The sequence below is a fragment of the Oryctolagus cuniculus genome, chromosome 11 (genome assembly GCF_051225735.1).
Source record: "Oryctolagus cuniculus isolate XC-2025 breed Fujian yellow rabbit chromosome 11, ASM5122573v1, whole genome shotgun sequence".
NCBI lineage: Eukaryota > Metazoa > Chordata > Mammalia > Lagomorpha > Leporidae > Oryctolagus > Oryctolagus cuniculus.
This window is the reverse complement of record NC_142877.1, coordinates 26,182,717-26,252,925: the sequence shown is the minus strand read 5'-3', so window position 1 is coordinate 26,252,925 and position 70,209 is coordinate 26,182,717. Positions and strand designations below refer to the sequence as shown.

The 70,209-nt window shown below is 47.9% G+C and overlaps 3 protein-coding genes and 1 pseudogene across 5 annotated transcripts; 2 read left to right on the top strand and 2 right to left on the bottom strand.

The window, feature by feature from the left end:
• Window positions 1-25,383: 25,383 nt before the first annotated feature.
• Window positions 25,384-30,162, top strand: LOC103348210 (uncharacterized). The gene is made up of 3 exons (XM_089309035.1): window positions 25,384-25,494; window positions 27,697-27,950; window positions 29,585-30,162. Exons 1-3 carry the CDS (start codon window positions 25,437-25,439, stop codon window positions 29,921-29,923), a joined length of 651 nt encoding a protein of 216 aa, XP_089165161.1. The 5' UTR covers window positions 25,384-25,436; the 3' UTR covers window positions 29,924-30,162.
• A 4,595-nt stretch (window positions 30,163-34,757) lies between these two features.
• Window positions 34,758-51,696, bottom strand: LOC103348209 (beta-defensin 119). Of its 3 annotated transcripts, none has more exons than XM_017341707.4 (2): window positions 51,520-51,693; window positions 34,758-35,972 (listed from the first exon to the last, which is right to left on the bottom strand). In XM_017341707.4, the coding sequence occupies exons 1-2, from the start codon at window positions 51,584-51,586 to the stop codon at window positions 35,779-35,781; spliced, it is 261 nt and encodes an 86-aa protein (XP_017197196.1). In that variant the 5' UTR covers window positions 51,587-51,693; the 3' UTR covers window positions 34,758-35,778. The 3 variants fall into 3 exon arrangements, with proteins under 3 accessions (XP_017197196.1, XP_017197197.1, XP_008254388.1); XM_017341708.4 differs by having other exon boundaries at window positions 34,762-35,972; window positions 51,529-51,688; XM_008256166.4 differs by lacking the exon at window positions 34,758-35,972 and adding an exon at window positions 49,808-50,086 and having other exon boundaries at window positions 51,529-51,696.
• Window positions 51,697-62,000: 10,304 nt separating this feature from the next.
• Window positions 62,001-62,389, top strand: LOC127490965 (small ribosomal subunit protein eS19 pseudogene; annotated as a pseudogene).
• Window positions 62,390-62,960: 571 nt separating this feature from the next.
• Window positions 62,961-64,942, bottom strand: DEFB121 (defensin beta 121). The gene is made up of 2 exons (XM_017341706.4): window positions 64,829-64,942; window positions 62,961-63,720 (listed from the first exon to the last, which is right to left on the bottom strand). Exons 1-2 carry the CDS (start codon window positions 64,884-64,886, stop codon window positions 63,557-63,559), a joined length of 222 nt encoding a protein of 73 aa, XP_017197195.4. The 5' UTR covers window positions 64,887-64,942; the 3' UTR covers window positions 62,961-63,556.
• Between the last annotated feature and the right edge of the window lie 5,267 nt (window positions 64,943-70,209).

The window sequence follows — 70,209 nt, the reverse complement described above, 5'->3', positions numbered from 1 at the left end:
AGGAGTGTCGGGGGGTTGACTAACGGGAGCCAAAGTGCAAGGGGGTCTCCAGGCCTGGTGCCCTCAGCACAGGGTGACTGCAGTCACCAGCAGTCACACATTTGATAAAGAATTGGAAGAGGGAAGTTTGAAGATCACTAACACAAAGAACTGACAACTGTTGAAGGAGATGGAAATGCTAATTACCCAGGCAGAGTTATAGAGAAGCAGAAAGAGAGAGAGCGCCACAATGGCCGGAGCCTCGCTGATCTGGAGCCAGGAGCCTCCTCCAGGTCTCCCACGCTGGTGCAGGAGCCCAAGGACTTGGGCCACCTTCCACTGCTTTTCCAGGCCGTAGCAGAAGTGGAGCAGCCGGGTCTCGAACCGGCGCCCATATGGGATGTGGGCGCTGCAGGCCAGGGCGTTAACCTGCTGTGTCACAGCGCCGACTCCAGCTAAGCACGGATCCTAAGTGCTCCCATAGCTCACAGAGGACCCGTGACTGGACAGGGGACGGCTGTGCTGCTCGGTGGTCATTTCACAGCGTGTGCACAGGGAAACAGCACGTTAAATACCTGCTTAAACGCATACAATTCCCGTGGGTTCTATCTCGGCCAAGCTGGAGCTGGAACGTAGCGCCCTCTCCCCTCTCCACGGGGCGGCTGAAGGGCGATGGGGAAACGCGGCCGGCCCGCGAAGGCTCTGGATTAGTAAACCAGATACCCGGCGCTGGATAAGAAGCCGGAACGCCCTGCGCTGCTGCCCGGGTGCAGAACGGGGCAGAGACGCGCGTCCTCGGCCAGCACGCCCGCTTCCTTGCGCTCACCGCCACCGGGAGAACGCCTCCAGAGGTGTCCAGGCTGATGCTCCCGGCATGGCCCAAGTGCACAAGCACCGAGCGCGCACCACCAGAGGCCGCCGCGGGTATCGCCCAGCCTCGAGGTGCAGGAGAGCCGGACTGGCTGACGACTGCCCCGGGGGATGCACCTGCGTGAGGCACTTAGAGCTGGGGGTGGGGAGACGGTGGGAAGCCGGCGTTTGCCAGATCCCGATCTAACACCTTATTCTCGCCACCTGCAGCTCGCCAAGGTCAGCCCCTGAATGGGCAGGGAACACGACCGCACCAGGGTGGTAGACAGGGATGCGAGTGTGACTTAACGCTCACACGGACCAGTGCGAGATACAAAGGGCAGACAGAAGCGAACTGGGCAACCGTCTGTCTGCACGTTGGTTCGCGCAAACGTAAAATCACCCCAGCAGCAGCACCCGGCTATCACGCGGGCTTGTCAATCAGCCAGCAGTCTCAGCGAGTCCGTACTGGTTCATATACGCGTGAACCAGATCTGCAGAAACGCGGGCTTGCTGACATCAGAGCCGGCAGAACGTCCCATGGGAACGCGTTGCTAATTTACTGGAGTCCCTGCAACTTCCCCAGCTGATTGGGAAATTCACTGGGGAGCCCCTCCCAGATAAGGTCAACTATCTACCTGCGAGAAACTGGCTCCTAAAGTCGGGCCCGGGGAAACTGAAATCCCCCGGCCATCCACCCAGTCTCAAGAACATGAACCCGCCTCCGAATCAGAGCAGCAGGCAGCAAGAGGGGCTCCCTGGGGTACCATACTAACGTGGGGGCCATGTCAGTGCACCCCTAAGCTTGGACAGCTGGCCGTGCCATCCAACCAGCAGTGCCCCTTACAAAGATCGGCTAGAAAAACTTGGCTTTTCCCTAGGGTCGCTGCGCCACCTTGCGGCCACATATGGAGTAACACCCTGCGAAGCCGTCGCTGCAACAGACTGGGAGAAAACGGGTTTTCCCGCCCAAGGCCCTGCTGGGTGCTGCTGGCAGCTCGCACCGCCGTCAGAGGGAAGGGGCAGCACCGCTGCACGCGCGCTTCCCGGGCGAGGCCCCGTCAGGTCTCCGGACGGTAACACACAGCGCACACGATGAAGCCGTCTCCAGTGAGAGCGGACTGTTCCTACTCCGTCCTGCTATGCGGACCATTCAAATCTCAGCCTTTTACCCGGTGAATGGCGCTTATAGTTTTATTCCTTTTTGAAAAATAATATCTCGACCTCGTGGGGTTTGTGCTGTCGTAAATTACACCAAATGTGGAGGAGAGGCCCCGAGATCCTTGTGTTTGTCCTAACCCAAGCTTCCCACCACCAAGCCCGCGTGTTGGTTACACAGTAGGTATCCAGACTGGCTCTCAAATGGTACAAACATTTAGAAAAATAAGATACTAAAACTGGACAAGCTGTTAGCTGTTATACGGTCTGCTTTAACCACTCAGCACAATATGGGTGCTTTCTTCCCCTAAACCTAACATTCCCTTAAATTTTAAAACCTCCTATTATATTACTAATATCGGCTTTATGATGTAGACAGCCTTGGGCTTGTTGGATATACAGAACAGTAACAACAGACCAAACAGAAACCTACACCATGACACAACTTTTATGGCGAATCTGCTGCTGTAGAACAGCCGCGCCAGGGAGAACGGGCAGCCGGGATTCATGGCGAATCTGCTGCTGTAGAGAGCCGCGCCAGGGAGAACGGGCAGCCGGGATTCATGGCGAATCTGCTGCTGTAGAACAGCCGCGCCAGGGAGAACGGGCAGCCGGGATTCATGGCGAATCTGCTGCCGTAGAGCAGCCTCGCCAGGGATAACGGGCAGCCGGGATTTAGTTCAGCCATTAAATTGTCGCCAAGAGGAGCACGTGGGTGCGATTCCTCACTGCAGTGCTTGATTCCAGCTCCCTGCTGGAATTAACTATCAATTAACTCGCTTATCAAAATGTCTAAGCTATCTTGACTAAAGTGTACAGAGAAAAAAAAAAATTGCCGGGGCCGGGGCGTTGCGCAGTAGGTTAATCCTCCCCCTGTGGCGCTGGCATCCCATATGGGCGCCGGGTTCTAGTCCCGGCTGCTCCTCTTCCAATCCAGCTCTCTGCTATAGCCTGGGAAAGCAGTAGAAGATGGCCCAAGTCCTTGTCCCCTGCACCCACATGGGAGACCTGGAAGAACCTCCCAGCTCCTGGCATCGGATTGGCACAGCTCCGGCCACTGTGGTCAATTGGAGAGTGAACCAGCGGATGGAAGACCTCTCTCTCTCTCTCTCTCTCTAACTCTGCCTTTCTAATAAATAAATAAATCTTTTTTGAAAAATGAAGTACAAATGACTTCGTTTCCTTAGTGACCCGTGAGCTGGAGCCCTGGGCTCGGCCACTCAGGACTCCAGCTTCTTGGCTCCCAGGTGTGCGTCGGCGCTTCTCTTCACAGTTTATAAAACGTGCTTTTCTGTACTCAAGAAACAAGATCTTTCTCGGTTATGTGTTTTGAAAATAGCTTCCACAATTCTATGACTTTTTGGGTCTTTTCTCTTCTGATGCCATTTTTCTGTTTGATAGGGCTGTTCCTGATTTGAACGTGTCAATTTATGTCTCAGAGTTCTCATACTCCATCGCGTCTAAGAACTCTGTTGGGGCCGAAGCTAGGTTGCAGCGGGTTAAGCCGGGGCCTGCAGGCTGGCATCCCACACCCACGCCAGTTCCAGCTGCTCCACTTCCGATCCAGCTCTCTGTTGTGGCCTGGGAAAGCAGTAGAAGATGGATCAAGTCCTTGGGCCCCTGCACCGGTGTGGGAGACCTGGAAGAAGCTCCTGGCTCCTGGCTTCAGTCTGGCCCAGCTTAAGCCGTTGCAGCCACCTGGGGAATGAACCAGCAGATGGGAGACCTCTCTCCATCTCTCTCCTGTCTGTAACTCTGCCTTTCAAATACATAAATGATTCTGAATAATAAATAAATAAATGAATCTAAAAAAGAAAAAAACAAATTCTCTGCTTATCCCAACATCACGAACGTGTTCTCTTATGTTTGTTCTAGAAACTTTATTTCTTTACCTTTACCATGAAAACCTACAATCCGTGCAGAACTGGGTTTAGGTAGGAAGCAAAGAGGGGCTGGTGAAGAGCCGTCTTCTGAGAGCACCAGGCCAGGCCCTCCACTGCTGTGGTAAGTATCTGCATTGGACTGGAACTGGTGCCCGTAGAGGATTGGCAGCACTGCAGGCGGCAGCTTTACCTGCTACACCACAGCTCCACCCATGATTTTTGTAATTTAAAAAATGCTTTATATCATTGGATTCTTCTTTTGCCCAGGAAGGTGGAGTTTCCCTGTTAGATCTTCTGATATTGTGTCTTCCTCACATCTTTCAGGGCTATCCTAGTGGACTAAAGAATATTTTTAACACTGTTATCTGCAACTTCATTTGGGATTTTGGAACATGAGGAACAGATACGGCCTATTGTTTTCTGTACTTCTTTGTTGATGTCTACCTTTTTTTTTTTTAAGATTTTATTTATTTATTTGCGAGGTAGAGTTACAGACAGTGAGAGGGAGAGACAGAGAGAAAGGTCTTCCATCCGCTGGTTCACTCTCCAATTAGCTGCAATGGCCAGAGCTGTGCTGATCCGAAGCCAGGAGCTTCTTCCAAGTCTCCCATGTGGGTGCAGGGGAACAAGCACTTGGGCCATCTTTTACTGCTTTCCCAGGCCACAGCAGAGAGCTGGATTGGAAGAGGAGCAGCTGGGACTAGAACCATATGGGATGCCAGCGCCACAGGTGGAGGATTAACCCAATGGTGCTGGGCCCATTGTCTACCTTTGAGATGGAAAATAACACCTCTGATTTGGGAAGCTTTTACATTTCCTCTATTTTCTGGAGCAACCAGTATAATACAGAATTAACTGTTTCTTCAAAGTTTGCTAGATCTAAGGTGATCATCTGTAATTTCTGTAATGAGAACACATTGAGACTACTGGGGGTGGGGGTTAATAATAATTATGCCAGGGCAAAAGAGCATGAGCAGGGGCCATTCTAAGCCAAATAGGCTAGAACTCGATGTTCCTGGTTCAGGAGCGTGGGAGGGCCTGGGAGTTAGTGGGAGGGAGTGGGAGAGAGGGCCTCTCGCTACCATCACAGTGTCTTCCTGCGTTGATCCTGTGGGTGTGCGTGTCTCCCAGCGCTCCTCCGTCAGGATGGACTGCTTTTCTTTGAAGTGGCTTTGACTTTGCCATGCATCTTTGTTCATCCTAGGGCGTTGCTGTGGTTCATCTCTTATGTCCAGCTTTTTCATTCTTTTTGTCTTTTTTCTTGATAAGACTATCTCTAGCAAGAATTAAGATTCTGGTTCTGTTTCTGTTCTGCGGTTATTGTAGTCTATTTCTCTTCCACCAACTTGGATTGTATTGAGGTCAGATCCTTGAATTTGTATCTTTTCTCTTTGTCTCTCAACTTTTATCTTGTTTGTTTTTCTAAAATTTAAAATGTAATCATTAGCTCATTTTTAAACTAATACTATCATAAAAACAGTGTCTTTATTGTATAATAAAACTACGGAAAAGCAGAAATGAAACAACAAAAAACAGCATATCACCACCACCTAGGGATTGCTGCAATAGACAACTATTGTCTGTTAGTCTGGGTCTTTCTCTCTACATAAATTTTATGAAAATGAAAGCAACTCACACTGTTTATCATCTACTTTGATTAATTAATAATTTTCACTTTATAATTTTAATAAATTTTCATCTCATTTAGCAACCAGTCTATATTCAAATTTCCCCAATTATACAAAAAAAAAAAAAGGTTTTGTAAAGCTGGGAAGCCCAAACCACTGTATGTGGCTTGTGCGTGGCTGCGCTTTCCTTCGGTCTAGCACAGTCCCCATCGTGTCGCCCTCCGACTTAGGGCAGCCTTTGTGCTAATTGTTCCCACAGTGACCAACCGATTTCCGATTTGTCTGGTTTCCTCTGTCTACTCATCACTCTGTGACGTAAGAAGGAGATTACTGATAATGACTTTATCGATTCAAGTTCACGTTTTCTGGCAAAAATGCATCAGCGCTGAAGCTGTGCTCTTGACACTGCACCCTATTGGGAGTCGTTTAATATCTCAATGCAACTTGACATTTGAATCCATGATCGAATTAAACTGTGGACTGATCTTTTTATTGGACCGTGTTGATTTGGTTCTACTTTTTCCTATTCAAATATCTAGCTCCATCTCGGCCATCCGCATCATGGTTTTAACACAAATTATAGTCCTTGCCTGACTGCATTCATTTTTCAGGATTTAGTCAGTAAAATAGAGCTGTCCTTCATCAACTAGTGCTATTTGGTTATTAGAAATACATCTCTCTGGCCGGCATCGCGGCTCAATAGGCTAATCCTCCACCTAGCAGCGCCGGCACACCGGGTTCTAGTCCCGGTCGGGGCGCTGGATTCTGTCCCGGTTGCCCCTCTTCCAGGCCAGCTCTCTGCTGTGGCCCGGGAAGGCAGTGGAGGATGGCCCAAATGCTTGGGCCCTGCACCCCATGGGAGACCAGGAGAAGTACCTGGCTCCTGCCTTCGGATCAGCGCAGTGCGCCGGCTGCAGTGTGCCAGCCGTGGCGGCCACTGGAGAGTGAACCAAGGGCAAAAAGGAAGACCTTTCTCTCTGTCTCTCTCTCACTATCCACTCTGCCTGTCAAAAAAAAAAAAAAAGAAAGAAAGAAAGAAAGAAAGAAAGAAAGAAAGAAAGAAAGAAAGAAAGAAAGAAAGAAAGAAAGAAATACATCTCTTGGGGCCAGCACTGTTGCGTAGTGGGTAAAGCAGCCACCTGCCACACCGGCATCCCATATGGGCGCTGGTTCGAGTCCCAGCTGCTCCACTTCTGATCAAGCTCCCTGCTATGGCCTGGGAAAGCAGTGGGAGATGCCCCAAATCCCTGGGGCCCTGTACCCATGTGGGAGGCCTGGAAGAAGTTTCTAGCTCCTGGCTTCAGATCAGCTTAGCTCCCGCCGTTGGGGCCAGCTACTCCTTCTCTCTCTGTGTGACTCTGACTTTCAAATAAATAAATATATCTTAAAAAAAGAAAAAAAGAAATACATCTCTTGCCAGAGAGGCGGGATAAAAGCTTAATTCTTTCAAATTAGTTACTGACTGGCTCTCAAGGAAGTTGGATTAGTGACACAGTCAGATGGTAACAAGGTTTTCCTAGTTCTCCCATTTCTGGCTATCATCATATCTCTTTATGGATTCAAAATAGTTTTCAATCCATTTTATTTGGTACGATTTTTGATGCCATAATTTTATAAAGTAGAGCTTTCCTACTTTATAGTTGGATTATGTGTCCTTTGACACAGCCCATTATGGTTTGCTGGTTTCCAGGATTTCGGCATAAGAAGCCGTCCCAGGCTCACTCCCTCAGTCCCGAGCACTCGTCCACGATCCAGCCATTTCTCTAACAAGACCTGGTTGCCTTTGGAGAAGAGCTGACTGGAGACCAAAGTCTGGTCGCTTGGGCTCATAGAATGTGACTGCCCAGAGTCCATCGAATTTGGCAAAACTACAGTGAATGCTTCTGAGATTCTGGATTCTTCTTAGCCACGTAGGCCGATAAGGATAGCGAATAAAATTACCCCTAACTTGGGGCCAGCACTGTGGCACAGTAGGCTAAGCCTCCGCCTGCAGCTCCGGCATCCCATATGGGTACTGGTTCGTGTACCACTTGTTCCTCTTGCCATCTGGCTCTCTGCTTATGACCTGGGGAATCAGTGGATGAGGGTCTGAGTCCTTGGGCCCCTGCACCTGCATGGGAGACCTGGAAGACACTCCTGGCTCCTGGCTTTGGATCGGCCCAGCTCTGGCCGTTGTGGCCATTTGGGGAGTGAACCAGTGGATGCAAGACTTTCTCTCTCTCTCTCTCTCTCTCCCCCCTCCCCATAACTCTACCTCTCAAATAAATAAATAAGTAAATAAAATATTTTTTAAATATTACCCCTAAGTCATGCTTGTAACATAATGAAAATACAGGAATTCCACATATACAATCATAATTTGTCAATTGACAATACAAATAATTTTAAAAGGTAGAGATTCTTATGTTATTGGTCCACTGATGTGTATGGAGGATTTTTATTCACTGTGTTGGCCATATTTTATAAATGTTCAGTTTATATTTGGCAACAATTTGTGTGACTTGAATACAGTGTTCCATATATGTATGTTAGCGCAATTGCTAAAGTTTTTTAAAATGTATTTATTTAGAGACAGAGACAGAGAGAGCCCCCTTCAAATCCAAATACTGCAAAGTAAGGCCGGGCGTCCTGGCCACCGGGCTCAACGCCTGCCCCAGAGGAGTATTTTTTTAATCTCCCACTTCAGTGGCGGTTTCATCTCTTCCTGTCTTTAATTTTTGATGATTTTCATATACACCTTTGCCTTTTTATATTATTAAGCACAAAAACCCATCTAGAAAATGCACCTTCCAGGAGAGCCAACTTCTGTATCACTCATCAGTGAGCTCCTTCATCTCAGGGACATTCCCCTCTGCGAGTCTGCTTTGTCTGGTATTCATTTTGCTGAATATTCTTTCTGTGGATTAATGTCTGAATAATTTTGAATGTTTTCTCTTTTAATCTTTGTTTTTTACTCTCAAATACTACTCTCCTAATTTACATGCAAGTTTTCAGTTCACAGGAAGCTGGCCGCTGTTGTTTTGGAAATACGTGTGGGATTCTCTCTCACCTCCCTGAACATAGAGCATCATTGCCTTCACTCCTTTTAGTTTTTTTGTTTTTTTTGTTTGTTTGTTTGTTTGTTTGTTTTAAGATTTACGTATTTATTTGAAAGGCAGAGGCAAGGTTGGAGGAGAGAGATTTTTTTCCATCCTCTAATTCACTCCCCAGATGGCCACAACAGCCCTGGGCTGGGCTGATCCAAAGCCAGAAGCCAGGAGCCAGGAGCTTCTTCTGGATTTCCAGTGAGGGTAAAGGGGCCCAAGGACTTGGGCCATCTTCTACTGCTTTGCCAGGCGCATTAGCAGAAAGCTGGATCGGAAGTGGAGCAGCCAGCGCCCATATGGGGGGGGGGGTGCCAGCACAGCAGATGGTGGCTTTACCTGCTACGCCACAGCCACAGTGCTGGCCCTTGTTACCTTCGCTCTTTCATCGTTGGCATTGTGTTTATGAATTCCTGGCAAAGAACCCCTAAATGGTAAGGAGTAAAGCTAACACTGGTATTTCAGTCCTAAAGCCCCTTTCCATTAAAGCACACCAGCTCTTCCCACAGTGAACCTGTCCAGGAGAAGGCTGATTCCTCTCAAGACAATGCCCATTATGGCTAGGACTTCTCTTTGCTTTATGGGTTTTTAAGAAGTATTTATTTCTTTATTAATTCGAAAGGCAGAATGACAGAAAAAAGGAGAATCAGAGAGACAGAGATAGTTCATCTGCCTGTCCACTCCTTAGATGTCTGCAACAGCCAGGCTGGGCCAGGCTGAAGCCAGGAGCCAGGAACTCCACCTGGGTTTGCCATGTGGGTGGCAGGGGGCCGTCATCCACCTTCTTCCCTGGTGCACTTGCAGGGAGCTGGATGGGAAGTGGAGCAACAGGACCTCAGGTACAGCAATCTGATAACAGGATGCTGGTGTCCCAAGTGTGTCAGGTTAACACACTAAGCCGCAACACTGGCCCCTATGGGCTTTTTTTTTTTTAGTTGTAATAAACCATAGGTGCACAGACTCACTGATGTATTTGTGGCCTTCTTTTATGTATATTAATGTTGTTGTTCAGTGACTTGCTTTGAAAATAATGAGCCCTTCACAAACACAAAAGCAAGAACAGCATCAACAGCACATTCACTCCCACGCGCCTCTGCAATCTCCACTTCCGGGTCTTCCCACCCACCTGCAGAAGCCATCACAAATCACTTTATCACTTGCTAACTTTGTTTGTTTTTTGTTTTGTTTATGTATTTTGACATAATTATATGTTTTTCAATCCATATATCTGATAAGGAGCTAATATCCAAAATACATAAGGAACCCATAAACTCAATAGTAAGAAAATAACCCAATTAAAAATGGGCAGGGGCTGGCGCTGTGGCACAGCGGGTTAACGCCCTGGCCTGAAGCGCCGGCATCCCATATGGGTGCCAGTTCGAGACCCGGCTGCTCCACTCCCGGTCCAGCTCTCTTCTGTGGCCTGGGAAAGCAGCAGAGGATGTCCCAAGTCCTTGGGTCCCTGCACCCACGTGGGAGACATGGAAGAAGCTCCTGGCTCTTGGCTTCGGATGGGCACAGTTGGGGAGTGAACCAACAGATGGAAGACCTCTCTCTCTCTCTCTCTCTGCCTCTCCTCTCTCTGTGTAACTCTGACTTTCAAATAAATAAATAAATCTTTTTTTAAAAAAGGGGCACATCTGAATAGATATTTCCCAAAAGAAGACATACAAATGGCCAACGGGGACAAGGGAAAACCGTTGACCACCATGCGTCATAACCAAATCAAAACCACCGCGAGACGTGTCACTTCACAGCTGCTCAAATGGCTGTTGCAGACAAGCATGAGGGTGACGGCTGCTGGTGAGCATGTGGAGGAAAGCGAATCCCTGCACACTGCTGCTTGGAATGTGAACTGTACAACCCGGTGGGAACTAACACGGAGATTCTCAGAAAATTACATGTCATATGACCCAGCAGGCACATGTTTGGGCACCTAGCCAAAGAAAACAAGGTCAGTGTGTCGATGAGACGTGTTCACTCCCATGGTCATGGCAGCATTACTTGCAATAGCCAAAACACAGGGCCATCCTAAATATCTACCAAAGGAGGAGTGGACAAAGAAAATGTGATATACTTGCAGTATATAAGGCAATGTTATTCAGCCTTAAAAGTGTTTCTCAGCCTTAATTAGGAAGCAAATCCTGACACTGGTGACAACATGGAGGTACCTAGAAGACACTGTACCGTGAAATTAGCCTGACACAGAAAGACAAAAATTGCACAGTCTCACTTACAAGTGGAATCTGAAATTGTCAAACTCACAGAAGCAGGGAATAAAGAGCAAGGGTTGCCACAGATCCGGTAGGGGAAAAGGGGAGATGTTGGTTGAAGAGTAGAGTACAAGGTGTCATTTAATGGAAAATAGATAAGTTTTGAAAATCTAACTTGCAGTAGGTACTATAGCTAATATTGAATACTTGAAGACTGCTACAAGAGGAGAGGAGAGGGGAGAGGAGAGGAGAGGGGAGGTGAGAGGAGAGGAGAGGGGGAGAGGAAAGGGGAGAGGAGAGGAGAGGGGAGGGGAGGGGAGGGGAGGGGAGGGGGAGAGAGGAGGAGGGGAGGGGAGGGGAGGAGAGGAGAGGAGAGAGGAAGAAAGGAAGAAGGAGGAACTACTTGAGTGATGGTGAATTTGCCTGATTGTGGTGATTCCTTCACAATGTACACATATATCAAAACATTAAGTTGTGCAACTTAAATATGCAATTTTTATGCCAATTATATTGCAATAAAACAAAAAAATACATCTCATTATCGTTCAGAAAACCCATGTGTTCTTCTGTGTGAAACACAGATCATAATGGAAAGTTTTGTTTTTAAGGAAAACATTTGAAATAATAAACTTCCTCTGCCCTCCCGTCGTGCACGTGTTGTGGCGCACCTGCATCTGAGGACCAGAGACAGAGCGCAGAGGAAGGCAGGGAGAGGAGAGCAGGGCGGGGGAGGCGACACACGCAACCGCTTTGTGTCAGTCCCTGTCCTAAGTAACAGCCGCGACGTCCTTAGAGATGCAGGTCCTGAAGTTCAAAGAGAAGCTACCTTAACCTTCCTGTACCACAGCGATGGGGACGGACGCGGCTTCACCCAAAAATCCTGAACAATGCACGCTTTCTCCACAGCGGAGAAGGGATGCCAGTGGAAGATGATAATGCTGTATCAATATTTTCTAAATAACCATTATTATTTCACTGTGTCCAGTTTGGGGTTTAGATAAGAACTTCTGGGAACATTTGACTTGTTTAGTCTTTGTTGATAGGAGCAGTTGCAAGAGCCAGTAATCCCCCTTCTGGCTTTTAATCTTTGAGAAAAGATAAAATATGACAAAGACAATAAATGTGGCAATCAAGTGGAGTGACAGACCTCGTGGAGGCTCAGGTTAATTTCAGTGGGCATCACAACAGCCGTTCACATCTGTTACATTCATCTTGCTGAATGTTATCTCTGTCCCGGCGGCTCACGCCTGGAAGGAGGGAACATTAGCTCCTTGTTGAAATTCATTTCACCAGCATTTTCCATTTCAAGGACAAGTGTTGGCAACAATGATTACTAAGCAAGGGAGTAGTGCAAGTTTAAAGTTAAAATTAAAAGAAACAATTTACAATTCCCGTCACAGTGCCTTCTCTGTGTCCATTCTATGATATTTTGCCTTAGCCTCTTTTTCCAGTATTCATGACTCTTTAATATCCATGTGAGAACTTGTGTTATTTATTAAGAAGAGTTGCAAATTAGGCAACATTCCATAAGCGCCACTGCTAAATACGAATGGACCCTTCCAGCAGCTTGCAATGCTGTGCTTTTTTTTTTTTTTTTTTTTTGACAGGCAGAGTGGACAGTGAGAGAGAGAGAGACAGAGAGAAAGGTCTTCCTTTTGCCGTTGGTTCACCCCCCAATGGCCGCAGCAGCCGGCGCACTGCGGCCGGCGCACCGCGCTGATCCGAAGCCAGGAGCCAGGTGCTTCTCCTGGTCTCCCATGGGGTGCAGGGCCCAAGCACTTGGGCCATCCTCCACTGCACTCCCGGGCCACAGCAGAGAGCTGGCCTGGAAGAGGGGCAACCAGGACAGAATCCGGCGCCCCGACCGGGACTAGAACCTGGTGTGCCGGCGCCGCAGGCAGAGGATTAGCCTACTGAACCGCGGCGCCGGCCCAAAATGCTGTGCATTTTAAAGACAAGAAAACAAGGAGCTGGAGCTGTGGCTTAGTAGGTAGAGATACTGCCTGCAGTGTTGGTGTCCCCTATGGTGCAGGTTCAGTTTGACACCAGTTGGGGAGTAAACCAGCAAATAGAATTTCCATGTGTGTGCATGTGTGCGTGTGCATGTGTGTGTGTGCGTGTCTCCTCCCTCCCAACACTGATCTGCCTTTCAAATAAATTGAGAAACAGGGGGTGCTGCGTGTGGCTCATTAATCGTGACAAAGGCACTGATGTGAGATGTTAACAGGGAGATAGGGTAAGGGGCATATGGGAACTCTGTATCACTACCTCATAATTTTTGTTTTGTAATCTTTTTAAAAAATATTTAATGCTTGCGCATCACACTAATTAGCCAGTTGGTAACTTTATTTTGACAGGCAGAGTTACACAGTGAGAGAGAGAGAGAGAGAGAAAGGTCTTCCTTCCGTTGGTTCATCCCCCAAAGTGGCCGCTACGACTGGCGCTGCGCCGATCCGAAGCCAGGAGCCACAGCCAAAACCAACCTGTGAGCCGTGCAGAAGAAGAACCTCAGCTCCAGCTGGCTCGAGACGGCAGCACCAGCTGCGACCTATCTGCAGCCTCACAAGAGACCACAGCCAGAACCCTCGGCCAATCCACTCTCCGATTCCTGGCCCACGGAAGCTATGAGAGATAAGAGTGTCTATTTTCATTTTAACATAGTATCACTAAGATCCTCCGATTAATTAGAATACTGCAATAGATAATTAAGATACTTGCTATGCTCGTGTGTCTAAAGGGGGATTCAGGAGCCTTCATCTCGGGAGCCGTGGCCTGCAGGAGATGCTCCCTGCTGAGTCATTCCCATAACCTGGATAATCTGGGGAGGAGGGATGACTTAGCATGCACAGACGGAGGGGAAGTCAGCACTCATACTCTCTGTAACTGTGCTCCTGAACTTGTCTTTGCCTCCATAATGCAACAGGCGAAGCAGTAGTGTCTTGGCTTGATACTGAGCATGTGCTGTGATTAAGTCTCACTACGAAATGGATATTTTTAGCTCTACTTTCCAGAAGAGGAAACTGTGGTTCAGCAAGGAAATAATTGACTCCATGTCCCAAAGTGGTAAGGGACAAATGCCCTGAACTCGTCAGAGGCTAGAACAGGACAGCAAGGACAGGGCCACTGCTGAATGGTGAGAAGTCCAGCAGGGGGAAGGAAGTTGGGAGCAAAGCACAGCGAGAGCCGACTAAGATGCCAGTGCCAGCAAAGGGTGAACCTTGCCTTAGACAGAAAAGAAAACGTTTTCTTTCAAGAGAATGAGGGTTTCCCAGAAAGCGTCTGGAGTGACAAAGGCCAGAACCCCTGATGGCAAGCACAGCTGGGTCCGAATCCTGCTCTGCTGATTAACTGCGGGGCAGCTGTGGACATTCAGCTGGTTGGGACCCCAATAGGCAATGAGTCATAGTCAGACAACTTCCTGCCACCTGAGACAAGGAAGAGAACATGCCTGGCTCTCTGGAGGGAGGGAGGCCACGATTTTGGAACTTAGTCCCTGCAGAGTGACAGAGTGGGATCTCCAATCTCGGTATTTTCTCTGTTCAAAATCCTAAGTCCAGATCAGTTCACTGTGGGTGGCTCCCGTGCCCCCCCACCTCCCCAGCAGTTCCGGGGTTATGGTCCTGCCATCAGCGGCCTCACCAGGGGCAGCTCCTGCAGACAAAAACCATTACTCCCACATCCTCTTTGAAGTGAGGCTAATGGAAGAAGCAGATGAAAATCTGAATTGTTGGCATGAGGAAGGCTTTCAAGGAGGTAAAAGAACATCACAGAAAGGCCTTCTGGAACTCTAGGGAAAAGATCAGCTTAACATCTTATTAAAGGAAATAAGCAAAGAGTAGTTACAATGACAACAACAGAACAGGCGATCTGTACGGCGAAGCAGAAGTGGTATTTCACGATAGAAAACAACATACAGTGAAGTGGACGTTGTCACCTGGGGGCTCCTCCCGCACTCCCCTCTTGTTTCATGAGAAAATTTCGGGGCACACTCCAGGAGGGAAGAGGAGAGGACGCCTCCAAGCCACCTCTCCAAATAGCGAGCTCAAGGCTGAGAAAGGGAACGAGTAGAAGTAATAATTAGTGACATAATAGAAGGAAATTTCTCAGAACTGAAGAGTTTTTAGATTCAAAGGATTCACCAAATCCCAGGCATGTCCATAAGAAAGCTAGAAAATCTGGTTTTCAAAAATCCATGTTTCCAGAATAAAATGGCAGTATCAGAAGCTTCCAGGCAAAAGATAAAGGATAGAAAATCAAGCTACCACCTGACTTCTGATCTGTGTTCTGGAAAATGGATGTGCAGCACAATAATTTCTACAGGGGGCTGGTGTCGTGGTGTAGCCGGTACAGCCACCACCTACAGTGCAGGCATCCCATATCGGCACCAGTTCGAGTCCCAGCTGCTCCACTCCCAATCCAGCTCTCTGCTATGGCCTGGGAAAGCAGTACAAGATGGCCCAAGTCCTTGGGCCCCTGCACCCACATGGGAGACACGGAAGAAGCTCCTGGCTCCTGGCTTTGGATCGGCGCAACTCCAGCCATTGCAGCCATCTGGGGAGTGAACTAGTGGACAGAAGGCTTCTCTCTCTTTCTGCCTCTGCCTCTCTGTAACTTTGCCTTTCAAATAAATAAATAAATCTTAAAAAATAATTTCTACAAATTATTGAAAGAATTGCAAAACACGGAATCAGATTCAGAGTTCAATTCCTGTGTTAACACAAAAGATAAAAGTGGAATTCAGGGGCAAGATAAAGTGAAATATTATGTAAAAGGAAATGTCACCATCCACAGGGAAGCCGTAGCAGTCAAGAAATTGACAAACCACAAAATAAGTATGTCCTATAAAAACTCTTATTAGGAATTTATTAGAACTTGATTAAATGCTTAATCACACTTGTAGGATTTTAGTGCCATTCTCACAGTTCAAGTAAGCAGAAAATAAGTAAGAATATGGAGACTTGATTAAAAGAGTGAAAAAGTTCAACAGAGGACTTTATCCCAGATCATATCAAAGAACCAAGCTGGTTGGCAAAAAGAAATCATTACAATCATTACTAAGTTCCCCAAATTGGAGACTCTCAGATCCTAGTCTCTGATCATAGTCCATTAAGACCAGAAATCACCACCAAAAAAAAAAAAAAAAAAAGGTGGGGAGGCCAAGAGAAATAAGCCCTCTGGAAATTTATTCATAAGAAGAACAGCAGGTGCTTCTTCTTGGGCCAGATTTGGACTTCTGTGGCCAAGCAGTCGTGTGGGCACAAGGCTGTAGGACTCGCTCTGCAAGGGCTGAGACAGGGTGACATGGAGGCCTGAGAGAGACAAGACTGAGATGTGTTCAAGGGGACAGCAGGATCCAAAATCAGCTCTGAACACTGAGTGTTCACAGAAGTTACTGCGCTCTTTCCCTGGAGGTCTCTGTCAAAAGCAGGATTCCCATTGCACATCAGCTCCCCTCGAAGAGAGCATTTCGCAGGCTATCAGCCTTGGTGGGGGCAGAGTCCTCTCCCCGCAGCCCTGCCCTCTTGGCCTCAGTACCTCCCATCTGTGACTAAGGAAGCAACCTGCTTGGTTCCAACGATCCGGGTTGAGGAGGTCCCCAGGATGGTAGGCGCTATGCAAACGTGTTTGTTCCCCTGGTTAAAATGCTCTTTTCTGAGTTCCCTACGTGTAAGCCCCTGGCCCTGGAAACACAGCAGAGACAGCTTCTACCTGCAAGGGAGGTCCAGTTGGTCCCACCTCAGCGCGAGGAGGGTTAGGATAGAGTGAGAAGAGCTACGATCAGAGAGGTCCCCATTCTCCTTGGAAGTCCGTTTTTGGATCCGTTGTGATTTCCTTCCACAGCCGTTGTTTCTGTCTCTCCCGTTCCCTTCCCAGCGCCTAGCGCAGGGCTCTGAGTGGACAGCGGTCACCCACTGCTTCTGGCCCAAGGACCAATGCTGCTTTGCGTCACTGCCTGTGACTCACTCCTGGCCACCATCCCAAGGAGGCAAATAAAAACCGGAGTGCAGAGCCCCACTGCCGAGGCTCTGAAGGCTCAGATCTGCATCTCCTTCGCCAAGACCATGAAATCCTTGCTCCTGACTCTTACTGCATGTGTGGTGCTGTTCCAGACGTTCTCAGGTAACCAGAACCAAGGAGGCACAAAAAGAGAGACAGGGTGGGCACAGCCCGCCCGACGCTGAATCTTTCCTTCCACCAAGACAAGGCTTTCTCGGGTGGCTGCAATCGGCCTTGACCTTATCAGGGTCCTTCCTCCCAAGACCAGCCTGAGGTTGCGTAACTCAGTGTATCTGACCAGGATCCCTGGAGCTATGGAGCAAGGTGGAGACTCTTCTGGGACATTCCATTCCCTCTCAGCAGCAGCCTCCGCGGCCGAAATTGCCCTTGGGGCTTTGCCCCGGTGTCCCACCGATGTAGAAGGGTGGGCTGACTTCAGCTGTCTTTCCAATCTCTCCAGATCGGAGGTCCTGGAACCTTCCTGAGGCACTGGGTTCGAGCAGTCCTCGAGTTACCACTTTGTAGACAGCCCCTGCTCTCCTCCTCTGGAGTGGAAGTGGCTGCAGAACTCCCGTGGGAAGGAACCACAGGCCCTGCCTCGCCTTCCCACCTCCAAGTCTGTGCTTTAATAATGGTTCCAGCAAGGCACACGCCAAGCGGCCAGATTTGAAACGAGTTTATTAAGGCCTGAGGAATTTTAAACCAGGCACCATTCCTCTCTCTGATAGCTGAAAGCTTTTTCTAGGCACACAAATCCATGTGAACATATAGGTACCTGCTGCTCTTTTTAATCCTCAATGGTGACTGTACATGCTCTAAACGTTTCTTTTTTTTTAATGCAACCACACAAGGGTACTTCCAAAAGTTCATGGAAATACATATTTTGAGAAATGTATGCATTGATTTTGAAAATGTTTTGCACCCAAATACATTTCTTTTTAAATTCCATTCTTTTTAAATTCCATTTTTAAATTCCATTTTGAGCCGGCGCCGCGGCTCACTAGGCTAATCCTCTGCCTAGCGGCGCCGGCACACCGGGTTCTAGTCCCGGTCGGGGCGCCGGACTCTGTCCCGGTTGCCCCTCTTCCAGGCCAGCCCTCTGCTGTGGCCAGGGAGTGCAGTGGAGGATGGCCCAGGTGCTTGGGCCCTGCACCCCATGGGAGACCAGGAAAAGCACCTGGCTCCTGGCTCCTGCCATCGGATCAGCGCGGTGCGCCGGCCGCAGCGCGCCGGCCGCGCCGGCCATTGGAGGGTGAACCAACGGCAAAAGGAAGACCTTTCTCTCTGTCTCTCTCTCTCACTGTCCACTCTGCCTGTCAAAAAAAAAAAAAAAAAAAAAAAAATTCCATTTTGTCCGTGAGCTTCTGGAAGTACTCTTTCGTGTGCTAGACGTCTTCCTTGTCAGCCTATAAAAATCCTCCTCATTTCTTCTGAAAGTCACTACTCCATCATATGGATATATCATAATTTATGCATCTAATCCCTACCGAAGGTATGGAATGTTTCCAGGCCTTTGATAAGACAAACAAAACTGAAACTGAGTTTTTACACATATATTTTTACTTGCTTAAGCAAAAATTAAATTTCCAGAAGACAGCTTGCTAGTAAAAAAAAGTAGTTTTTAATTCATTAATTAGAGAAACAGGAAGAGAGCGAGCGAGCGATTCACTCCTCAAAACACCCACAACAGCCTGGACAGAGCTGAGCCAAAGCCAGGGGCTGGGAACACAGTTCAGGTCTCCTGCACAGGAGGCGGGGATCCCATCACTCGAGCCATCACCACTGCATTGTCAGGGCTCTGGAATCAGGAACCGGAGCAGGGAACTGAGCCCCGGTAGTCGGATCTGGTGTGGAGGCATCTTAACCAGTGGGCAAATCCCCACCCTGGGAAAGAATAATTTGATCATTTTGCTTTTCAAGAGCACCTTTGCTAGGTCTCCTTGGGGTCATACAAAGCTGAAAGAAATCATTAGCTTTCCAGGGCAAAAAAAAAAAACCTTCAGAAAACCCAACTGAACACTGTTTATGCAAACCCAGAAAAATCTGGGTTGGGAACTTCTTCTCACCTGTAATACTAATATGTAAGAAAATAAACACTTTAAATAGTGATGGAAAAGATTAAATTATTAATTATTGATTAAAATGATTTTAATCAATAATTTTATATCTATCTATATTGTTATTTAAAATAGCAACATAACAAAAAACATTCTGGGCTGGCGTTGTGGCGTAATGCCTTAAGCCACTAGCTGTGACGCCAGCAACCCATATGGGCACCTGTTCAAGTCCCATTGCTCCCACCTAGCTCCTTGCTAATGTGCCTGGGAACGTATGGGAGGATGGCCCAAGTGCATGGACCCCTGCACCCATGTGGGAGAACAGGATAAATCTGACTCCTGGCTTCAGCCTGGCCCAGCCCCAGCCACTGTAGCTGTTTAGGGAGAGAACCAGTGGATGGAAGATCTCTCTGTCTGTCTGTCTGTTTCTCTCTCTCTGTAACTCTACCTTCCAAATAAATTTTTAAAATCTTTAAAAAAAGTTCTTAAGGATATAAAGTTTCAGAATATTTGTCACACAAAAGTCCACATTGAGAACACTTTTGGATGATAAACTCACACACAAGGAGAAACAAATCCAGAAGAATCCAGGTGTAAATGATATGAGAGGTAAGAATTATCACTTACTTCTATTGGATAGTTAATTTTAAAGCTAGACTAGAGGAGAAGAGAAAATGTGTCCTATAATTGCCCCTAAGTCATAATCAACATGGTTAAGGAGGGAATGATCTGGGCTCCGTGGAGAGAAGACCAAGGAACACAGGAGCCTGCTAAAGTTCTTGCCTTGTTAAGAGGTGAGGTATGATTATTGAGAAGTTTCAAAAATAAATAGAAATAGATTATCATGGACAAAGGCACTACAAGATTTCTTAAAACATCAGAATAAAATGAGTAAATTTTAAATCAGCCCAGGGAACCCTTATTCATCTATCTGAAATAGTAAATATGACAAAACTGAAATAAATGTACATTGAAAAAATAAAAAGATTAAACCATTGAATATATATGTATCAGAGGATATTTCTATATTCAACAGATAATAAGCAGTCTTTTGAGTAAAAACACACAGAACTTACAAAAATCACCCACGTTTTAGACCACAAACAAAGCGTCACTGAGTAAGACCATCCAGTGGCAGGCATTTGGCACAGCAGTCAAGAAAACACTCAGGGCACCAACGTCCCCCAGTGCAGTGCCTGGATTGGAGTCCTGGCTCTGCTTCCAATTCCAGTTTCCTGCAAATGTGCCTTCCCGGGCCATAGCAGAGAGCTGGACTGGAAGAGGAGCAACCCAGACTAGAACCCAGCGCCCATATGGGATGCTAGCACCGCAGGCAGAGGATTAGCCAAGTGAGCCACAGCGCCGGCCCCGAGTTGTACATTTAAGCCATTGTTAGTTAAACACTGGGTTAAGTTCCAAAAATGCATTTTTTAAACTCTATTTATGACCCTTTGGAAAATTTTTCAATGAATGACATGACACCAAGACCTGATGAAATGGATGATGTATCAGGTGCATTTCCCAAGTTATTTATTTCATTTTTTCTTCATCAAAGTATGTCTCATGAGAAAATCTGCTTGGATGCACTTAATAATTAACAGGCACATTTTGAAAGATGATTGCTTTGTACCTAAGAGGAGGTACCTCTAAAAGTAAAAAATTGTCCATTGCCCTTACCTACACCTTGAGACTTAGTCCAGTCTGTGAAGTGACCAACAGGCTTTACACAAGCGTTTCTCAACAATAAAAGGAAAAATATTTCCACTGACATGTGGCATGTTTCATCCTCAAGTTCTTTAAAAAGATTGATTGCTGCCACTTGAGAGTTCATTACCCTATGGGCATTCTTTTTATTTTTTAAATTTGATTTAAGGTATACAAATTCCATACATAAAGATTTAGGAATGAGTGATTCTTCCTACCCTACCCTCCTGCCCACCCACACTCCCACCCTTCTTCCTCCTCTCTCTCCTCTTCCCACTCTTTTATTTTTTTAAAGATTTATTTATTTGTTTGAAAGTCAGAGTTACACGGAGAGAAGGAGAGAGAGAGAGAGAGAGAGAGAGAGAGAGAGAGAGAGAGAGAAGTCTTCCATCCACTGGTTCACTCCCCAATTGGCCTCAATGGCTGGAGCTGCGCTGATCCAAAGCCAGGAGCCAGGAGCCTCCTCCAGGGGCCCAAGGACTTGATCCATCTTGTACTGCTTTCCCAGACCATAGCAGAGAGCCGGACCAGAAGTGGAGCAGCCAGGCCTCAAACCGCAGCCCATATGGGATGCTGGCGCTTCAGGCCAGGCCTTTAACCTGCTGTGCCACAGCACCGGCTCCCCTACTCTTAACTTTTATAAAGACCTATTTTCAGTTTACTTTATACTCACAAGATTAACCCTACAGTAAGTAAAGAGTTCAATAAATAGCACACATGCTTCCAACAATGTTACACGTCTCACTTATAGTGGGAAGGGTCTCAGCGTGGTTGCCCCAGCCAGGAGCATCGGGTCACACAGGGACCTATTAGAAGCACACATTTTTGTCACACTGTTCCCCCTAAATATGCATAGTTACTATATATATCAATTAAAATGTTGTAATATATATATATATTTTTTACAGGCAGAGTGGACAGTGAGAGAGAGAGAGAGAGACAGAGAGAAAGGTCTTCCTTTTGCCGTTGGTTCACCCTCCAATGGCCACTGCGGCCGGCACACCACGCTGATCCGGTGGCAGGAGCCAGGTACTTCTCCTGGTCTCCCATGGGGTGCAGGGCCCAAGCACTTGGGCCATCCTCCACTGCACTCCCGGGCCACAGCAGAGAGCTGGCCTGGAAGAGGGGCAACCGGGACAGAATCCGGCGCCCCAACCAGGACTAGAACCTGGTGTGCCAGCGCCGCAAGGCGGAGGATTAGCCTAGTGAGCCGCGGCGTCGGCCTAGGAATCATTTTTAAGACGTTTTAAGTGATAACGAGGACTCAGTTTTAGTTGATACTCCTATGCTTGTGGTATGGCAAAAGCAAATAATCTTGAAATTTAATGGAATCACTACTTTGCACAACTAATTTCACATACTCACACAACTTCTGGCCAAACATCCCATTTCCGCGGCCCAGCAAGTTCCTTCGGCACTGATGGCAGGATATTTAGCAATCCAGAGTAGACCAGCCCCTGCCTTGCCTACATTATTTCCCTTAATGTACACAGGGGTGTTTTCAAGGTTGCAGATACAGTGGCCCTAGCGATGAGTGCAGGCATCAATACCTCAAGTTCATCGCCTTTCTTTTTCAGTCTGCAGGGGCCGAAAATCTTGCTGGGTCATAAAAGGCCACTGCAGAAAGAACTGCAAGTCCGGGGAACACGTGAAACAGCCGTGTAAAAACGGCAACTACTGCTGCACGCCAAGCAAGGCAGATCCCCAGCCGCACGGAGCGCCCCCGGCACCCACCAGGAAAGCGCAGTCTTTTCATGATAATATGAAAAATGTCAAGAATTTCCCAGTAGTGCTCAGTATTAACGACAACAATGTAGAAGACCAGTTGCTGTCGACTTCGGTCTCCCTGCCCACTTTAGTCCACTGAAGCCTCTGGCCTCCTGTCTGCTGTCACTCATCTCTGTTCTCATAGGTTTGCATGACCATGTCAAAGTGTCCCGAGCCCTAAAAGTGCCCTGGCGTCCCCTCCCCACCCGTACCTAATCCTAAAGTTGAGGTGTTATCCTCTCTGTTTGGACCTCTTCGTTTCCAAAGCAAGAGTTTGAGAAGCCTCAGGGAAATCCCAAGTATTGAATATTTGCCTCGGGGCCGGCGCTGTGGGGTAGCAGGTAAAGCTGCTGCCTGCAGTGCTGGCATCCCATATGGGCGCCGGTTTGAGACCCAGCTGCTCCACTTCCGATCCAGCTCTCTGCTATGGCCTGGGAAAGTAAGATGGCCCAAGATGGCCCAAGTCCTTGGGCCCCTGCACCCGTGTGGGAGACCCAGAAGAAGCTCCTGGCTTCAAATTGGCACAGCTCTGGTCATTGCGGCCAATTGGGGGATTGAACCATCAGATGGAAGACCTCTCTCTCTCTCTCTCTGCCTCTCTCTCTGTGTAACTCTGACTTTCAAATAAATAAATAAATCTTTAAAAAATTTTGCCTCCTGGTTCAATCCAAGTATTGAATTTTATTTTATTTTTGTGACCAACAGCTATCACAACATTAAGAGTTTTCTTTATAAAAGAGAAGACACTCGGAGAAGTTCATCCCGTTTGTTACTATCTCACCACTCTCCTAAACACTTAAAGAGAAGACCTGAAACTATAAAACTACTAGAAGAAAACAAAAGATACTGATCTGAGAAACAGTTTTTTATTTGATCCCAAAAGAGTAGGCAACAAAAGAAAAAATAGACTGATGGAATTTTATCAAAATAAAATTATTTCAAAAATAGAATCATGGAATTATATCAAAATAAAAACCTTGTTCCCAACAAAGAACGCAATGAACAGAGTGAGGCGACCCCTGATGTTGTCTCCCTATGTTGGGAGATGACATCTGCAAGCCACACAGCTGATAAGGGGTTAATATCCAAAATAGATGAGGAACTCAAACAACTCCATAGAAAGAAAACAAATAACATGATTTTAGACTAGACAGGAATCTGAAAAGACATTTCTTTTTTCTTTTTTTTAAAGAATTATTTTATTTATTTGAAAGACAGAGAGAGAGGTAGAGACAGAGAGAGAGGTCTTCCATCCAATGGGTCACTCCCCAAATGGTCACAACGGCCGGAACTGCGCCCATCCGAAGCCAGGAGCCAGGAGCTTCTTCCGAGTCTCCCATGCGGGTGCAGGGGTCCAAGGACTTGGGCCATTTTCTACTGCTTTCCCAGGCCACAGCAGAGAGCTGGATTGGAAGTGGAGCAGCCGGGACTACAACCGGCGCCCAAATGGGATGCCGGTGCTTCAGGCCAGGGCTTTAACCCACTGTGCCACAGTGCTGGCCCCAAAAAGGCTCTCTCTCTCCCTCTCCCTCTCCCTCTCCCTCTCCCTCTCCCTCTCCCTCTCCCTCTCCTTCTTTCTCTGTGTAACTCTTTCAAGTAAACAAATAAATCTTAAAAAAAAAGACAATAGTTGATAATTCATAATTGCCCTCTTTCAGTACACACTCAGCCATCCCATGGTAACAGAGTTCTGCTTGTTCGAATATTTTCATCTAAAATTCATCTGTAAAAAGCCCGTCACCTTCCTAGACACTTAAATGGTGCCATCCAGAAGAGAACAAGCCCATCGCCATATGACAGTCCTGCTCGTTGCTCCAGATCACTCTCACACAGAAGAACAGCTCCAGAAGAGGAAGACCGACCCCCTCCTCTGCAGCTTTCTCAGGACTCCCGGGACCCAGTAAACACGCGGGAACACACACTGATGCAGGGTGAAAAACGCAACAAAAGCCAAGGGGACCACGCGGACTCCCAAGGCCTCTGGGGAGTTCTCCATCCCAAAGGCAGACCTAAATGGCATTCTCTCTGACCTCCGAGGGCTCCCACGGTTCCCTGCCAAACACAACATCCGCGGTTACTGGAGAGCCGCCTGGCACAGGGTGCGGTTCTTCAGGACACTGGGTAGCACAATCCCGTGAGTCCTGTAACAAGGCATCGCCCCCACACTCTGCAGACGTTGGCTCTACTTTCTCAGACAAGCCGCTTTCCCTGGTGGGCATGTGATGTGAGGGAGAGATCTGGCACGCTATTTCTTTTCTTTCTTTTCTTTTTTTTTTTTTTTTTTGGACAGGCAGAGTTAGACAGTGAGAGAGAGACAGAGAGAAAGGTCTTCCTTCCGTTGGTTCACCCACCAAATGGCCGCTACGGCCGGCGCCCTGCACTGATCCGAAGCCAGGAGCCAGGTGCCTCCTCCTGGTCTCCCATGCAGGTGCAGGGCCCAAGCACTTGGGCCATCCTCCACTGCACTCCCAGGCCACAACAGAGAGCTGGCCTGGAAGAGGAGCAACCAGGACAGAATCCGGCACCCCGACTGGGACTAGAACCCGGTGTGCCAGCACTGCAGGCAGAGGATTAGCCCAGTGAGCCGCGGCGCCGGCTTATTATCCGCTATTTCTGAAATCCTTCACTGGGAATGTGCTTTGCACCTTGGAGGTTCAAAAACTGAAAAGACATCATCCCTACTCTCAGGAATCCCCCAGTCCAGTGCAGCGAGACACAGAGGCAGGGACAGAGCCCGCTGGGAGGTACAAGGTAGACAGGGAAGAGGCCTGTGTGTCTCTTCCTTCTCCATTTCTCCAAACGCCTCCTTGAAGCCTGCGACTTACAACCCTCTGCCTGCTTCCCGGTGCCTGCATCAGTCACTCAACTGCTGCACCAGCCAACAGACTAATGTTTCACTTGGATAAGCTTTAAAAAAATTCACTTGGAGAAAAAAAGGGTTTATTATTTTAAAAATGAAGCAAAGTTAATGGATAAACTTTAATATGTCTGCCTGGTTCATTGCCCGGCCCTCTGCCCATCCCCCGCTGCCAAGAGGCCAATAAAACTGTTGTGAGGATGCGCACTGCACACAACATTCGGAACTCCTAGGTCCGCGGGCTCCTACTTCCCAAGGATCATGCGACTCTTGCTGCTAGCCCTTCCTGTCCTTGCGTTTCTACCCCAGGTGATCCCAGGTAATCAGAACCCAGGGAGGCTGCACAAACGGAGGTACAATGAGCTCTAGGCATGGGAATTCCAGGGTGTCCCTGGACCCCCAGCTGGGGCAGCGCAACAGCTGTACTGGTGCTGTGCTGCTGGCAGGAGGGGAACTTAGGGGAGGACACCTTACCCTCAACGGGTCAGGGCAGCTCAATGTCCAGAGCGGTCCACTCTGATTGTGTGCTCCAAGTCGCCCACCTCAGGAATTAGGGAGAACCCACATCTGCTCTCTCTCCAGCACAGGCCAGCTCTTAACAATGACTCCCCAGTCCCACTTCCTTATGTGTTCCTGGCTCTGAAAATCCTGTTACAGCCTCAAGAGAGGTCTTTTTCTGTTTTGTTTTCTCATATTTTGGAATTTGATGAACAACTCAGACAGTTTCTGCAGAGCTGTTATGGGGAAAATCAACAGGACTTTCTACTGTGAAAGCGCGAGCTTTAACAACCCCTGCTGCTTCAAAAACGTTGAAAGTCGTTACCACGGCTTGGAAATTGCTGCTGAAGAGAACTTGTTTCCCTACTTTCTTGTGTATCTTTCAAGATATATTTCAATGTCTAACCAAACTCACATAAAAATAAATCTCACTATTTCTGTTTCTACAAAAGTAACCACATTATGTGCACGTTTATACAGCATCCTTTTTCACCTAATAATATTTTGCACGTAGCCATCCAAAGACTAGCCTCCTCCTTTGCCAGTGTGTGATGTTTTGCTTAGGAAAAGCCATAACTATATGGATAGCCATTTGGAACACATCCTGTTTGGCATCAGTGCACATATGTATAAGTAAAGGAGTACTTCCACAGTCGGACAGAGATTTAGATAGGGTAGAGCCCTAGAAGTCAATGGCTGGGTTAAAGGTAAGTTCAAACAAATTATTCCATTAATTCCTCCCTTCTATATTTCTCAGGACACCGCCAGCAGGAACTGCCGGTTTTCAAGATCTTCAGTAATTCTCCTGTTGCAATTCCAGATACAATCAGGACAATTCTGTGGGATCCATGTGGGATCTCTTGTGCCTGCCTTGAGTTCTGGTGGGAACATTAAGACCAGGAAACACAAATGAGACATGTTTTGTAAAAGCAATCCATGGTCATAGAAACTCAGAGCCTGTGTTGAGCGAATGAACTGTTACATGTTTGGGGATTTCAGGTCTTTTTCTTTTTAAAGGGTTATTTATTTATTTGAGAGGAAGAGTTACAGACAAGGAGAGGGAGAGACAGAGAAAGAGGCCTTCCATCCACTGGGTCTTCCATCCACTGGTTCACTCCCAAATGGCCATAAGCAGGGAGCTGGATTGGAAATGGAGCAGCCAGAACTCGAATTAGTGCCCATATGGGATGCTGGCTCCACAGGCAGAGGTTTAACCAACCACACCACAGCACCGCCCCGGTTTCAAGTCTTAATGTTCTGGTAGGCAATGCAAATTTAGAGCCATCCTCCTAGAGGGAAGAGTTAAGACAATGAAAAATCTTTTTGTCTTTTTTTTTTTTTTTTTTTTTTTGGCAGCCCCTATATGTAAGGAAGAAGAATAAAAGTCAGTGACATTTATGTAGACAAAAAAAATCTCATTTACTCTCACCAATAGTGCACAAAGATTTTTCTATCATCATATTCCTCCAATACTTAGCATTATTCTTATCGGTTTCATGAGCATAAATCACACACATTGTTTTAATCTACATTCCTGTCATTATTCTGCAATCAAAATGTATGGTTGTGGCTTTCATTCACTTGCTGTGTGATCTAAACCCCCATGGTACTCTCTCCTGTTACCCTCCAACTAACTTACTCTACACCCATCATAGTCACCCTATTGTTCTTTAGAAACTTGGAAGTAGATCCTGCCGCTGGGCCTTTGCACTTGCTACGTCCTTTGCCCGATACACCCTTCCCCCAGTTAGTCTCAGGGCTCATTCTCTCACTTCCTTCTAAGAAAGATCTTCTACCACTTCCCTGCTGACTACGCACTTTCTGTCCTGCTGGCCTGCTGCAATTCTTTCCATGATGCTTATCATCTGTATCGACCTGTACCTAACATAAAATGCGCCTTACTTTCTTCTCCGACTGTCATATTTCTCGTTTCTTGACTGAACTCTCTATGAGAGCAGGAAGTTTAGTGTATTTTTACAACTGTCACCTCACACTTTTTTTTTTTTTTTTTTTTTTTTGACAGGCAGAGTGGACAGTGAGAGAGAGAGACAGAAAGGTCTTCCTTTTCCATTGGTTCACCCTCCAAGGCTGCTGCAGATCCGAAGCCAGGAGCCAGGTGCTTCTCCTGGTCTCCCATGGGGTGCAGGGCCCAAGCACTTGGGCCATCCTCCACTGCACTCCCGGGCCACAACAGAGAGCTGGCCTGGAAGAGGAGCAACTGGGACAGGATCCGGCACCCCGACCAGGACTAGAACCCGGTGTGCCGGCGCCACAGGCGGAGGATTAGCCTAGTGAGCCGCGGCGCCGACCCTGGGACATTTTAAAACATTACTTAAATATCCTGCAAAATTGTAGAGCTCACCTTTAGAATCATCTAGAATGGAAGCATTTTTCACAATAAATAAAAGGCAGCAGAAACCCAAAAGTCCATTGGTAGAGGAATGGCTAGCAACATGAACTGTTATTCAGTCTTCAGAGTGAAGGAAGCTGACACATGCTACAATGTACGTGAACCCTGAAGACAAGATGAAATAAGCTAACCACAAAAGGAAATATGTATATTCTACTCATATTAAATAATTCATATAGTCATATTTGCAGAAACAGAAAGCAGCATAGTGGTTGCCAAGGGCTAGGGCATGGAGAAAAGGAATTACTGTTTGGTGGCTACAGAAGGTCAGTTTTGCAAGAGGAACAAAGTCTGTGAATGAATGGTGGTGTTGGTGGCACATGAGTGGATTGAATGCCACTGACGTACAAAGTTAAAAATGGCTCAAAGGTAAATTTGACATTGGGTACATTTTTCCAAAATTAAAAAAAAATCACTTTTTTTGAGGCTTTGAGGAGAAGGGGTCTTTCACTATTATCTGTTTCTTAATGCTTATTGATTTATCCAAGCTTCTATTTTCTTCCTAAGCTATCCCTAGAAATTTTTTAGGAGTTTTTCCATTTCATCTAGGTTTTAACTTGATTAGTGTCCAATTGTTGAAAATTCTCTTGTTCTGTTTGATGTACCATCCCTCTTTTTATTTTGCCATTTTCACTAAAATTTTGTTTCGTTTTAATATCCTCTTTCTTCCCCTAAGTCTTTCTAGAAGCCTGACTTCATCATTTCTGATTTCATGACTACCCTTCTTATCTAAGTTTTAATATTTATCATGTTTTTAATAGAAGGGATCATTGCATTTGATTGGGAAACATAGAGTGTGATAGAACAGATGTTTATGGCTTTTTACCTGATTTCCAGAAGGTGAAGCCCACGGGCCAGCTGTGGCATCACAGCTAGGAAAGCAGAAACCCTGCTGCACCAAGTGTCAGTCTCTGCCCTTTAACAACACCTCTGCATGATCCCTGTGGACCTTAAAGCTTAAGAAGCACTGGTCTAATGCCCAAGCAAAGAGGACCAATCACATAGGAGTAACTACACTATAGAAGGTTCTAGGTATACTTTCTGTCCTAGTAGGAGTGCGGGTATGTAAGAGCTCACGTTGCTATTAGTCTTTAAACTACACAGATGTATCGCATATGCACATTCTAATACATAGTTTGCAGTTCAGTGTCTTCAGAGATATTTAACAATGCAAATAAATCACAGGAACAATGATTTGGACTTTCTTGATGTGGATAATTTTACACAAATCCAAGGAGCTTCATTGCAAGTGGCTCCAATTCCTTGTGGCTGGCAAGTTACTTCTGATGGATGATAAGATACATCTCCATCTCACTTTTGGAAAAATTTAAAATGGGCAGATTGAGAAGTCAGGAACAGATATTTTGAGAAACATAGTATCTGCCAGGCCTGAGCTGCAAGTCTTAGGGCCGTGGTCTAGCCATGATCAATGATCTAATCAAACCCAGTGTTGTTGGCGATACCAGATGTGCAGTCATGCTAGCAAGATTGAGAGCATTAGCAACCTAAAATCAGTGGCCTTCCCTTTTATTATTTAGCCTATGGTGGTGGAAAAAAATGCTGGAACAAATCAGGACGCTGCAGGAAACACTGCAAAGATGGAGAAGTAGCACAAGAAATATGTAAAAATCATCGCACCTGCTGTGTCCCGGGCAACAAAGACTATGAGCAAGAAGCCTTCCATGAGCGAGTCACTAAGACGAGTAGCCCTAACCGCTTTGCTGCATCCTCAGATTTTGTAAATTTCATTGCAATGGATTTAATTCCCACTACGGACTACCTGGACGTGGACAACATGAACGAAGAGGATGAAATCCAAAGTCTCTATCAAAGCTCGTGACTTCCTCCCGGCTGTGACTCACCCATGTCCACAGCGCGATGCGCTAAATCCAGTAAAGCAACGAGAGCCCCTCCCCGTGCCCACCGATGTGTAGTTCTAGATACAAACAGCTACACAACTAGAAAGCAGATCAAAAATATGTTATTGTGAAAATTTTAAAAAGTGAAAGGAAGGGGAAGGGAGGAAAGTATCCCTGTATTCTTAGAATTGAATCAATGAACTACATGTAGTCTGTTCTCTTTATATTAATAAAAATATTTTTTAAATATTCTGCATACGGAAGTCTAAAATTTTCCCTGTTTCCAATGACAAACTCTTCTGTGTTCTTTTTGAAATATCTAATTCTTCCCATGACAAGTGTTAACTGATTTTTTTAAAAGATTTATTTATTTATTTGAAAGGCAGAGTTATGGGGCAAGGGAGGAGGTGTAGAGAAACAGAGAGCCAGGAGCTTCTTGTGGGTTTCCCAGGTAGGTGCAGGGTCCCAAGCACTTGGGCCATCCTCTGCTGCTTTCCCAGGCCATTAGCAGGGAGCTAGACCAGAAGTGGACCAGGCAGGACTCAAACTGGAGCCCATATGGGATGCCAGCACCACAGTTACACCACAGCGCTGGCCCTGTTCATTCATTTTTAATGTCCCTTGTTTGCTGGTGACCTCTGCAGCCTTAATCACTGTTAAGCATTCCAACACTGATGAGCCATGGGTCCTTTTGACTTGCCAACAAGTGATTTTGGGATAACAGAGACATCCCTTATGTTAGGCCTGCCTTTTTTTTTTTTTTTTTAAGATTCATTTATTTGAAAGGCAGAGTTACAGAAAGAAGAGAGAGAGAGAGAGAGAGAGAGATCTGCCATCTGCTGGTTCACCTCCCAGATGGCCACAAAGGTCAAGGCAAAGCCAGACCACAGGTCATGGGTCTCCCGCATGGCTGGCAGGGGCTCATGCACCTGGGCCATCTTCCGCTGCTTTCCCAGGTACATTAGCAGGGAGCTGGATTGGAAGCAGAGCAGCTGGGATCTGAACCAGCATCCATATGGGATGCAGGCATGGCAGGCAGCAGCTGTACCCACTACACTACAGCACTAGCCTCAGGCCTAACTCCTGATAGCAGCACAAGCGGTCAAAATCAAAACTCATAAATCCAGGGAGGTCACTTGGTTCTGGTTTAGATGCTGATTAAGACACCTGCAACCCATATGAGAGGACCTAGTTTCAATGCCCAGTTCCAGCTGCAGGCTCCAGCTCCTGCTCCCAACTCCAGCTTCCTGATAATGCAAACCCTGGGAGGCGGCAGTGATGGCTCAAATACTTAGGTTCCTGCCACCCACATGAGAGACCAACATTGAGTTCCAGGCTCCTGGCTTTGGCCTGGCCCAACCCCAGCTGTTGCAGGCATTTGGGCAACGAACAGCAGATGCGTGAGCTCACGCCCCCCACGCCCTCCCCCCGCCCCAGCTCTCTGTCTCTCTGCCTCGCAAGTAAAGTATATTTTTTAAAAGCGCTTACATTTATGACAATAATTACTAGGACACTGAGAGCTGTATTTATAGAACATCAGACACCTCAGAGAAAACATCCACTTTCCTGCTAATTAAACTTGGCCCTGAAGCCCTGTCTTATCGATCACTACAGGAAATTGACCTAGCTGTGAGCTCTGAGGACTCTCTTAATACCCCCACCTGTTCAAGGTTGGAATAAAAGTTGCTGGAAGATCGGCCCCTCGGCCTATTTCCTTTACCAAGCTTTGATCACCCCTGGACATTCAAAGGTGGGGACCCTCACACTGTGGGTGAACGGTTAGGTAATTCTTTCAGGCCATGATTTAGAGCTTTATTTTTCCCCTTGCTGGTAGCACAAAAGTGGCTTCACATCCTGGCCCCTTTCCGAGTTGTCTGTCCCCCTGGCTACGCTGGGCCTCAGCACTACAGATCTAAGCTGGCTCTTTCCAGGTCCTCACACGGCCGGCCACCCCCTGCCTCTCTCCAGGATTGCTGCAGGTGATGCCTTAACCACCCCTACTCGATGGGAAAGATTTCTTTTTATTTTTTAAGTTTCATTTATTATTTGAAAGGTAGACTTGAGAGAGAAGAGAGAGAGAGAGAGAGAGAGAGAGAATCTTCCATCCACTGATTCACTATCCAGATGGCCGCAACAGTCAGGGGCAGAGCCAGGCCTAAGTCAGGAGCCAGGAGCTTCCCCAGGGTCCTCCAAGTGGGTGCAGGGGCCCAAGCACTTGGGCCATCTTCTACTGCTTTCCCAGGTGCATTAGCAGGGAGCTGGATGGGAAGTGGAGCAGCCGGGACACGAACCGGTGTCCATCAGGGATGCCAGTACTGCAGATGGGAGCTCAACCTGCTGCGCTGGCCCCAAGAGATTTCTTCTAGACGCTGCCTTTCAGGGCCACCTGTGATTCCGGCTAGAGTGCAGCCCTTGGGCTCATGCCAGCATGTCACACAGTCACACCACAAACAGCGCCTCGCTTCCTCACCTTCTGCTAACTAACAGATTCCTCATGACATCATCAGTGTATGATGACAGACAGGCAGCAGGGCAGGAAGGGACACCACAGGCACCTGCTACGTCCCAGCTTGGGACATTTCATTTCCACGAAACGACCGAACGCTTCCTCCCTGGCGCAGTTTTATGAGGGATCTTCAAACTGTAGAAAACCTGCGTTACAAAAAGTCTGCGTGGATTTCAAAAAGCTTTTTGCACCAAAATTAACGTACCTTTTAATTTCATTTCCCATAAACTTTTTGAAGTACCCTCCTAGCATGCCAGGGGTGAGAGAATTCCCAGCTCATAATGGGAAATTGAGGTCTCATGGGTGCATTTTTTTCAAATCTGTTAGTACCCGTAATTCTGAAATCTGAAGTCTCTGAAAGCCCAGCTCCCTGGTCTGTGATTTCTGCTGGTGACTCGGGCACCTGCGGCTTTGGGCGTTTTGTGGTTTGGGGCTCTGACCTGGGCATTTTCTTTACAGCTTCGGCTGAGCACATTCCCTGAGTCCTGTGCTCATGTCTGTTCTTTGATTTGCTTCCGGGAGACCGCTGCGGCCCTGCAAGCCCAGGACAACGTTAAGCTGACTCCTCAGCTTGAGTCTCCTTCGGCTCACTCACACGCTGTGAGCTCAAGCTGCAAGGCTACGTGGAAGCCAGCCTGATGTGGTACACTGAGCACCAAGTTCAACACCAGGGAGTTGCTCTTGACAGTCGTGGTGATGAGCAAGGAGCCCCGTAGCTGGTTTATCTTTGCACAGCACAGGTAGCGCTTCAGGACTGAGATTTGTGTGGGGCTTTCCTGCAGGACTCGAGCCTCTCAGACCCTGGGAACCATCTCCTTCCCTGGACAAAAGTGCCCCCACTGAACTGGTGCACCTGTTGCAGCAAATGCCTTCAAGACAAAAGCCAGGCCGGCGCCACGGCTCATGAGGCTAATCCTCCGCCTTGCAGCGCTGGCACACCGGGTTCTAGTCCTGGTTGGGGCGCCGGATTCTGCCTCGGTTGCCCCTCTTCCAGGCCAGCTCTCTGCTGTGGCCAGGGAGTGCAGTGGAGGATGGCCCAAGTGCTTGGGCCCTGCACCCCATGGGAGACCAGGATAAGCACCTGGCTTCTGCCATCGGATCAGCGCGGTGCGCCGGCCACGGCGGCCATTGGAGGGTGAACCAACGGCAAAGGAAGACCTTTCTCTCTGTCTCTCTCTCTGTCCACTCTGCCTGTCAAAGAATAAAAATAAAAAAATAAAAGACAAAAGCCAGTCTCCACTGCTTCAGAAGAGTGCCTGCTTTCATTTGGCCTGGCTTTCTGGCCAGGTCAAGCATGCTTAGAAAGTTTTGTTGGATATTTTAACTAAGGATTTTGTAGTTGTTTTCAGCGAGAGGGTCAGCACAGGTTCTTGGAACAATATTCTTCCCAAAACGGAAGTCCAGAACTAGCACCTTTCTCCAGATCATAAGCCTTGCTGTGGCATCACAGAAAAGAAGAGAGAAAAAAAAAAAAGAAAAAAAGATGAAACCATTGCCCAGGGTCTAAATCCAAACACTGAAATGGCTGTTTCCACAAGTACCAGAGAGCCTGGCGGGGCAGACACAGGCTCCTCAAGCAGAGCGAAGCATTGAACTACGCAGCCCTGGGGGCGACGACTCGGGGGAGGGGTTGTGTTGGTAACAAACATGGGGACAGCTCGAAGACAACTTGGAAGTGCACACACGGAGAGAATCTAGGGCCGATTGGCAAGTCCTTTCAAAGCATAATGCTGACATTGACAACCTGCTTCCGGAAGTGTGTTCACTCAAGCAAAGTGTCATTCATGAGAAAAGCGGAAAACATTTCAAAGCACAGGCGGCCTTCACAGTGGTCACGAGCGGGGCGGGCATTGGCTTACTGGTGAAGACTCTTTGGGTCACCTGCATCCATTCTGGACTCCCAGCTCCCGCTCCCGACCCAGCTTACTGCTAACGCAGCCTTGGGAGGCAGCAGGGATGGCCCAAGCGCTTGGGTTCCTGCCACACACACGGGAGATCCAAACTGAATTTCCGTCTCCCGTCTTCAACCTGGCCCAGTTTGGGCTGCTGTGGGCATTTGGGGAGTGGATCAGTGGATGGGAGCCCTCTCAGTTTGTCTGTCTGTTTCTCTCTGTCCCTATCTCTGTCTCCCTCTCAAATATAAATAAATAAATAAATAAATAATTGTGAAACAGTTCATTGAAAATGCCTATTATGGAAAAACTATGCATGAATTTCAGAAATTTTTGCACCAAAATCAGCATTTTAATTCCATTTTTCCATGAACATTGTGAAGTCCTCTCACGTGTATGTGGTGTTCTGGCTACAGAACCATCAGCCTTTTTCTAATGAGCTTTTAGTTTCAGAAAAGCAGAGTAATCCCAAAGGAATGCAATGGGACAGAAGACAGAAAAGGATAGATCACCCAGTGGTAATGAGCCCCTTTAAAAGGAGGAGAACAAAGAGAGTGAAGTCACAGAAGCCAGGCAAGCTGAGGGGTTCTAGAAGGGAATGAAATACGGTGGAAATGCCAGCCAGAGGCAGAGTGAGATACAAGCTGGGCAACATCCGGCAACTTTCAGAACACAGACTCCCTGGTGACCTTGACCAAAGCCAGCTCCGTAAAACAGTCAGCAAAAAGCAAATCATACGCAGCTGAGGGGAGTCAGCGAAGCAGAGAAACAGAATGGCAAGCCGAGCTACTCTCCTTTTGACAAAATGTGAAACTAACGATGGAGAAAGATAGATGGTAGTGGTGGGAAGTGAGACATAACAAAATAAAATTAGAATTTTATGTTAAAAAGCTGGTGTTGGTTGCACAAACCTCCTAGACTTTCAGGAATTAAAGGACCTTAAAAACAATGGTCATCAACAACAGCATGTAATATATTCAAATTCTTTTGAAATTAACCACAAACAGATTCCCCAGTCTTGCAACTTGAAACCTGTAAAGTACAGCTTTTTCCACACTGCGATGGCTCTACGGGTTGAGAAGTTCTTCCAGGATCTCAGCCAAATTTATCTAACCCACTTGTTCTGATGGCCCCCGGAGGCCACGCTGATTAAGTCTTGGCTCGGCCTAAATCTATCAACCTTTGCCTCCTGGGCTCACAGGAGCCCTCTCCCCCTCTTCCCTGGTTTGCCTTTCTCTTCTCCAGTTGTCATTCTAATTTTCCAACTTCCTCTCTCACACTGCTGCCTCCAGAATGGGACATCTCATGATGCAAAAGCCAATCTCTCACGATGATTCCCAGTAGACAAAAGGCAGACAAGGGTGGCAAGTGCACAAGCTTTAATGAGGGTGGGGGGTGACTCTCTCCCGGAGAACTTGAGGATGGTGACCAAAAGCATTCAAGGTATGTCCGGCCAGTGTTTCTCGTAGGACCACTCATTACTTTCTTTTGGTCCAGAAACACTTATCCTCACATAGGACTGGAGGCAGCAGGATTGATAATTTCTGCAAAAGAAGTATGGCTGCTCATTCTTTTTGCAAGAGGATCTACAGATTCCACTGTTACCCATGCATCGCTCGCTGCTCCGTCTGCCTGCCCAAAAAAAATGCACATAGTTAATTTCCACTCAGCAGTGACACAGATCTCAGGAGTCTGGAAGCAAATTAAAAACCTTTAGGGCAATGGCAACTCCCACTTCCTGAAAATTAGAGATGATGACTTTTCTCTATTCCTATGAAGTACAGTTAGCAATGCTGGCATTATACATAAAACAAATATAAAATTACCCTGCAAGATAAAGAGCGGGCAAGTCAGGAATGACAGTCATGAATTCTGTTTTTTTTTTTTTTTGCCTCATATATCCTGGACTGGCACTGGTGAAGCTGGCAATTTGGAAACATAAATGGATACCAAGATTTAAAAACAAAAGAATCCCAAGAGAAGTTTATTCTCTGGAGTCGAAAGACCAGGAAAGAGGCAGCCTCAAAAGGCAAACATCATAGACAATAACCACCCTGCTCCAGTCAAATGCCCACAAGTGCCAGGCAAGCAGAGGTATCCAAGAAGGGAATAAAATATGGTGGAAATGCTACCTAGAGGCAGAGTAAGACCCAGGCCGAGCAACATCCAGCAACTTTATAAAAGAAGAACCCCTAGTGACCTTGACCAAAACCAGTTCCACAGAACTAGCAGCACAAAAGCAAATCCTAGTGGGTTGGAGTCAGCGAAGTAGAGAAACATAATGGGCAAGTGTAGGAAGAAAAAGAAACACAGCCTGTGGGGAGCAACTGGGAGCAACTCGGACTAGACTTAAGTTACTGGAATTAAGACTTATTCTATGCATCTGCTCTCCCACAATATGGCGCTGGGAGAGGAGGAAACAGCTTCTACACAGCTGCCTCCAGTTCAACCAATAAACTGTAGGACCTGCTCCTGATTGGAGGAGAGCAGCGTACTCGGCGTGTGGGTAGCAGAGTTGGGATTGGCGGAAGAGGACTATAAAGGAGGAGAGAGACAACATGCACCAGGGAACATCTATCTGAAGGAACACCTGTGCAGCCCCCAAGAGAGCCGGCCGGCGGTGTGCCGCTCCCCCACGGAAGTGGGGAAAGTGGCTAGGGGGAACCGCCCTTCCACGGAGGTGGAAGGGACGGTAGCCCACCCGGGAAGAACCAGGAGCAAAGCCGGGGAGGGCCGAGCAGACAAAAGAACAGCACAGGGTCTTGTGTCGTTCCTCCACGAAGAGGGGGAGCGACATAATGGTGCTGTGACTCCGATAGGGAACCTAGGAGGGAAGAAATGGGAAGAAGTGGGAAAATACCGGAGAGAGAGACCAGCAAAGAGCCTAGGGGAAAGCCGGACAGAAAAGGTGCTGGAAGAAGCTATTGAAAGCCTAGGCATAGACTCGGATATGGACTGTGGGAAAGAAGTTAGGATTGAAAGCGAAAGTGAAAGCTTTCATAGACTCGGATGCGGACTACGGCGGGGAAGCTAGGAGATTGAAAGCGAAAGTGAAACCTGGAGGAGGCTTGGACTCGGATGCGGACTGTGGGGAGAAGCCCCACTCACACCTCCACCAAAAAAGGCTTATACTAGTACCCTCTTGAAACTGTAAGGATGTGCAAACTCCCATGATGGCACCAGAGAAGCCAGGGTGAGGAGCCTGGACTTTCATCACTTCTGGGTGCTCACAAGGCCGGTCATCCCCAAGAAGCCCAGTGGGGAGCTTGGGCTCCCTCCCCCTGGTGGTGAGAAGGTGCCCCTCCACTTCCTGATGAGGTGGTTACTGGGCAGTCCAGTGGAGAGTCAAGACTTTGGTCCTGGGGCAGGCTTTGGGCCTGGCAGTTAGGACGCCCACATCCCACATGGGAGTGCCTGGGTTTGCTACTCAGCTCTGTTCCAGCTGCAGCTTCCTGTCAATGCGGACCCTGGGAGCCAACAAGGATGGCTCAAGTAATTGGGTTTCTGCCTCTCACGTGGAAGACCTGGGCTGAGTTCCCAGCTCCAGGCTGCACCCGCTCCACCCTAACTGGGACCACTACAGGCATTTGAGAAGTGAAGCAACAGTTGGGAGTTCTCTCTCGCCTTCACTGCCGTTCCCTCCCTCCCTCTAGAATAATGTTTTTTTTTTAAAAAAAAAAAAAAAACAGGCAGAGTTAGACAGTGAGAGAGAGACAGAGTGAAAGGTCTTCCTTCCGTTGGTTCACCCCCCAAATGGCTGCTACGGCCAGTGCGCTGCACTGATCCAAAGCCAGGAGCCAGGTGCTTCCTCCTGATCTCCCATGGGGGTGCAGGGCCCAAGCATTTGGACCATTCTCTACTGCCTTCCCCGGGCCACAGCAGAGAGCTGGACTGGAAGAGGAGCAACCGGGACAGAATCCGGCGCCCCAACCAGGACTAGAACCCGGGGTGCCGGCGCCGCAGGTGGAGGATTAGCCTAGTGAGCCGCGGCACCGGCCTAGAATAATTTGTTTAAAGATTTTTTAAAAAATGACCACCACGCAGCTGCCACAAGTCCACCACTCTCTGCAATGTCACTGGAGGCCACATGGGGACCTGAATCCTCTTCCCTTCTCAACCAGGGTGGTATGAGGGCAGGCATACCTGGGCGCTGGAACTCCTACCCTCACCCTTCGGGAAGGAGAAGCTCCTCCTCCGTGCCTCTCGTGTCAAGGGAAACCAAGTGTAAAATCTGGACTTGTGCCCTCTGCCTCCTGGAGTTATCACAGCAGCACCCCCATTCCCTTGCCGGAGCAGTGTTAGAGCAGAGACGCTGAACGGTGGCTTAAATGTGATCCACAGTCTCCTAACACAGTTCCAGACATGACAAGGTTTCAGTCAAAATGACCCATCACACTAGGAACCAGGAAAATCCCAACATGGATGAACAAAACAGAATCAACAGAACTCAGGATACATTCGAGGTGTGTGGCATCAATAGTTCATCCCTTTTAATTCTGAGTGGTGCTACCTGATGTGGGTGTAACAGAGTACTAACCATTCCTCTGTTGGGAGGCACTTTGGTGATTTCTAGTTTTTGACCATTTTTAAAATTTATTTATTTGAAAGAGTTACACAGAGAGGAGGAGAAGCGGGGTAGGGGGTGGAGAAAGGTCCTCCATCTGCTGGTTCACTCCCCAGTTGTCCGCAACGGACAGAGCTGTGCTAATCCGAAGCCAGGAGCCAGAAGCTTCTTTCGGTCTCCTACATGGGTGCAGGGGCCCAAGGACTTGGACCATCTTCCACTGCTTTCCCAGGCCACAGCAGAGAGCTGGATCAGAAGAGGAGCAGCTGCATATGAACCGGCACTCATATGGGATGCCAGCACTGCAGGCGGCGGCTTTACCCACTATGCCACAATGCCAACCCCTAGTTTTTGACTATTAAAAATAAAGCTACTGAGGTGGGTGTTTGGCCATGGTGGTTAAGATGCTGCTTGGGGTGCCTGCATCCATACTGAAGTACGTAGGTTCAAGACCCAGCTCTGCTCCTGATTGCAGCCTCCTGCTATGTACACCCTGAGAGGGGTAGCAGGTGACGGCTCAAGTACTTGGGTTCCTGCCACCCATGGAGGAGCCCCAGATTCAGTTCCCAGCTCCTGGCTTCAGTCTGGCCCAACCCTGGCTGTTACAGGTATTTGGGGAGTGAACCAGTACATGGAAGATCTCTGTTTCTCTCCTACTCTTAGTGTACTTTAAAAATAAATAATTAAAAATGTTACAAGGCTACCATAAGCATTCACCCACCAGTTTTTAAGGAGACATAAATTTTCATTTCTCTGGGATAAATGTCCAAGAGTATGCTTGCCAGGTAGTGTGGTCAGCAGTCACTTAGTTGTCTTTTGGTTTGTCCATTTTCTAACTGCATTATTGATTTTCACTTTTGATCTTTGAGAGATGTTCTGCATTTGCGACATGAGTTCATGGTCAGATGGGTGGTACGTAAATGCTCTCCCCCAGGTGGAGTTTGTCTTTTCAACCCTCTCCTTCACAGAGTGCAAGTTTTACATTTTGAGTAAGTCCCAATTTGTGGAGATTTTTCTTCTGTGGATTGTGCTACTCATAGCTATGAGTGCTTCACCAACGCCCAGCTCTGAAAGTTTTTCCTAATTTTCTTCTAGAGGTTTTATATTTTTACAGTTTACATTTAAATCTATGATCAATGTGGAGGTTTTTTTGTAGATGGTGTGAAGTATAGACTGAGTATCTGGCTTCGTGTGTGTGTGTGTGTTTGTCTGTAGACATCCAGCTGCTTCAGCACTATTTGTTGAAAAGGTTATCTTTCTTCCTTGGTCAAAACTCAGTTGGCTGGGGCCGGTGCTGTGGTGCAGTGGGTTAAAGCCCTGGCCTGAAGCACAGGCATCCCATATGGGCGCCAGTTCTGGTCCCAGCTGCTCCTCTTCCAATCAAGCTCTCTGCTATGGCCTGGGAAAGCAGTAGAAGATGGCCCAAGTCCTTGGGCCCCTGCACCCATGTAGGAGACCGAAAGAAGCTCCTGGCTCCTGGCTTCGGATCGGTGCAGCTCTGGCCGTTGCAGCCATTTGCGGAGTGAACCATCGGATGGAAGACCTCTCTCTGTCTCTACCGCTCTCTGTAACTCCGTCTTTCAAATAAATAAAATAAATCTTAAAAAAAAAAAAAACTCAGTTGGCTGTACTTTGGTGGAGCTATTTCTGGTTTCCTATTCTTTTCATTGATCTATGTGTCTATCTCTTCATCAAGATCAATACCAGACACACACAGTGTTGGTTACGATAAATCACGAAGTCTGGAAGAATGAATCTTGCAGCTTTATTGATTTTCAAGTGTTTTTGACTTTGCAATTAATAAGCATTTTATTCTGAGATACTTTAAACTGCAAAAGCACTTTTGCCCTAATTTCAACATCAACTGATACTTGACTACAAGTTATTGCTACAATATTTGCCAAGTGATGATTTTTTTTCAATTTGAAGATTTAATAGTTTTTAACATTTTGTCATGTTCACTTCATATATAGATATCATAGACATACACAACACAGGCAATAAAAACAAAAATAGCAAATGAGATTGTATCGAATTTGTTTTAGCTATTCTTGTCCCTTTATAGATTTCTCTTCAGCCACAGTGATGGGCAGAATAATACTGTTTGCATCTGTAAGAACCCATACTGGGAGACTGACAGAAATTGTGATAAATGTATATATCAGTCTGAGGAGAACTGATGGCCCTGCCAGCTGAGTCCTGTAAAATATAAATGCTGTGGTCTTCAAAGAAGGAGGTACCTTTCTCTGAAGGGAAGAGAGAACCTCCACTTTGACTATGACCGTGTCTAAATAAGATAAGAGTCAGAGAACTCAAAAGGCTTCCATAGCCTTGGAAACTCATGACTGGAGCATAGGGAGATTACTGATGCCATAAACAGGAGTGTCAATTTGTAAAGTCAACAACAGGAGTCACTGTGCACTTACTCCTCATGTAGGATCTCTGTCCTTAATGTGCTGTACATTGAGATTTAATGCTATAATGAGCACTCAAACAGTATATTTCACTTTGTGTTTCTATGTGGGTGCAAACTGTTGAAATCTTTACTTAATGTATACTAAACTGATCTTCTGTATATATAGAAAATTGAAAATGAATCTTGATATGAATGGAAGGGGAGAGAGAGCAGAAAAGGGGAGGGTTGCAGGTGGGAGGGAAGTCATGGGGAGGTGGGGGAAGCCAATGTAGTCCATAAGCTGTACTTTGGAAATCTATATTCATTAAATAAAAGTTTAAAAAAAAAGAAAAAAAAGAACTTTATTAGGGCATGGGGTACCTGCAAGGCACGCAAAAGGGAAGCGAATTTCAGAAATGAGACTGGAGAAGTTGAGACAACCAGCTCCCCCCACAGACATGCCCTGAGAATCTGTTTAGTTTTTATTTACTTTTAGTTGCTTTAAGTAGCTGAACAGTGAAGCTCTCTATATTGAAAGAACAACAAAATCAAATAGTTTTTTGCTAATTAAAATTTTTACCATATTGAAATAGGATCTTTTGTGGTATCTATCCTTTAAAAACTTGTGTAACCTTTGGGAAATTGATCTCAATTCATGTATGTGGAATCTAACTTTAATGTTAAAAGTCAGTTGATACTAAGAGAATGCCTTTTTTCATTTTTTTTGTTAAGATAAATTAACATACCATTAAGGAGTATAATGCAATAGTCTTTAGTATGCTCACAAAGTTGTGCAATCATAACCACTATCTGATATTGAACTTTTCTACCATCCTCAAAAAAAGTCTCACCGTCTGTCAGACCCCAGTCTCCATTCTCCATGTCCTCTCAGCCACCGGAAACCACTAATCTACTTTACGTCTCTATAGATTTGTATAACCTGTACCTTTTATATAAATGGAATCACACAGCAAATATATATATATATATATATAAATGCTGTGGGACTCTTCATTTATTTAGATCTTTTTTCTTTTATCTGTGTTCAGTAGTTTTTAGCATACAATTTCTTACATGTGTTGTTAGGTATAAACCTGAATGTTTTATTTTCTTGTAGTGATTTTTAAATTGTATTTTTAATTCCAGTGTTGACAAGTTCATTGCTATGATATACAAATACAATTGTTATTTATCTTATATGTTGTAACTGTGATGAGCTTACTCGTTAGTTCTAGGTATTCTGCTTTTGTGTTTGTTTGTTTGTTTGTTGCGGACCACGGCCCTCTGTTGTCCTGAGTGCAAGCCCAAACATCTGAAGTGGGTATGCCAGAGCCCATCACTCATTCCCCAAATGCTCCTCAGCACCCAGGATTTACCAGGCCTTGAACTTGGCACTAGGCACACAAGGGTCCCTATGTTCAAATGGGCTTCATAAAAGTGGGCTACTCCCTTGCACTTTGATCAGAGAACATACGTTACCTAAGCAACGGTGAGGAGGCTTAAGAAGGAAATTTTTTTTTTCTTTGACAGGCAGAGTGGACAGTGAGAGAGAGAGACAGAGAGAAAGGTCTTCCTTTGCCGTTGGTTCACCCTCCAATGGTCGCCGTGGCCGGCGCACCGTGCTGATCCAATGACAGGAGCCAGGTGCTTCTCCTGGTCTCCCATGGGGTGCAGGGCCCAAGCACTTGGGCCATCCTCCACTTCACTCCCTGGCCACAGCAGAGAGCTGGCCTGGAAGAGGGGCAACCGGGACAGAATCCGGCACCCCGACCGGGACTAGAACCCGGTGTGCCGGCGCCGCAAGGTGGAGGATTAGCCTAGTGAGCCGCGGCGCTGGCAGGAAATCGTTTTACCACTTTGGAGCATGGGCAAGAATAGAACACAGGTAACTTGGATCGTGCCTCCTGGCGTGCAGAGCCACGGCTGAATCGAGCTTCAGTTCCACCAGCAGGACGGCTTCTCGGTCCCAGGAAAGGCCTCCGCACAAGCCGACGGGTCTTCCCTGCTTCGACACCAGCCCCCACCCCAGCGGGGCCTTCCCTCTGCCATCACCGTCTCCCTCCACCTACAGGGGCAGGAGAGAGAGACGCGAGGGAGCCTCACAAGGGCAGCCCTCACGCTTCCCATCAGTGCCGGGGAGATTAGGTCCTCGTCCAGCTCCACCGAGGAGGAAGCCGATCTGCATCCCACGGAAGGGTGGGCAGAGCTGTACATTCGGGATAGTGGAGCCGGAATGTCCGCCTGCTCCCTGCTTTTCCTCCGGAGAGAGGCCACAGCAGGCCCAGAGAAAGGCGTCAAAGGAGCCCAAACTGACTCCCAAAGCCTGTGGCGGAAGCTTTGCAGCTCCTGGCTCCCCTCGGCCTGGTGGCTTCTTGCAGCTCCAGGATGCTAATCGCCGTCGACACTCACTCCTGCTTGCCTCGGTCTTCGATGTCTCCACAGCCCCTCCCCAGAAGCTCTGCGCATTATCCCAGCATCGCCTCAAGCCTGTTCATGAGTGTGGGCCACCTCCCCCCTTTCGCCTCAGTGTCCCCATCTGTGGCTTGGAAAGATGGGGAAAGGTGAGGTCCCCAAGTGGGAGGGCTGAAGGAAGGGCCAGGGGAGGGGTGGATTGGAGGATGTGCCGTATCTCTCAAAAGAATAAAAGATCCAAGGGAATGTTCAGAATTTCACATGCCTGAAGTCCAGGGTCCTGCAGAAGCTTCTCGTGGCTCCAAGGTGGGCTCTGCGCCCTTTCCTCACCCCCAACATCCTGTCTCCTGCCACAGTTTGCTCCGCAGGCCAGCGTGACGCACAGAGGAGGCTCTTAATCAGTGTTGCTGACTGGGTACACAGACTGGTATGGACAATGACTGGTAACGATGAGGGCAGGAAGGATGGTGTGTGGAGAGGTCAGTGCCAGGCCCCCATCCTGGGAGACCCCTGGACTCTCTGCACACACCTTCCACACTGCGAGCTTTGGAGCGAGCTAACTGAAGAATAGTAAGTACCAGCTTGAGCAAGAGCCAGGAACGCTCCTGCTCTTTTCCAATTCCGCCAGCCAGAGTCCTCCACACCTGAGGCTGGTGAGCCCCTGCTCCCCCAGCCCAGACAGGACCCCGCCCAATGCGTAGGCCCTGGCGTCAGCCAGTCCCGCTCCCACCAGACGCACTCACACTTTCCCAAGAATCCGTTGTTCAATCAAGACCCTCACTACACTGCATCTGTGCAGGGCACTGGGCCTAGTGACAGATGGACGCTCTCTAAACCCCTGGGGATGGCCAGCTGGCAGGCATGCCTTTGGGGGGTTGGTGGGAAGCAGGCAATGACTCAAATAAATATGCACTAAGGCCACACGCGTCACACCTTGACTGTGAATGTTTGTGAAGCCAATCAAAACTCATTTTGGAGGAGAGAGAGCCTATCAAGGTGAGATCAAAGTTTTTCCAGACTTAAAAGATAAAAGAGCCAGCAAACAGGTAAACAAATATTGAGACTGAGGGAAATCCTAGTTCAAGCTAGAATTGTAAGCTGAGTGGAGACGTTTTCCATGGATAAGCACGTTTTTTACTATTTTCCAAAGGAAACACATTGAGAGGTTAGATTTACCAACGGGAGCTTCTTCAGAGTTAAATACAAAAATTTAAGGAAAAGTTTTCTTGTTTTAAAGTTTGGAGATCAAAATGAAAGAGTAACAGATGCAGGGGCCGGTGCTGTGGCATAGTGGGTATACCTGCAGCCTGCAGCACCGGCAATCCATGTGGGTATCGGTTCGAGTCCCGGCTGCTCCACTTCTGATCCAGATCCCTACTGATGCACCTGGGAGGGCAGTGGAAGATGGCCCAAGTCCTTCAAGCCCTGCACTCACATAGAAGACCCGGATAAAGCTACTAACTCCTGGGTTTGGTCTGGTCCAGCTCTGACAGCTGCAGCCACTTGGAGAATGAACCAACAGATGGAAGCTCTCTCTCTCTCTTGATCTCCCCCCACCCCCGCCTCTCCTTCTCTGTAACTCTTTCAAATAAATAAATAAATCTTTTTTAAAAAGAGTAATAGATGCAATGTACAAAATCAAATTATGATGGATGCTGAACAGGTGAGTCACAACTATGGTATAAAATACTGAATTTGGGCAGATCTCTCCAATAAGAAATTTGGGATTGGGGGAGGAGGGACATCTGGCACAGTGGTTAAGACGCTGCTTGGGATACCTGCATCCCATATCAGGGTGTCTGATTCAAGTCCTGGCTCCACTTCCAACTCCACCTTCCTGCCAATGTGCACCACAGGAGGCAGCAGGTGATGACTCAAGTACTTGGGTTCCTGTCACCCATCCAGCTGAGTTCCCGGCTCTGGGCTTTGACCTGGCCCAGCCCCAGCTGCTGCAAGCATTTGAGAAGAGAGCCACTACATGAACCACTACTCTCTCTCTCCCTCTCTCTCTCTCTCTCTCAATCTGCTCCTGTCTCTCTTTCTGTGTCTCTGTCTCTCTCTCAGTCTTTCTGCCTTTCAAATAAATAAGCAAATGCCTTAATAAGTTAATATTTGAAAAGAAAACTGAAATTGGAGGAAAAGCATCCTCTGTTAAACACGTGTGTTGGGGCCGGCACTGTGGCGTAGCGGATAAAGCCGCCATCTGCAGTGCCAGCATCCCATATGGGTGCCAGTTCTAGTCCCGGCTGCTCCACTTCCAATTCAGCTCTCTGCTATGGCCTGGGAAAGCAGTGGAAGATGACCCAAGTCCTTGGGCCCCTGCACCCACGTGGGAAACCTGGAAGAAGTTCGTGGCTCCTGGCTTTGGATCAGCCCAGCTCTGGTTGTTGAGGCCATTTGGGGAGTGAAGCAGTGGATGGAAGACCTCTCTCTCTCTCTCTCTCTCCCTCTCTCTCTCTCTCTCTCTCTGCCTCTCTGTAACTCTGCGTTTCAAATAAATAAATAACTAGATCTTTTAAAAACGATTTATGTAGCAAAAAAATGAACAAATCCCATGTGTGTTGATGAGGATCAGTTGAGCCCCTGCACTCTGAAGTCATCCTCCCCAAATACATGAAGTGCAGACTTTTCGCATGGATCTTTTTCTAGTTCAGAGACTTTCTTCTGTTGATATTTTGTAAGAGTTTGATGCCCTCCTATTTACAGATGAACAATAGCTCTCATTGTCATGTTTTCCTTTGTATTTTCAACCTAATCTGATTCAATTCTGTCTTCTGTTTTAAAGAAACAGAGACACCAGCAGACACTCCCTCAGCTGAATCTAGACAATGTTATTGGAAATTTCAAAAATAAAATTAAAGAAAATAAAAATTACAAATTCAAATTTACTTTGAAAAATGAAAAAGTGCTACTGACCTCACCTTAATCAGGAATGAATGTGCACCCACAACTCAACAAACATTTCTGCCTTAGATCCCAGGACACAAATTAACTGGTCATCTCGATCCTCAGCACTGTCCCAGCTTAGAAAGCTGCAGATTTCTTCTCATGCCTCACTTGAGGCTCCCCTGAGAAATGGTTCCTTTTCCGTGGAGTATTCAGAATAAGTGACAAATGTCTACCATTGATCCAGCTGCAGGTCAGCACCTCATGGATTAAAGACATCAGAAGGGGCAGACGTGGCACAGCAGTTAGGACACCACTTGGGATGCCCACTTCCTATATCTGAGTGCCTGGGTTTGATGCCAGCTCCACTCCCCATTTCAGCTTCCTGGGAAGCAGCAAGTGATGGCTCCAGTTGTTGGATCCCCACCACCCACATGGGGGTCCCAGTTGAGTTAATGGCTCCTGACCTCAACCTGGCCCAGCCACAGCTATGGTGGGCATTTAGGGAGTGAACCAGTGGATGAGAAATATCTCTCTCTCTCTTTCTCTTTCTCTTTGTGTGTGTGTCTCCCTTTTAAACAAATAAAGTAAATACGTTTTTTAAAAAAGCATAAATAACAAAGGAAAAAATAATTCAGCCTAAGTCCCTGTTCCATCTGAATACCATGTGACTGGCTAATTGCACACCTCTCAGAACCCCGGTTTCCTCAGCAGGAAGACAGGAGTAGTAAAAGGATCGCTGCTCCTGTGGGATGATTTGGGGGTCATTAAGCACCAAGCTTAGTGCCCGATGGCAAATGTCAATGAGAACCAGAATTATGGCCTTTGTTGTTGTTGATAACATTAACAAGAAAGAGCGAGAAGTGAGACGGTCTATGCAGTGATTCCACAGGCCAGGGCATCCACTCCTCAGAGACACACAGGGCAGTGGGGACAAGGTGCAGGGCGATGTGAGGGGTAGGACAATCTGGCTGACAGGAAGGTGTGCTAGGGGCAGTGAAGTGTGCTAGTGGGCCACCTCTGAAGGCCCTGAAGGCCCAGCCCCAGGCAATGAGGAGTGAAGGAAGTTATCCAAGCAGCAGAGTGACGCAGGCGGATGATTTGCTAGAAAGAATCCCTCTGATAACAGAGGCCAGTGCAGGGGAAATCTGGGGCAGGGAGACCAGCAGGATGGGTATCGAGTGGTCTCTCGGAAGGCACAGATGACACTGGCGTGCGGTCCAAGAGTCCCCACTCACAGACGTTGCAGCCCTGTCTTGGAAGTGGGCTGTGAGCCAGAGTGGGATCCAAACATCAGGCACAGTCCTAACATGTGCCAGTCACGGGGCAAGAACGCAAATAAGGCCTGTGTACCCTATGTCGGAATACTTGAAAGTTACCATTCAAAGTAATGAAACTGATAAGTACATTATATTTTGTCCTCTTTTATGAGAGAACCCTTCCTAATAGTGGGAAGATCTGTGTGGATCACTCTTGCAAACCTCAGATTTCATGTAGGAACACAGCAGCACACAGGGAACAGGTCCAGCCCACAGCCCATTGCCCCTCTCCCCTGTCGCCAGCTCTGTGCCATGACCCCACACGCACAGACGTGGACACTCCTGCCTGACCATCCAAGCTCTGCCCACACCCCCGTAAGCAGGAGTGTCGTTTGACGCTTCTGCCTGGGAGAGGCACAGCGGTGGCCCTGCCCTCCAGGGGTGGGCAGGCGATCTTAGGCCCCAGCCAATTAAAGCACAGCCCAGAGAAGGGGGAGGGCAGGTGCAGGCTCCAGGTGGGCAGATCCCTCTTGTCCCAATGTAACGGCCCACTCCAAGGGGAGGGGCTTAGCCAAAGGGTAGGCCCAAGATCAGAGAAGGGAGTCTCTCTTTCTAGAGTCTAAGGATAGAAATAGTGAATTGACGGCAAATTGTCTGCATGGACCCGCATGAATGCCTCCTGCCTGCCTGTCATGCACCAGGTCCCACCGACAGCTCTGGACCTCGCCGCAGAGAGTAAGGTCGGGGTGGTCAACTGTGTGGATAAAGGAGGCCCTGAGGAGAGAAGCCAAGATGAGAAAGCCCAGGAAGACACACAGAGAAAGGGGCTTCTTCAGTGTTCCCCATGGGCTCGTTTTCTTCCAGGCTAAGTGTCCCTTCAAATGGGTCAGCCTTCTGTCCCCCTCAGAGTCTGACCCAGTTGGAAGGCAGCGCCATGGCCTCAGTGCTTGGATAAATCAATGGACATGACACCAGTGACGCTTCTGCAGGCCTCCAGTGTGCTGGCTCTGTGCTCTGCATCATCTCGTTCCATTCTCACCACAGCCCAGAGCGACGTTCTACTGCTACTGTAGCCTCACAGGTGGAGCGTCACAGGTAGAGTTTATCACTGATGAGTGGCAGAGCTGAGTGTGTGGGTGAATAAACAAATCCGCAAAAGAATGCAAAAGAGAATAATGAGCAAACCCATATAGAAATGAGTACATTGGGGGCCAATGCTGTGGCAAGCAGGTTAAGCCACAGCCTGCAGCACCAGCATCCCATATGGGCTCCAGTTGAAGTTTCAGTTGCTCCACTTCTGATCCAGCTTCCTGCTCATGCACCTGGGAAAGCAGTGGAAGATGGCCCAAGGGCTTGGGCCCCTACAGCCATGTGGGAGACCTGGAAGAATCTCCTGTCTCCTGGCTTCAGTCTGGCCCAGCCCCAGCTGTTGCAACCATTTGGGAAGTGAACCAGTAAATGGAAGATCTCTCTCTCTCTCTCTGTCTCCCCCCTCTCTCTCTGTAACTCTTCCTTTCAAAGCAACAAGATAAATCTTTTTGTAAGAAAAGAAATGAGTACATTCATGTGCTTTATCTTTTTGTAGTATTTAGAAGCCTTCTGACCTCAGTGCTGTGGGCTCTTGAACATCAGGGATCTCCAAGGATATGGGCTCTACTCAGCCATCGTCCACCCCCAGCTCGCTCACTCCCAAAATAGAACAACTCTCCCAGACCACAGCTTGTCCCACTTTCTAGGTATTCACTGGCCTTTACATCTCTCAGCTGTCCCCATTTTCTCCTTACCCCTTACTCAGCAGCCTCTCCTGGGACACGCCGATGAGGAGCCATCTTCAAAGCTGTCATTGTCACCCCACTGCTGGGACCCAGGCCTTGCGACTTCTCCCTACTGCCTCTTGGCCCCAACCTGCCATCCCCCATTCTCAACCCATTTGGGGTATCGTTCCTTAGGATGCACAGACACAAGAAGCAGATTTGTAAGTTTAATGACACATGGAAACTAAGCGACCTGAAGCCAGGTTACGTCTATCCCCGGTTTCTATTTTTATTGTGTTTTTTGCCTTTCTTAGTCACGTGAGGAGTGGTCCAGTCAAGCTGCCCATCAATCGTTACTGGCTGGATTGTTAAGTAGTGGTCAGGGACACAGCATCGCTTACGATTGTGGCAGCGGATGACGTGGTCTTCACCATCTCTGCACACCAAGCGGCAGTGTCCGTGCAGCCAACATTCCCCTTCGGGGTGGGGAACAACCATGAAGCAGATGTTAGTGTCTCCCGAGTGGACACCCAGGAGGGCCCAGAAGGGGAGCAGGAGAGCAGGGAAAGGCAGGAGAGAGACCGCCGAATAAACCGTGCCTGGCCCAGGCCCAGGGAAGGCAAGGAGAGACCTTGAGAGGGAGGACCTGAGGCAGTTACTGTGGTTGGGAACTCTGAAGTTCTCAAAAGCGTTCTTTTTCAGACTTCCCACCCTTCCTGTCTCCCCAGCTGCCTGCTCTTTATTTCAAGACGCATTGATACCAATTAAGGTCCCAGCTAGTAGAGCGTGGGGATGATGGGAAAAGGACAAGGGACACCTGCGATATTAGGGAGCAGAGAGGATTCACGCACATCCCAACAGACCCAAGATCCTTATCAGTAGCCTGGCCCTGTCTAACTTAAGCCCAACCCACCTCAGCTCCAGCCACAACCCAGTCTCCAACCCAATTCAAGCTCAAAGCCCAGTCCGACTCAACTAGAACTCCCAGTCTTACCCACTGAATACCCCCTGAGCCCCAGCTCCAAGCCAAAATACAATCACATCACCAAACTCAATGCCAAGCAGCAGCCCGTCACCAAGCTTAACCCAAGCTGCCCACACCATCCAGTCCAAGCCCCAGCCTAACTGCCAACACCAACTCCACTCACTCTCAAATGTCAGACCTCTCCAACCACCCCAAGCCATCGGGAAAGCCCAGCTTCTCCCCTCCCACTCATTCTAGTATTCCCTCTGTCACTCCAAGCTCAAGATCCCCCCATCACAAAACACACACAGCCTTCTACATAATCTCCCAAAGTCTCCAAAAAGCCCCCAGCTTGCATCCAGTCCTTCTTTGACATTCTTTGAATATCATCCCTGTAAGTGCTGGATGATCCAAACCTCTATCATCCTACCGCCTTGGCAGAAAAGAATCAGGAAGAGAAGATACCGTCCTGGGAAAACCTCCCAGAGCTGCATGCCACGAGGAAAGGTTTCAGGTGCTGCCCTCGGAGGGAGGGGAGGGAAAGGGGAGGAGCCCATGCCCAGAATCCCAAATCCCTGGGGTGGGCGTGTGGCTGCCACTGGTTGTGCCTGCGTCCTACACTGGAGTGCCTGGGTTCAAGTCCCACCTCCGCTTCAGATCCAGCCTCCAGCCGATGGGCACCCTGGGAGGCAGCAGGTGATGGGTGCCTGCCACCCATACGGAAGGCCCAAATGAAGCTCCTGGCTTCAGCTTGACCCAGCCCCAGCTATTACAAGCATTTGAGAGTGAGGCATCTGGGGAGTGAACTAGCGGGTGGAAGATCTCCCTCTCCCTCTCTCTCTCCATCTCCCTCCCTCTCTGTCACTCTGCCTTTCAAATAAGTGAAAATAAATAAATAAACCTTTAAGAAAAGAATCCCGGGCTCTAGAGAAAGGCCTGCCTTACCCAAGTTACCTGGCATCACGGGCTCCATGGCCAGAAGGATGGCAAGAGACAGGAAAAGAAGCTTCATGACTAGCAGGAGCCAGGAGCAGGAGGCCACTGGACTGCCAGAGGCAAAGACAGAGCTGCCTGGAGCAGGGATGGGCCTCACTCCTATCAGCAAGGCCGTGGGCAGTGCACTAGAACAGTGGTGGATTTATACGAGGGAGGTCAGCCAGGCCAAGGGACAGTGTGTAGCTGATGTCTCAGCAAAGCACAAGACGGGAGTGTGGGACATTGACCAGTACCCATGCCAGAAGTGGCTTTCCCCACTGCCAAGGACACAGGCAAATTGAAGCTATTGGGCCTTTTGAAACCCACAAAGTAATTAATTAACACACAAATGTATGTCAAGAAACATTGCATTTTTGGAATCACTTGTTTTCAGCTTTCGGAAGCAGGTATGTGTCTTTCCGAGCCTCTGACTGCCAGGCTTGTCCTCACTCCAGGGCCTCGGCATTTGTCAGTTGTTCTCCCCACACAACCCCTCCTTCAGATCTTCCTGTGGGTGGTTCTTCCTATTCATTCGCTCTCCTCTCAAGTGTCACTCCTCCGGGGCAAGCATGATGGCAAAGCAGGTTAAGCCACTGCTTAAGACGCCTGCATCCTGCATCTGAGTGCCTGGGGTTGAGTCCTGCCTCCCCTTCTGGTGCAGTTTCCTGCTACTGCTCACCCTCAGAGACAGCAAATGAAGGCCTTGCCACCGACATGGAGACCCAAGAGAGTCCCTGGCTCTGTGCTTTAGCCTGGCCCAGCCCTGGCTATCATGAGCATTTGGGAGAATGAAAAAGCAGCTGAGTTGCCTATGACCACAAACCAATCCTAACCATCTAATTTAATTAAATGGGTTCACTTCTATAAATTGCTTAGCAAAGCACCTGACACGTAGTGGGTACTGAATGATTATGAACTGCAGGTTTGTTATTTTGAATCCTTGTTACAGTATGTATCACCATCGTTTTCATTATTCTTATCCTCAGAACAGCCCCGAGAAGCAGACATCATCAGCCCCCAATTCATACTTGACAAAACTGAGATGGTCAGGTGCACTGACCTGCTCAAGGCAGGGAGAAAGCAGGGAATAGAAAGCGAATTTGCATCCAGGAAGATCAAAAGAATGGTCGGTAAAAAGATGTGGCTGTGGACGTCCGGCATAGGGGGAGGCACGTAACCAAATCAGCATCTGGGGCCTTCAAGGCCACGCTCGGGGCCTCAGAATCCATCCTATGGGCAGTGGGGGACTGTAAGATCTTTCAGGAAGGACTGTGGCGACAGGGCCAGGTGTCTCTTCCCCTAGAAAACCCCTCCACCGTGGGAGCTCAGGAGGGTGTTTCAGGTCCCTAAGAAAAATGGCAAACATCAACACAAAGGGTATGAGAGAAGGAAAACCCCCCTGAAGGCTGAAGCCTCAGAGAAGACGCACCCCGCCGAAGTAGCCACGGCACCCAGTTCACGGGTCCCACTCCCAGCTAGAGTTGGTGCCGATGCTTCACGTGCACTGTCGCATTCCATCCTCACAACCACCACGTGGAGGGCTCTTCCCTCCAGTGCACTGATGAGGAAACTGAAATTCAGAGGGCAAATGTCTCGCCCAAGTGATCCCATGAGGAAACCCAGGATTTGAATCCAGGTCTGGCTGACCCTGAAACGGTCTAACCACGACCGCCTCCTCCTAGCACAGCAGCAGCCCTGCTAAGGGAGGAGATCAGTCACCTAGAACGTGAGGAGTCTCTGTGGCGAGAAGGTGGGAATGAGGTCAGAGAAACACTTGGTTGTGGTCCTCATTTTTTAATAACATGTCTGTCGGATCGTAAAATGAACTCACTGAGTGTATGGTGCCAAGATTTTTTTGGAGATTTCTAGAGTGGAGCCACCATCGTTGTCACCTAAACCTAGAACACGCCCATCAGCCCCTCTGCAGTCACTGCTCATTCCCACCCCCGCCCTGATGGAACTGGTCTCTGTAATAAGGTCCCCAACCGTGGATTATCCATTTGCAAGGTTAACCCTCACTAGGAGGTGTGTGTGGCAAAGAAGGAAACCACGGCACCAGGCAATGAAATGACCAAGCCAAGGCCACAATGGGGATCAGAATTCAAACCCTGGACTCTCCTAAGAGGCTCAGGCCGTGGAGAAAGCCGTATTTGCAACAGCATGCGAGAGGTAAGCGTTCTTCAAGCTGATCCACTGTGTAATCAAGATTTGAAAGCACAGAAAAGAGAGGGGTTTTGTTGATGGAAAAAAAAAATCTAAGGGAAGAAGGGAATGGAGTTAAAGAATTAAATGAAAACCTTAAACCCTCGAACATTTATGTCAAGTGCACCTGGATTTGAATCCGGATCGTGTGACTGCTGCAACTATATGAACAGTTGGTTTCATTTTGTTTGTTTTGCTTCATTTTTGTCTGTTTATTGTCTGCATTCACCTTTCCATCTGGGGAGAACCCTACCCTATGAGTTTTGAAGAGAGGGAGTGATGCTTTGCACCACAAAACTTTACAATTTCAAATACTTGCTTTCCTGCCTCCCTTGCAGCTAGGATGTGAACACACGGTCTGTGCTCAGCCAATCACATGATCTCATCCTGTCCTTTGAATCAAGTGCTCATTAATACAGGAAGGAGCAATAGTGGAGAATTAATCTTAGCAAAGGAGCCCACAGTGAGGTCCAGTGTCCAGGGGAAGTAGGGAGGCAGGACAAATGGGAGTAGGCTCAGGTCCTCATCAAAGGGTTTGGTGAGAACCGAATTTGCTCTGCACTGGGTCTGCAAGGTGATTTTCCACTCCGGCTCTGTCTAACCCCCATCCTTGGTCCCCACTCATTTTCTAAGCCTGGTTCTAGGAATTCTCTGAACTGGCAAACAGCTAAATTATTTCATTGGCTTAAATCCTAAATTGATGCCATGGCCAGGTGTAATTTCTTTAACCAAGTCTGGGGCAACAATACTATCTGGTTCATGTAAGCAACAGACAGTTCCTGTCCAGGGTTTAGTACAGTCCTTGGGAGGTGGTAAGTGCTCAAGACACGTCAGTTATAAGTTCTTTGTTTTGAGGTGAGCAATGAGGAAAAAGGGAGGCAGTTTGGGCCTCTCCAGTCTTACAAAAGCAAACTCGGTTTTCTCCCCTGTGTGGAGGGAGATGGGCAAGATCTAGAGAAGTCACTGTGGGGGATGGAAGAGAAAGGACAGGGAGCTCTGAGGGAGAGAACTGGGCAGCCAACAGGAAGACAGGGCCCATGCTTGGAGCACCAGGAAGGCACAGGGCCAGAAAAAAAAATCAAAGAAACTTAAGAACCCCTTTTACTTTCAGCATATGGGAATGCTTTGCCTCGTTTCACAAGAGTAACATTTTATTTCAGAGTTAAATTTTGCTTGATTTTTGAATTCCACTTGGCCACCACCATAAACTTCTTGGTGTCTGAGGTCAGTAAAGGTACTCATGAGGACTTGTTTCATGGGCAATGGAGCTCACCAGGACGACAGGGTGTGGGAGACACTATCTGGCTGTGACAATAATGCCAAGTGTTCAATCTGGACCAAGACTGAGCAGCTTACCTGTGTCCTTGAGCAAATCATTCAACATCTGCAAGACTCAGTACCGAATGAGACAACACAGCAGGGTGATTCCAGACCTGAGTTCTGAAGTTTGTCTCCTGGCTGTGCTACCTTGGAAGTCACTGAACCTAACTTGGTTTCCTCAGCTGTAAAACAAGAGAAATAATAATTCACAGGATTAATGTGAGGATTAATGAGTGAATATTCACAAAACATGTAGGATATTACCTGATACTTAATAACTGCTGTGTACATACCTGCTTTTATTATTGTTTAGACCAGGAGACTCCAGGCCCTTCCTGACTACAGCTCTTTCAGTATTCCTTAAGCTCCATTAGGAAACACCTGCTGTTACACATGAATGCCCAGAGAGCACCGTGGTGATGCAGAAAAGTGGCCTGGACTGGCATAGGAGAAATGGAAAAGGAGTGTTTAATTGCCATGGAGCATTTCTGTTTGAATGTCCGGTTCATGTTTGTGTTGTACATACACATGTGTCAATTTGTGAATAGGTAAGTATGTCTAAATTTTGTATGTTTTATATATATATACTTATATATGTAAATATATATTATATATTTATATATAAATTTTATATATTTTATAGATACTTTGCATGTGTGTCCTAGTTATCTGTTTTTGTGAGCATGAGTACTTCGAAGCACATGTGTACGTATGAGGGTACTTTATGGTAAAAGGGAATTCATGCGTTTTCCATGAGCCTTCTGAAGACCACGTATGTAGTTTGTATGTAGACATGTAACTGGAGCATGGATGTGTATCTGTGTGTTTTCAGTCGTACTTGCATGTGTGCCTGCTCACAGGTCTTCCTACATATGCCACAGACCACAGCTCTGTCCAGTTCTGCCCCTTTCTTCCCCTCAGGCCTCTCCAGCCCCAGGCTCCGGGACACTATCATAGCAGGTGGATTCTCCTGTCGAGCCGGCGAGCTGGGCAAAGGCTAAGGGAAGTGGCTGAGGGAGTGTGGGTGGTCAGCAGGCAGATGCCACCCAGGAAATGGTGACCACAGTGAGTCTTAATCAAACAGCCAGGTTGGCCTGTGACTGCTGTGTGATGTCTCCTGGGGCCAGCCCAGACTGGCCTTGGTTGTGCCACCCACATGGGTACGTCCAGACCTGGCCCGTTCTGCAGACCAGGCACCACCTACTCCCTCAGATCTGTGCACTTGCATATAAAATTCTTGGCAGAACTCCCACTGCCTGAAGCCTAAATCCCACAGCAGAGAGGGGAAAGAACTCCCAGTCATCAAATTCCAGGGCAGTCCTGCCCACCTGGCCTCATCGACTCCCCCCACTAAAGTTCTGGGTTCATCATATGGCAAGAAGGTAAAGAAGTGAGAAGGGTAAAATCACAGCCTTCACGGACGACTTCACTTCCAGGCATTCACGCTCTGCGTGAGGGCCTGAGGCTCTGGAAGCACCATGCGAGTGCCAGGGGCTCGTGAAAGTACGGCGAGGCCATTTCAGAGGGGCTGGATCCTAGAGGAAATCCTTTAACCAATACCTCCCCACCTGTGGGTCCTGTCTCAAGCAGCGTTCTGTGAAACAAACACAGTGAAAGCATTGCTTCCATAATGTACTGAAATAATGACAGTCACGTGCCAATCATGAATGCTCCACCACACTCAGGCCTCAGTAGATACTGCACTGTATTTATTCATTTACTTATTTATTATTTATTTATTAAGTCCAGCTCTAAGACACCGCTGGCCTAGCTGTTGAGACGGCCAGTGCAGGCTTTGCTGGGGTTTTGTAGCATCTTCTGCTGGATCCTCCTAGGAGTAGTCCTAGGGGACTACTGTTCTGGGAAGCGAGGAGGGAGCTGGTCCTTATTCCATCATGTTAATAATTGTCACCGTTAGCCAGCGCCGCGGCTCAATAGCTAATCCTCTGCCTTGCGGCACCAGCACACCAGGTTCTAGTCCCAGTCAGGGCACCGGATTCTGTCCCGGTTGCCCCTCTTCCAGGCCAGCTCTCTGCTGTGGCCTGGCAGTGCAGTGGAGGATGGCCCAAGTGCTTGGGCCCTGCACCCCATGGGAGACCAGGAGAAGCACCTGGCTCCTGCCATCGGATCGGCGCAGTGCCCCGGCCGCAGCGCACTGGCCGCAGCGGCCACTGGAGGGTGAACCAACAGCAAAGGAAGACCTTTCTCTCTGTCTCTCTCTCTCTCACTGTCCACTCTGCCTGTCAAAATAATAATAATAATAATAATTGTCACCCTTGCTCTTTGCAGTGGGGATAATGCTGACGCACTCTGTTGGCTGTTCATTGGGAAGATCTGGACAACAAGAAACTGTTCTTTGTGGCAGCCTCCACCAAACGTGGGCCCAGCCATCGAGGCCTTTGTTGCCTTTCCCAGGGGCGTGGCCATAGTGGCTGTCTCCACAGTGATTCACATGCAAGCAATGCTGCCCGTCTACCTGCCACCTTGGGGTGCTTCATCTACCACCCTTGAAACCAAACCCCCATCTCCTCTCCCATATGCCATGACATTCTTCTCTTGTCCTTAAAACAAAAGATCCACTGTGGCGCAGCAGGTTAACACCCTGGCCCGAAGCGTCAGCATCCCATATGGACACCGGTTCGAGACCCGGCTGCTCCACTTCCAATCCAGCTCTCTGCTATGGTCTGGGAAAGCAGTAGAAGACGACCCAAGTCCTTGGGTCCCTGCACCCACACAGGAGACCTGGAAGAAGCTCCTGGCTCTGGATCGGCACAGCTCCAGCTGTTGCAACCAATTGGGGAGTAAACCATTGGATGGAAGATCTCTCTCTCTCTCTCTCTCTCTGCCTCTCCTCTCTGTGTAACTCTTTCAAATAAATAAATAAATCTTTTAAAAAAAATGAGGCCATTGACCAAGGACCATCACAGCAACGGATGTGACTGCCACTCATCCCTGCTAAGTGCTCTGTATTATAATTCCAACATGTATTTCAGTATCATTCTATGATTACTGAATATCAAATACTTGTGTAATACACCTGAAAGAAGGGATTGTCTCATGGAACCATTTCTGCTATTTTAAGCCAAATATATCTCATGTAGTCCGTCAGTAACTCAACTGGTTTTAGTTCAATGCCCAATGTGTGACAAATTCCATTCTGGGTACAGAAAAGAAAATCATCTGTAATCTTTGTCTTATGGAGATGATAATCTGTCATAAAGAGAAACACTAAGCAAGCATCAAGTACAGGTGTGTTACGTCCTGCAAAAGACAAATGCAGGATGTAATTGGCATGGCCAGGACGAGGGAGAGGTGAGGTAGGTACCTAAGGAGAGAGCTTTAAGAAGGCATCTCCATGACCCTGAGAGTTCCCCTTAGACATTCTACCCTGGGCACCGCCCTCTCCTCACCCTGGCAATGAGAGACTGAGGTAAGAGGGAAAGCATCCGGGTGAAGGTGAATAGTCCCTGATCATAGTCATCTGCTGCAGTTTTAGACACTCAGCATCTAAGGCCCTTTTCAGATTGGAGTTACTCTCTATCCTCTGGGTCTTGATAGGAAAGCTGACCTCTTGCTTCAGAAAGCACTAAAGGCAAATATTCTTTTGTGCCACCCTGGGGATTATCAGACAGGTATTTGATCCAGGACCAGCCAACTGAATGTTCTCATAAAAACTTGGAATCTTTAAAGATTAAATCCAAACCACAGCAGAGCTGGAGAAAACACTCACCTAGTGGCAGCATCAATGGCAAGAGCCCGGGTGTGATGCTGGTGCCTAAGGTGGATCACAGCAGGCTATTGTGGGTTCTGACCTGCCAGGGAGATTACAGGAGCTGCAGCAAGATGCAGCAGAAGACCCGGAATACGAGCAAAAATGGAGACGGGATGCTAATGAAGACCTGGGCTGCGAGAGCATCCCTGAAAACAGTGAGGTAAGGGGAGTGTTCCTAAAAACACTGCAGAAGGAGTACTGATGGCTAACAGTCTGAGACATCAAGAGGAGCAGATACAAAGTCCTGAGTCCCAACAGTATAGAACTGCCATCAAATTCTTGAGTGACTGCCAATACACAGACAGATCTTTGTGGATTCAAAGTGTAGAACAAGATCTTAATGTAAATGTAATCAGAATCTAGATAAATCCAGTTTGGGTGCAGTGTTTCTCACCCTACCCTTCCCAACCTCCTACTACCTGATACATCCTATGATGTGTTCAAACCACTCAATACCCAGATTGAGGAAAATCCTTTCTTCTTGATTCTACTGGTCATCAGAAACAAGTTCTAGAATAAATACCTTCCAGACCCAGAATAAACATTCCCAGCTCTCCTTACCTAACCAGGCCAGGAAAGGCCTCACAGCCCATGGCACTCAGTCTAGATTTTATTTTTAAATAAGAAGTCATTGTTTGGAGTTAAACAGAGCTGTGACAGTATATAATTAACCTCTAGGCTGCTCTGTCAAAGAATAATTAGCAAAACTAGTTAGGAGACTGTTGTAGAAGTTCAGACAAAGATGACCATGGCTTGAACTAGGCGGAAGGAAATGGATGGTTTTGAGATGCATTTTGAAGGTAGAGCCTTAGGATTTTGCTGATAGGTTGAATGGAGTAAGGCAAAATGAAGAATCAAAGAAGACTGCTGGGTTTGGAGCAACTGGGAACCTGTTGTTGCCATTGACTGAGGAGGGAAGTAAAAGGCTAGTATAAGGCTTGGTGAAGTGAGGTCCCCAGCAAGAGTTCCATCCCAGATACAAGAGGCGACCACGTGGAGATGTCACTCAACAGCACAGGTACCTGAGCAGAGAGGCTGGAGACAGCGTGGAGTTGCAGATAGGAACACGGGAGTGATCAGAATATAGAAAGTACTCAAATTACCCGGTGTGAAAACAGCCTAGGCTCAAGCTCTAGCTTTTGGGAAGGGAAGGAAGAGCCAGGCTAGAAATGGATTGGCCTTCTCTAGCTGATCAGAGGACAACCAGGAGAGTCTGGTTTCTTTGAAGCCAAGACAAGGACGCATTTCAATGAGGAGGCAGTGATTCCAAATCAAATACTTTCTCAGAAATCAAAGTACAGGAAAACAGGGCGGCTTCCACCAGGTGAGGCCATGTTGAGGATAGCTGGGTATCTTTCCTGGAGAAGTTTCAACAACGAGGTCAAAGCTGAACAGAATTGAGTTGAAAAGTTAACGGGAAAAAAAAATTGGCAAAGTGAAGGCAGACAACATTTTTAGAAGTTTTTCTTTGAAGAACTGCCAACAAATGGGGCGTGGATGAATGTGAAATTAAGGGAGGCTTTATTTTAAGATGAGGGGACCAGAGTACTTGGTATGATAGAAACAGACTGGGGGAATACAGATAAGAATTGCAGATGAAGTGCTTGAGTAGGAGAGAGGATGGGCTGTATACAGGCAGAGGGGCCAGCTTCTATGCCGAGGAAGGACATTTCTATAATAGACGCCATTCTTTCACCGTAAACTAAAGGAAGATGGGAGCTGCAGGACCAAATGCAAGCGTGCGTAGACTTCTCAGAGAGAAGGTAAAGGAGTTGCTTCCAACGGTTTCTATTTTCTCAAAATATGAGGCAAGGATTAGTATTTTAGAGGAAAGGAGTGACAGAAGATTGAAAAGAGGGGGAAAATCCTGTAATGGTTATCTCAAAAAATAGCAAGTTTCTTGGAGAAGACAAGAGAGTAGGTGGGCAATGTTGAGTGCTATTTGAGTCTGAGGCCTTGAATTTCCAGCAGAATCAGTGAGGCCAGTTGGATGGTTCTTTTCCCAATAATCAGCTGCTAATTTATACATATGGAGAAGGCAGGCAAGTGGTTGCATTCTACCATGGTTGGGAATTTGAGAGTGATACCAGGCAGAGTGAACAAAGGAACTGGCAAGGTCTGCAAGAGAAATGACCCAGGGAATAGATCCTGACGTTCAAGGCGAGGATGGAAGGAAGCAGAGTTAGGGAGGTGAACTAGTGAAAACAGGGTAGAGGGGTGGCAGTGGAGGCAAGAGCTCCGTTCCAATTTTAAGAACCATTAATTTGGCCGGCGCCGTGGCTCAATAGGCTAAACCTCCGCCTTGCAGCGCCAGCACACCGGGTTCTAGTCCTGGTCAGGGCGCCGGATTCTGTCCCGGTTGCCCCTCTTCCAGTCAGCTCTCTGCTGTGACCCAGGAGTGCAGTGGAGGATGGCCCAAGTGCTTGGGCCCTGCACCCGCATGGGAGACCAGGAGAAGCACCTGGCTCCTGCCTTCAGATCAGCGCAGCGTGCCGGCTGCAGCGGCCATTGGAGGGTGAACCAACAATAAATGGAAGACCTTTCTCTCTGTCTCTGTCTCTCTCACTATCCACTCTGCATGTCAAAAGAAAAAAGAAAAAAACACAAAACATTAATTCCAAAGAGGCGTTGAGGGCAAAGCGAGTAAGGAAGATCTTATTTTTTTTTTTTTTTATCAGCAGAGAATTGCTATGAAGAACCTAGAAGGAGAAAATATGGGAGTAAATATGAACCTAGATTCACCTCACATGTATCAAGAACTGAAGGTGTGCTAGGCTCCGGGCTGGGTACTTTCCTAGCTCTTCTCTCCTTTAATTCTCATGACACCCTGTACACTGTGTAGGGCAGGTCCCTGCATTAGAGATGACACAACAGAGGGTCAAGTGACTTTCCCAGGGCCACACAGCCGATACTCTGATCCTGGAACCAACGCTCTTGCCCTGACAATCAGAGTGATACTTACGCAGCGAGGTTGGGGTTTTTGATCAGGAAAATGAGTTGGGGGAGACTGAGGCCGTAAAGCTGTGGCCAAGTGCAAGGCTCTCACACAACAGAGACAAGTGACCCTAACAGAATTTCAGACTCAGGATTGAAAGAAAAAAAAAAAAAAAAAACGGTTCTGCCCATGTCCCCTGGCTGGCAGTGCAGAGGCGGCGCGATGCCTGGGGTTACTGTAACCCGCAGCAGTTCCCCAGAGCTCTGGCAGCCTTCCTCAACACGTTCAGGGAGCCGAAAGTCCCTAGTGGATGGACACGGTCAAGCCCTGCACCCATGCTGCTTCCACCACACAGCACCTGGACCCTCGGGGCGGAGCTGGTGCGAGCTCTGTGACCAAGGTCTATGGTCTACCTCGACATCAGAGAAACGGCCCCGTGCCCAGCCACTTGTGCTGAGGCTGCAAGTGTGGCCCCCTGGGTCCCGCAAGCCCCAGTGAGCTGAAAATGGTGGAAAAGAACCAAGACTGGGGCCGCAAACTGACTTCTCAAGGACAAAAAGACCTGGACAGACTTCACTGGACAGGTGGTCGCTGCCAACAAGAAACACTAAAACAAAGGATGCTGGGTCAATAAACTGCCTCATTTGTTTAAAAAAAAAAAAGTTCTTGATTAATCAGGTAAGTAGCAAGGGTTGGGAGTTGGGGATACTTGGAACCCAGACCCAGACCATGAGGCGGAGAGAGGTAAAGCCCCTATTGTCCCACTTAGGGGCTGACGGCAGCTCTCTCCATGTGTGAGAGACACGTGCTGGAGCCCCTGACAGGACAGGGCAGAAGTGCAGGTGCGTTGGGAGAAAGCTGAGAAGCAGTGGACTGACAATGGCTTCTTGTGTTCGTCCCAGATCCTTGCTTACTGCCAGGTCTCCCCTAAAATACCCAGAGATTGGTGCCCACAGCTGCCTCAGACTTACGTCTCTAGACTTTAAAGCTACACGGCACAATACAGTAACTACTAGCCACATTTAGCCTGTACATTTAAATACAGATTACATTAAGTTCAATTAAATTAAAAAGCAATTCCTGGGTCATGTCAACCACACTTAGGGTGCTCAGTTACCACATGTAGCTACTCTGCTGGACAACCCATCGTGAAAGTTCTATGGGCAGTGCTGGTCTAGAAGAAAAGAATCAAATGAGCATGAGGAACATTCTTTTTTTATTAAATTATTTATTTGAAAGGCAGAGTGATGCTGAGAGAGGGAGAGACAGAGAAAAAGAGACAGACCTTCCATCTGCTGGTTCACTCCCCAATTGTCTGCTTCAACCAGGATGGGCCAGGCTGAAGCCAGGAGCCCGGGTCTCCATCCAGGTCTCCCATGTGGGTATCGGGAACCCAAGCACTTGTGTCATCCTCTGCTGCCTCCAAGACACGTTAACAAGAAACAGAATCAGAAGTGCAGTGTAGCCAGGACTTGAACTGGGCATTCTGAAATGGGATGTGGGCATCCCAAGTGGTGACTTAACCCACTGTGCCCAATGCCCACCTGTTGAACAGTATTATATAATCTAGGACTAGCTATGGAACAATAAACTAGGAGCTATTTGCAAGGCTAATATTTTTACCACTTACTGGTCCATTCTGTTCTTACACACACACACACACACACACCTTCTTTATTTACTTGTCTTAAGTATATAACTAGGTGGAATTGTCACACAGAAACAAGGTATAGCCAAGAGTAATTTAATAGAACTGTGGAATCCAGTGATGTTGAGACTCATGGTTGGAGCGGTATCTTTGCCAAAGAGGTGGATGCTGGTTTGACAGGCACGTACTTGGGATTCACACAGCACTTCTCCTCGGATTTGCACAATATATGGAATATTTCGCTCTCTTTACATGTCGCTCTGCACCTGCCTGATGTACCCCAACACTTCATCACTGAAAGCAAAAGAGAAGGAAGGAGCAGTGTCAGTGTTGAAAGCAAACCAAGAACTGAGGGAGGGAGAAGCTGAAGCCGACTACCAGAGAGTAGCACAGGATAAGGAGATCCATGGGGAAGGAACCTTTACAAGGTGGCCTCTGAGCTCAGTGGAGATTGTAGACCACTGTCTATAATCTCTGTCTGCAACCACTGTCTGTAATCTCTGTCTACAACCACTGTTTTAATCTCTGTCTACAACCACTGTCTATAATCTCTGTCTGCAACCACTGTCTATAATCTCTGTCTATAACCACTGTCTATACTCTCTGTCTATAACCACTGTCTTTTCTCCCTCCACTTGTGTCCCCAGTCACAGCCCCGAAGTCAGTGGCATGGGATCTACTGGACAGCTTCGCCTCCTTGGCCAGCGCCCTGTGGAGAAGAAAGAACATCCCTCCCTCCAGGGTTTCATCTCCTCATACAGTATAAGGCACTCAGAGCCCAGTGCCAATTAGCCACCTTGTCCACTTGCCCCCTGGCCCCCTCCTTCTGGCCGTGTCAATGAAAGGGGACAAGAATCTAAAATAAACCTATTCGAACATCGGTAAGTCCTCTAAGACATCAACAAAGCTTCCAAGAATGTTACACTCCCTTCTCCAAACCCCCTGGAACAGTTTGCTATCAAGGGAATTAGGAACAAACAGCTGCTCTGGGGAACCTACAACCTATAGGTTCCCTATAATTTGGGGTTGAGAATTAGAATTCTCAGCCAGAAATTGGGGAACCATTTTCATGGAGGCAACAATAAATCAATGTCCAAATCTTCCCAAGGAGTGTTTTTGGAAAAGCCTACACTTCCTCTCGACTCCATACCTAAGTCTCTTTCTCTTTGCATCCCACCCCAGGACCTCATGTGCAACTTCTCCAGAGAGAGGTCAGACAGGTCAACAAATGGGCATCAGCTGGTACTAGAGTACCAAACCTCCTCTTGACCAGAGCAACGATTGAAAGGCCTCTGTGGAGACCTCCAGGCCATTCTCCCAGCCAAGCGGTCAGAGCCCTCAGAGTTCCCTAAGCACACAGAAGGTTCCCTGACCCAAAGCCCCTCGGAGAGGTCCTAGTTACCTGGGGAGACCTGGCCCAAGAACAGGGCAAGAGGCAAAACCAGGAGAAGGAGCTTCATGAAGGATGGGGCCTGAAGGAAGAATGGGAGGCTTCTGGACTGGCAAGACAGGCAGAGGTCTCCGTCCTGGGGGGTCCAGGTGGGCATTTATTGCCCTAAGGAGCAGGGCAGAGCTGTGATCAGTGAACCAGAAAGGGAACAGTCATTGGAGATCAGGCCAGCAGGCAAGTAATGACCCGCACTGATTGAGGAAGCTGGGAGACAGGAAGGGAGGGTGACACACAGACAGCCTTTCTTCTGAAGAGTTGCATAGTACAACTGGGCAGCTAAGAACAAGAACAAATGTTTCTGGTACTGATTTATTTCTGACTGAGGAAACTGAAGAGGAACCAAGTAGATCAGCGAAAGGGTGACACTTACATGTGCCCTGCGTTCTTTTCCAGCATTAAGGGCATTTTAGGATGTCCAGGGTGCTGGTGATTTGTTATCAAAAAAGGGCGGACACAGAAGTAAGTAACCCACATAGCTCCACAGTCATCACCCCGGAAATGAGTGCATCGGGATTCATGGATTGGAAATGCAGGAAAGCCACAGAACTTCTTTTTTTATTTTATTTATTTATTTATTTATTTATTTATTGACAGGCAGAGTGGACAGTGAGAGAGAGAGAGACAGAGGGAAAGGTCTTCCTTTACCATTGGTTCACCCTCCAATGGCTGCTGCGGCCGGCACACCACGCTGATCCAAAGCCAGGAGCCAGGTGCTTCTCCTGGTCTCCCATGGGGTGCAGGGCCCAAGGACTTGGGCCATCCTCCACTGCACTCCCAGGCCACAGCAGAGAGCTGGCCTGGAAGAGGGGCAACCGGGACAGAATCCGGCGCCCCGACCGGGACTAGAACCCAGTATGCCAGCACCGCAGGTGGAGGATTAGTCTATTGAGCCGTGGCGTCGGCCCAGAACTTCTTTTTTTAAGATCTGTGTGTTGGAGCCAATGCTGTGGCATAGAAGGTAAAGCCATTGCCTGCATTGCCAGCATCCCATATGGGCACCGGTTCAAGACCCAACTGCTCCACTTCCAATCTAGCTCTCTGCTATGGCCTAGGAAAGCAGTGGAAGATGGCCCAAGTCCTTGGGCCCCCTCACCCCATGTGGGAGACCGTGAAGAAGCTCCTGGCTCCTGGCTTCAGACTGGCCCAGCTCCAGCCATTGTGGCCATTTGGGGAGTGAACCAGTGGATGGAAGATCCTTCTGTCTGCCTATGCCTGTCTGTAACTCTGCCTTTCAAATGAATAAACAAATCTTTTTTAAAAATGTGCTTATTTGAAAGACAGAATGGCAGGGGAGGGGGAGATCTTCCACCTGCTGGTTCACTTCCCCAAAAGACTGCAACAGCCAGGGCTAGGCCAGGTCAAAGCCAGAAGCCAGGAACTCCATTTGAGCCTCCCACATGGGTGGCAGGGGACCAAGGACTTGGACCATCTTCTTTTGCCTTCCCAGGCACATTAGCAGGAAGCTGGATAGCAAGCGGAGTAGCCAGGACTTGAATTGGCACTCCAGTGTAGGATGCCAGCATAGCTGGGGGTGGCTTAACCTGCTGTGCCACACACTAGCCTGACACAGCCCTTCCTTCTAATAGCACATGTACATGGGAACCTGTGGCATCCTCCTGGATGGCTAAGGAAAACCACTTATTGCCATTGTGGTATTCTTATAAGGTATTGTAGATTCATTTTTTGACCCCAGTTCTTCACCTCGACTGGAATCCACACGTTTGCCAAGGTCCCGTTCTGGGAGCCCTTGACTTTATCTTGCTGTCCTTTAACCTTGGTCTTAGCCTGGGCCTTGTGATGTAGGCACAGAAGTGACAGAAGCTCAGTTCTAGGCACAGGCTTTAAAAGGTGATACATGATTTCACTTCACCTTTTGTGCCTTGGCTGTCACCATGAGAAGAACATGTCCCAGGCCCAAACATCCTCATGATGGGAGCTACGTGGGGCAGAGGCATCCCAGGTGACCTGCAGATTTGCAGACAGAACTTTGGCTACCCCAGCCATTCCAGCTTCGAGAGCAGCATTTGAACCAAACCCCAGCAACCTGCTGCCATGTGAGTGATAATCAAGGATTGCTGTTGTAATTGGGGGTTTAGAGAGGAATGTTACTTAGTAATGGCTCACACACACATGAAGCCAGCAGCTAGGCCTAGCATTTTAAAATGAGCAAACACAAAAAATGTAATAATGAGGAAAATCTTCTTTCTGGCATGGAATAAGACTATTGTATCCAAGAAAAATTCATGATGTAAACCAAATGTCATCAAGCTTTCTGTAAAGATGCAGATAGTATATTCTTAGAATTGTGTCTATGACTTCATTAAGTCTGTTCTCTCTATATTAATAAAAAGGTAAATAAGAAGATGCAGATAGTAAATATAGTCTATACACCATGCAGTCTCCACCACAGCTACTCAACTCCGCAGCTGTAGCGCAGCAGCAGACACAGTCAAACGTGCGTGGCTGTATTGCAATACGTCACAGATGCAGAAATTTGAATTCCATATAATTGTCACATAACATTAAGTATTATCACTTTTATTTCTTCCAACTATTTAAAAATGTAAAAAACCGTCCTTAACTGGTAAGCCATATAAAAGCAGATGGCAGACTGGCTGCAGACTAGCAAACATACAGGAGTGAATAATGCCAAATGAAGTCAGGAACACGGACACAGTAAAACGCATGCACTGTGGGTGGGAGTGCAGCCCAGTGCCTTGACTATGAGGTCCGGGAAGGTTCAAGACCCAGGGTTTCCAGGATGCCTGTGAGGGCTGGGGGCTCTAATATGAAACAAGAATGATTCTGATAAACCTGCCATAAAGAATTAACCCAGGGACCGGTGCTGTGGCACAGAGGGTTGACGCCCTGGCCTGAAGCGCCCGCATCCAATATGGGCACCGGTTCAAGACCCGGCTGTTCCATTTCTGATCCAGCTCTCTACTTTAGCCTGGGAAAGCAATAGAAGATGGCCCAAGTCCTTGGGCCCCTGCACCCGCGTGGGAGATCCGGAAGAATCTCCTGGCTACTGGCTCCTGGCTTCGGATCAGCACAGCTCTGGCCGTTGCGGCCAACTGGGGAATGAACCAGAGGATGGAAGACTCTCTCTGCCTCTCCTCTCTATGTGTAACTCTTCCTTTCAAATAAATAAATAAATCTTAAAAAAAAAAAAAAAAAAAAAGAGGGGCTGGTGCTGTGGCATAACAGGTTAAAGTCCTGGCCTGAAGCACCAGCATCCCATATGGGCACCGGTTCTAGTCCAGGCTGCTTCTCTTCCAATCCAGCTCTTTGGGAAAGCAGTGGAAGATGGCTCAAGTCCTTGGGCCCCTGCACCCACATGGAAGACTCGGAAGAAACTCCTGGCTTTGAATCAGCACAGCTCCAGCTGTTACGGCCATCTGGGGGAGTGAACCAGCGGATGGAAGACCTCTCTCTGTCTCTACTTCTCTTTGTAACTCTGTCTTTCAAATAAACAAAATAAAATAATAATAAAATACTTCATATACTAAAAAAAAAGAATTAACCCAACCATCTGCAACACGGGGCGAAAATGAAAGGAAGAAATGTTCCCTTGATAAAGGGCTTGCTTCTGGGTGGGCTTGCTGCTAGCAAGGAGATGAGCCCCCTGGACTGGCACCTATCCCTCCTCCTCCTTACGAAAGGGATGCACAGAGGGAACTGAGGACCTATTTGAGTTTACAAGGCCAAAGGCAAGAGCAAACGACACAACAGTGCCTTGAGTGTCTTGAGAGAAGGGAGCCACTCGTGGGGGCACCGTCCTTACAGAAGCCCTGGTAGAGAAGGCGCTTCCTTTATACAGCCAGAGGCCCCTCATGGCTCAGTTTCTCCTGCACTGAACTCTTGCTTGGGGTCTATCTCCCCTCGTTAAAGAGCCCATCACAGCTCTGCGTGTTTGCTCCTGTGGTCCCTGATGAGCAGAGTAAGATTCAGAATAAAGGAAGAATCTAAATCCACCATGTTTGTTACTTATCAGAATCAACAGTGGTTCTCAGCAGTAGAGAAAACGCTCATAGGCCGGCGCCGCGGCTCTATAGGCTAATCCTCCGCCTTACGGCGCCGGCACACCGGGTGCCAGTCCCGGTCGGGGCACCGGATTCTGTCCCGGTTGCCCCTCTTCCAGGCCAGCTCTCTGCTGTGGCCAGGGAGTGCAGTGGAGGATGGCCCAGGTGCTTGGGCCCTGCACCCCATGGGAGACCAGGATAAGCACCTGGCTCCTGCCATCGGATCAGCACAGTGCACCGGCCGTGGCGGCCATTGCAGGGTGAACCAACGGCAAAGAAGACCTTTCTCTCTGTCTCTCTCTCTCACTGTCCACTCTGCATGTCAAAAAAAAAAAAAAAAAAAGAAAAGAAAAGAAAAGAAAACGCTCATAAAAACCCTTTCCTTACCTGGCATAAGACATTCAAGACAGAAGGCTGCAATTCTTCTGCAGGTTAAGGAGGGACTTCCCACACCTGAACCGTCTTCCCCAGCATCTCAGGAGTGTGCTCCCTTCTCAGGATGCCACATCCTCCCGTCCTGGCTTCTGCCAAGAATCAGCTGTTTCTCCATGGCTCCCATTCCAAGGTCGCCAAGAGAAAAAATCTGATACCTACAAATTTCAGATTTTCTATGTTGCCAAGTACGAAGTCATGAATGGGGTGAATGCCTTTTAGTGAAAAACAGAAAACATAGCAAAGAATGTATGGGAGCAAAGCAAGAAAACTAAGAAAGCGAGAACCAAGATCTGAGGAGGGAATGTGCGCTTTCCAGACAAGACTCAGGAAGTGGAAAGGAGTCTCCCAGAGGCCCATTCATAAACTGACCTGAGGACTCAGAAAGGCAGGAGGCCTCAGCAGGAAGCTGTCTGCACTGAGGAGTGAACTTGGCTGTGAACTTGACTGGAGTCCCCATGCACAGGTGCAGTACCTGGCCCTGAGGACAACCCGGTCCCTTTGTACAGGCTTCTGCAGTGCTGTGGTCCTCCACACAACACCATCTCCCTCTTCTGAGCCTTAAGTGACGGCTGCTGCCACCTCTGGCCTAGAAGAAGACAGATTCAGAACACTCCATGTCTGCTCCCTGCCTGGCCATTGACTCCAGTTTTGACCCTTAAATCATAAACACCCTTCACTGGAGAATGCCCAGCCTGGAAAAGCAACTTTTTTCTGTTTCCAGTGGATTTATCATGTCTTGCCCAGGACTCTTCTACCTCCCTTCTCAGGCTTCTGCCACTCGCTCCCGGTTAGTCCCTCTGCTCAGCACTGCAGCCGAGGAAAGGAAACACATCTCCATGTCCCTTTTTTGTAGTCTTCGTGGACAGGGAGCATTGC

Bases quoted from the DNA above. Each gene is read 5' to 3' on its own strand.
- LOC103348210 (XM_089309035.1), top strand. From the start codon at position 25,437: ATGCGACTCTTGCTGCTAGCCCTTCCTGTCCTTGCGTTTCTACCCCAG. The intron at 25,495-27,696 runs GTAATCAGAACC...TTTTTTTGACAG, and splicing joins TCTACCCCAGGTGATCCCAG to GCAGAGTGGACAGTGAGAGA. The intron at 27,951-29,584 runs GGAGGATTAGCC...TGAGAGCATTAG, and splicing joins GGTGTGCCGGCGCCACAGGC to CAACCTAAAATCAGTGGCCT.
- LOC103348209 (XM_008256166.4), bottom strand. From the start codon at position 51,586: ATGAAGCTTCTTTTCCTGTCTCTTGCCATCCTTCTGGCCATGGAGCCC. The intron at 50,087-51,528 runs GTAACTTGGGTA...CCCACCCCGAAG, and splicing joins CATGGAGCCCGTGATGCCAG to GGGAATGTTGGCTGCACGGA.
- DEFB121 (XM_017341706.4), bottom strand. From the start codon at position 64,886: ATGAAGCTCCTTCTCCTGGTTTTGCCTCTTGCCCTGTTCTTGGGCCAG. The intron at 63,721-64,828 runs GTAACTAGGACC...TTTTGCTTTCAG, and splicing joins CTTGGGCCAGGTCTCCCCAG to TGATGAAGTGTTGGGGTACA.